The sequence below is a fragment of the Lycium barbarum genome, chromosome 11 (assembly GCF_019175385.1).
Source record: "Lycium barbarum isolate Lr01 chromosome 11, ASM1917538v2, whole genome shotgun sequence".
Lineage (NCBI taxonomy): Eukaryota > Viridiplantae > Streptophyta > Magnoliopsida > Solanales > Solanaceae > Lycium > Lycium barbarum.
Window position 1 is genome coordinate 1,527,575 of NC_083347.1, and position 72,089 is coordinate 1,599,663.

Consider the following 72,089-nt stretch of genomic DNA (forward strand, 5'->3'; position numbering starts at 1 on the left):
GCAATATACTTCCTCCCAAAGATTTCAACTTTTCTAAGTTCGATTGTCCATTCTTGTACATTTTGATCACCTCATCTATAAACAAAAAAGGGCAAAAAGTAAACAACAACAAAAAAATTAAATTTTGCTAAAACCCCATCATAGATTAAGTAAAATAAAAGAAACTCAGAAAGAAAACAGAGTGAAATGGGAAATGTAACAACAAAAGATTAAATTTTGAGGGAAAAAAAAACCCATTATAGATTAAAGTATAGCAAGAAAACAAAGATTAAATTTTGCGAAAAACCCATTATAGATTAAGTAAAATAAAAAGCACCCCAGAAAGAAAACAGAGTGAAAAGGGGAAAAATGAAACAACAAACGACTAAATTTGGGGGGAAAAAAACCCATTATAGATTAAAGTAAAGCAAGAAAACAAAGATTAAATTTTGAAAAAAAAAAACCATTATAGAATAAGTAAAATAAAAGCAACCTAGAAAGAAAACAGAGTGAAAATGGGAAAAATGAAACAGCTAAATTTTGGATTTTGAAAATTTCCCATTCTTGATTTCTTGTACATTTTGATCACCTCATATGTAAACAAAAAAGGGCAAAAATTTTTACAAAACCCCATTATAGCATTATAGATTAAGCAAAATATAAGCAGGCCAGAAAGAATTAGAGTGAAAATGAGTACCATATGCAGTGGCGGAGCCAGGATTTTCATCCAGGGGTTCAAAAATTCTAAAAGGTAAATATACGAAGAAGTCAGGGGGTTCAACATCTATTATATATACATAATAAAATAATTTTAACTTTAAAAATATACTGTAATTTTTTGCCGAGGGGTTCGGAACCCCCTGGACATACGCTGGCTCCGCCCCTGACCATATGATCGAAGAGAGGAAGCAACAATGTTAGAAGTGTTGCCAAAAGAGTGAGAAAAAAAAAGAAATCTCCTTCACCAACTAATGGTATTTGATGATATGAAGAATAATGTTGTATTATTTTCTCTTCTTCATCTTCTTGATTGATCACTTTTAAGGGACTTTTTCCTGCCATAGCTGCAATTCTCAAAAGGGACCTTTTTCTGGGACTGTTTATGTGCCCAAAAACTTAAAAAGGAAATAAAATTTGAATTTCTTGAATAAAATTACGGATTTGACATCACCACATAACGATTTGTATGAGCATTTCTTCTTGAAATTTTGGAGTTGGAGTTGGAGTTAAAGTTGTGTTTGGCCATATTTTTTGAAATTGTAGCTTTTGGTAAAATGTAGCCGTAAAAAAATGAAAAAAATAATTTTTTTGAGTTTTTGGTATTCTAGAATACAACTTCAAGTTATATTCGGAATTTTCATGGCCAAATGCTGATTCCGGAAAAAAGTAAAAAAAAATTGGAATAAAGTGAATAATTCTTATATCCAAACGGGGGCTAAATTAGGACGGAGGAAGTACTAAAGAAAGCATGACAAAGCATTCTTGAACAATAAAAATTGGATTTTGCAAAAACCCCATCATAAATTAAGCAAAATAAAGCAACCCAGAAAGAAAATAGAGTGAATATGAGTACCATATGATCGAAGAGAGGAAGCAACAATATTAGAAGCGTTGCCAAAAGAGTGAGAAAAAGAGAAATCTCCTTCACCAACTAATAGTATTTGATGATATGAAGAGTAATGTTCTATTCTTTTCTCTTCTTCTTCATTGATCACTTTTTGGTTCTCAAAATGACTTTTATCTGCCATAGCTGCAATTCTCAAAAGGGACTTTTATTACTCCCTCCCTCTCGTAATAAGTGTCACCCTAGCCAAAAACACGCATATTAAGAAACCAATAATGCAATGTAAAGTTTACTAAACTACCCCTATATAATAAAAATAAATTATTTTCCCTTTTGATTAGAGCATGCATGAAAAGTAAGGCTTTTAACATTGGGAATCTAATAATATCAAGTTTCTATGTGTTTTTTGTCTTGAATACATAAATTTGTCAGTTTTTGTCTAAGGGCAAAGTAGAAAAAAACTTGTCAATATATGCATTGATTTCCTAAGGTGACACTTATTATGAGACAAAAAAATTTGACTAAGGTGACACTTATTGTGGGATGGAGGAAGTACTGTTTATGTGCCCAAAAACTTATAAAGGAAATAAAATTTGAATTTCTTGAATATAATTACGAATTTGACATCACCACATAACGATTTATATGAGCGTTGCTTTTTCAAGATGTACCATGATCTTAAGGAGATATATTGGTGGAATGACATGAAGAAGAATATATCATATTTTGTAGTTAAGTGTCTGAATTGTCAGCAAGTGAAAGTCGAACACCAGAGGTCTGGTGGCTTGGCTCAGAATATTGATATTCCTGTCTGGAATGGGAAATGATCAACATAGACTTTGTATCAGGTCTACCTCGTTCAGCTAAGAGCCATATCTCTATTTGGGTAATCGTTGACCGATTCACTAAGTCGGCGCACTTTTTGCCAGTCAAGACTACAGATTCAGCAGAAGATTACGCCAAGTTGTATGTTAATGAAATTGTCAAATTGCATGGGACCCCAGTGTCCAATATTTCAGATCGTGGTGCTCAGTTCACAGTGAACTCTTGGAAATCCTTTCAGAACGGATTGGGTACCAAGGTGAACCTCAGCACAGCTTTTCATCCGCAGACAGATGGTCAGGCAGAGCACACTATTCAGACTCTTGAGGACATGTTGAGAGCATGTGTCCTACATTTCAAAGGTAATTAAGATGATCACTTACCGCTCATTGAGTTTTCTTATAATAAAAGTTATCATCCTAGCATTGGGATGACACCGTTTGAAGCTCTGTATGGGCGAAGGTGTAGATCACCAATTGGTTGGTTTGAAGTTGGTGAAGCAGAGTTGTTAGGACCATATTTTAGATGATGAGATAATGCAACACTATGCCGGCACTTTTAATGAATTGATGATGACGATGATTAAACACAGGTCCCCGAAAATCCCATAGGAGATACAGATCCTGCACAATCACATACACAAGACAAACTGCCAAAAACTCGTAGGCCAACTGCTAGAATTTGGAAATTTATGACTAAAGATAAGGAAAGACAAATAGCTACATGTGATATATGTAAACAAGAATTTATTTTTAGGCAACAAACTAGTAAGGATAGTGGAACGGGTTCACTAATGGGTCATATGAGATCTAAACATAGGGATGTTTGGGGAGAGAAAACGGGTTCAAATGTGGGGGAGAGAGGGGGGTATTCAACAAACAGTAGACCCACGAACCAGTAGAAATTTTAGCTATGACAAGAAAAAAGACCATATAGAAATAGCTAAAATGGTTGCTTTTGATGCTCTACCATTTTCCTTTCCTTCGGGTTTGGGGTTTGTTACTTATATTCAACGTTGTTATAATCCGTTGTTTGAGGGTATTCCTAGAAGTACTTGTAGATCGGATATCATAGATTTATATAAAAAATATAGATTTTATTTGCGTCATGTATTTAATTCTTTAAATTGTAGTGTTTCTCTTACCGCCGATTTGGGTCTTAGTGTTAACAAGTTAGATTTTTTTTGCTATTACATGTCATTGGGTTGATGATAATTGGGTGATGCAAAAAAGAATTATAGCTTTTTTACATGATGAAGGGAAAGTTCGTCATGACGGAAAATTTTTAGCGGATTCAATGTCAACTATTATGAAATTTTTTAACATTTATAGAAAAACACTTTGTATTGCTTTAGATAATGCTTCTAATAATACAAAGGCGGTTGGTCTTTTAAAAAGGGAATTAAACCCTCCGCTAAAAAATATTTTTCATGCGAGATGTAGTGTCACATTTTAAACTTGATTGTTAGAGATGGTCTTGACTATCTCGAAGATTCTATTCAAAAAGTTAGAAATGCGGTTGCTTTTCCTTTTTGTAATTCTAATAAGCAAAAACTGAGAGATTTTAAGAATTCTTGTGTGCAAAATGGCCTTAGACCTAGGAAAATTCAAGTAGAAGTTGACACTAAGTGGAATTACACTTGCATTATGTTACAACAAGCATATGATTATAGGATTTCCATACAATAAGTTCACAACCATTTTAATACGGATAGTGATGATTGGATAAATATTAACGATTGGGAAGATGTTAACGAATGTATTAACTTTTACAAAAAAATTATAATGCAACTCTTGCTTTTTCTAGATAATTCTCTCCCACAGTAACCGAAATTTTAGCCTACTTAACGGAAATAGCTGGAGTTTTACATGAGGATAAGATAAATCCGGTTATCAATTGGCTATTTTTTCTATGACAACAAAATTTAAGAAGTAGTTTTTTCCCATCCCAACTTTATTTATATTGGATTCTCTTTTAAATCCTTGTTTTAAAATGTCTTATACTAGAGGATTGGTTGGTCAAATTTATAACTATTTAAAAATTGACGAGAGAGTTGAACCATCTTTACATGACGCCAAGCTCGCGATTGATGCCGAGTTTAGAAAAGTTTTTAGTCATTATTCTAATTTGGAAGAAAGTGCTACATCCGTTGCTCCACGTCCTACTACTTAAAGTAGCAAAAAGGGCTTGTCGGGTCTGTCGAATTTAAAAGTTTTACATTCACATCCAGCTCCTGCTCATAATGCAAACTTTGATGAATATCACCTTTATTTGATGCAGCCAAATGTGGATATCAGCCAACTAGATGATTTGGACGTCTTAGCATAGTGGAAGAAATACAAGGCGAGTTATCCGGCACTTTCAAGAATGGCTCGAGATATTCTTACTGTTCAAATATCAACTGTGGCTTCGGAAAGTGCATTTAGCCAAGGAAGACAATAAATTGGAGACCATAGACACTCATTATTCGAATTTAGCTTGCAAGTACTAGTTTGCATTCGCGATTGGATTAGATCGGAGCGACGCAACCAAAACTTAGAAGCAGTGGAAGGCGAACAGGAAGAGATTGAAGATTTGATAGCAAGTGGAATAGACCAAATAGATGTCACGGGTACCCGGGGCTAGCCACCGAGCACCACTCGTTCTAAAACTCATCTTACTCATTTAATGCCCTTTTACCAATTTTATACACGAATTGTAGGAAAATCATATTTTATATAGAAACATAAATACTTATATACATTTGCCTCTCGGCCATCAAAATAATATACACATAATAATAACATCTTGTGAGACCATCTGACCCACACTGCGTATCTACGAGCCTCTACTGACATACTAAACATATAGACGGAACAAGACTCCGTCGTGCCCAAAATATGCATATATACCAAAAGAACAATCATAAGCACCTCCGGACAATGGAGTGCTCTCAATCAGCTGACAGCTACTAAGGGTCTGGACCAAGCTCACCTCTCTATCTACCTGTGGGCATGAACACAGCGTCCAAAGAAAACGGACGTCAGTAAGAACATTGTACTGAGTATGAGAGGCATAAATAATAAAGAAAGACAGTGTTAATATAATGTGGACATCAATATGAAACATCTAAATCTGAATGACAATCATAAAAGAAGTAATGCATGCTGTCTTACTCATACTCATCATAATCTCATATATGCATAATATGCAAGCTGCCCATCCATATCGGAACGGTGTGATAATCAATAACATTAGCCCGCGTCCGGGGTACCATCTCATGCCACCCACTAGTGGTGTCTGCCCATGCCAAAAGGTCATGGTGTATCCGTATAGCTGCCCGCCTTGGCAGTGACTGCCCGGCCAACTAGGCGCGGTGTAATATGATCATGACATGCTCATCAAAAATACTTTTAATAATATGCTTATCATAGTACATGCATAAGACTCAAGATCAACTATACTCTGTCGGGGTGGCGTAAGGTCGTGATCCCCCGATTTGATTATGGAGCAATTATTGACATTCTGCCTCACCTTGAAGGAATTAGTACATAAGGTGAGTGTAAGAAATAAATAGCATCATTATCAATATGGCATCATCATATCATATCTCTTATCTCTTATCTTATATAGACATTTATGGACTTGGGCTTCTAGCTTTCCGGAAAATAAGAACTCATGAAGAGGAAAAAAACTTATGCTATAGGATTCATGCCATTAGAAAGAAAGGACTAGCCTCACATACCTTTGTCGTTTAGCTATGTTATCATTCACTTGATCTCCCCCAATGTCACGTCGTTACCTTCACGGGAGAATTTGTATTAACATTAGTTAATCGACTATAAGAACGCGTCGTAAATTCTAGAGAAAATTGGGCAGCATTTCCCCTGTAAACTTAACAATCCTCGAAATTCCAACTTAGCCAAACATCAATCAAAATACCAACAACAATAATACCAACAATTTCATACCAAACTAGGATTAAATCCATTCTTAGATTACTCCCAAAACAGCCTAATATACATTCAGATGCCAATACTTGTATACACTTCTTTATTTCTGTATATCCATAATATAACAACAACAACTACAGCCAATCCTCCGATATTCCAGCCCACAAAACAGTCCATAACGACCAGAAAACAGTCCCCAAAATATCATCGCAAAACAGCCACAAATATTATACCAAACAGCTCCAAAATATAGTCACAAAATAACCACGAAAATTACATAAAACAGCTCCAAAATATTATCACAAAACAGCCACGAAAATTACATAAAACAGCCACGAAATATTGTCATAAAATAGCCACGAAAATTACATAAAACAGCCCCAAATATCGGCACAAAACAGCCCGGTATACGCTTTATATACAATATCTTTATACACTTTATTCTCCCAAATTCAAGAACAACAACTTATCAAGAACAACAACTTATCAACAACATCAACAACAATATCAACAACCTCATATAGCAATATAAGCACCTTGAAATCTCTCAAAGTTCCAATAAAAAAACAACCCTCAAGGCAACCATATCAACCAACTAATCTATGACTTCATAACATAATTCCCTTCACTTTAAACTAGGGAATTCTCCCATGAATAACTTAATTAACAAGAATAGAGTATATTACGTACCTTATTACCCAGAAAACTCAACTAAAATCCTAGCTCCAAGCTTCAATAATCAGGCACACATCAAGCACCAAATACTATAATCCTTTCCTAACTAGTTTCCAATTTCCTAAGATGAAATCTTGCTTTGATTTGGAGGAATTCAACTTGAAAGATTTAGAGAGCTTTTAGGAGGGTTTGGGAGGGTTTAGAGAGAGTTTAGAGTGAGAGAGAGAGAGAGGTAGAAAATGAAAAAAAATCAGATTTTTCGGTTTTTACTTTCCAGATTTTTACTGTTCACCGAGTACTGTTCATCCGCGTCTACTGTTCACCCGCAGAATTATTTCATGGACTCAATTTTTTTTTCTGAGGTGTAACAATAGAAGACTTTGAAGATATCTCAATGACCGCATATAATATTGCGGATATTAGCCAAATGATTGACACTTTTTGATTTTATTCTTGTATTACTTTTTTACAACTCATGTATTATTTGCAAGTTAAAAAAAACTACAACTTGCAAATAAATGTTATTCATGAATGAATAAAATATATGGCTCATTGAACTTTCTTCTATTTACTTGTGTTCATATTTTTACTTATATTAAGTTAGAAATATACCTAAAATATACTAAGAATATACTTATAATATATATATATATTATAAGTAGCTAAGCCTATAAGTTAAGTTTTTTTAAAAGTTTATAAATTTCTATTTTATAACTTAAGTATATTTATATTATAAGTATATTCTTAGTATATTTTAGGTATATCTAGCATAAATATACTTAAGTTATAAATAGAAAGTTATAAACTTAGAAAAAACTTAACTTATAAATAACTTAAGTTATAATACATATAACTTAAACATATATATATTATAAGCAGCTAAGCATATAAGTTAAGTTTTTTCTAAGTTTATAAATTTCTATTTTATAACTTAAGTATATTTATATTATAAGTATATTTCCGGTTCCGGTTTCCAAAAAAAAAAGTGTACAAGTAGTTTAATAACCACTATTTAAAATATAATAAAATTTTATAGAATATCTAAATTTTAATTATTTTCAAAATTAAATTTTAGATCATGAGTCAAGTCACACGGGCTATTGTTGTTAGTCTGAAGTTAGAAGGGCAACTTACATAGATAACTATCTTTTAGGAGCAATTAACTATGCATAACTATATGACGAAATACACTCAACTACAAGGAGAAAAAGTTAGGAAAAATATTTAAGAAAATAAATGTGGTTGGCTGGGTTCTAACTTAGGCGGGCAGGGACAAACCCCACACCCAATAATCACTCCAGCGACGACCGCTTGATGTATTTTGGTATAGCTATGAGTGGTAATATATAAAATTACTGTAGCTACTAAATATAAATAAATTAAAAGGTAGTTATTATCAATAATTACCTCTTGGAGGTAGCTATGCCAAGTAATTATTCCAAGTTAGAACCGGACAAGCCTACCTTCAAACCTAATAGTTAAACAATTTTTTGTGCGGATTGTCCTTCAAACTCACTAGTCTTTAATTTTTGCCCCTCAAATTGCTGGTCTTTAATTTTTGTCCTTCACTTAAAAAAGTGGCTGAAAATATCTCGAGGTTCTAGGTTCAAACCCATGTTCAGTAAAAAAAAAAAAAAGAATTATGCAAGACGACGCTTTCGCGAAACCTCTGCCTTAAGGCCTAACATTTGCCACAAAATTAAGCCTATTTGAGCAAAATTTAGGCCTTAAGGTAGATGTTTGCCTTAAGGCCTAACTTTTGCTGAATAAGCCTGATTTTGCTATGAAACTCTGCCTTGTGATTTTTTTTTATTGAGCCGGGATTTAACTCCAGAACCTCGGGATATTAGGCGAAGGTAAAAAAATTAAAGACCAGCAATTTGAGGGACAAAAATTAAAGACCAGCCCCAAATAAGGACGATCGTGCAAATTGTCCATATTTAAACTTCGAATAACAATTCAAACTTCAGACCTTTAATTTGGCCAGTTCACAAATTCAAACCTCTGGCTGAAGTTAAAAAATTTAAAGTCCAAAGATTTGAAGTTGGAATTAACCAAGCCTAAATTCAAACCTAAGGTCTAAAATTTTCCCTCATCTAGTTTAGAAGTTTTATATCGAATCTCAATTTTTTGAAAAATATCCACTGCAAATTACTCTTTGTTTTAATTTATGTGAACCTTTTCGGAGTATGAGGGTCAAACTTTATAACTTTGACCGTAAATTTCTTAAGTTTGTAACAATAAAATTTATACATTTGGAAATTACATTACAAGTACTATAAGTTAAGCTAATTTATAGTTCAAATTATTTAGAAGAAATATAAAAAAAATGTTGTCAAAAAACCACCTCGTAGACTACCCAAATAGTAATAAGTTCACATAAATTGAAACAGAGAGAATATTATGTAAAAATCAAATTCCATAAGTCTTTGCAGGAAAAGGAGGAAGTGTATTGGTGTTGCAGGGAGTTTCAAGTCAATTTGGGCCTCAGAAAAGCTCACAAAATCTCATATTCCTGGGCTGCATTTTATTTGATTTCCTGGTCATTAGCACTTATTCCCTATTTTGTGTTTGATCTTTAATTTTTGTCGCTCATAACAAATAATTTTTTGTGGACATAAGTTTATATTTTTGCATCATAATATCTCACAAGTTATGATCGCATTACTTTTTGCCCTTAAAGAACTTATGTCCCACTAAACATAAATTCGATTGCTAAAGAGCAAAAATTAAATACTAGCCCGTTCCACTGACATCAAAATGAGATTATTAAGTAAGTAAAGGAAAAGTGGAAAAGAAAAATAACATAATATTCTATCACACCAAATCAATTATTAATAATAATTATGGATTTTATAATACAATGCAATAAATTAAAATTGGGTGCCTTTCACATAATGAGGCAATTTTGATTGTGAGAATCATAATCGGGTCGGCATACTGGATAATACTGCACACATGGGCTTGGAGGGCATATTAGAGGGCAACATGGGTTCGGATCTGGGTCGGGTTTCTTTTCGGGTTTCACTTCTTCAACACTCACAATGCGAGCACAACTGAATTTCTTCTTTATGCATTTCATCAACTTGAAAAAATCAACCCCTACTCCAATCACCACCAAATGCCCCTTTTCCTTGTCTGTGTTCACTCATATTACCCCTGCAAATTAATGTATTCACTATTACTGATAGCAGCGGTGAATTCAGAATTTTAAAAACGGTGTATTATTGTGGAAAAAAAAAACGAATTTAAAATTTAAATTTGACGTGTTCAACCTTTATATTCTTATCATTAAACTTATCACACTTTTAAACATATAGGTTCAATTTAAATTCTAGTGGCTTTTTACATATGCCGAAAGTATTTGGATTTATGCTATATCCTTTACTATATATTACGAGTGGAATTTTAAAAGAAATAAACCAAATAAAGAAAAAAAAAACTTAATTATAGAATAACATGGACATGGGAGTTGAACCATCAACCTCAAATGTCAAGGTGCACCCAATAACAATTACACACAATTACTGTTTGAAATCGGATCAATATATTTTAAAGTAATTTTTAGAGAATATAACATTAATATACATGGTCTAGGAAGGGAATTAACATAGGCGCCCGCGAAGCCACACTCCTCCCCTTGGATACGCTTCTAAGTTCAGTGTTAATTTCTTGCATATTTTGTTCCCATAGAGATCGTGGATTCATCATCATTAGAATCATCTTGTGTTTGGTACGATAGAAGTCACTTGTTCATTTTTTTTTTAAGATTGATCACTTATTTTTGGATTTGGAGTTCGAGAATTTGGATAGACGGTTAGTAGGTAGTTAAGTTTTGTCGCGCTGTGTGTGAGAGATGTGGGGGGTTAGCCTTTCCATCTCCTTTTCTTAGTTGTAGTACTTTGATATTGCATATATCATTATCTTTATGTGTGTATTACTATGTTGCGTCATTTGTTTTGTATTTTGATATGTTGCTTGCAATCCTGCATTGACTACGTTTCTTTTGAGCCGAGGGTCTATCGGAAACTGCCTCGATCTCTACTTCTGCCTTGATAATTCTCAATAAAGGGGGAATAATGTCGTCAATTTTCATAGTTGAACAGAATTTTTTATTTTTAAAGTAAAATTAGAAGGCGTAAATTATTTTCACCCTCTCTGTTGGACATCAAACTTATTAGTCGTTGTCTCACCTAAACCATATAGTGAGAAAAAACAAACTTCAACTTTGCTCTAATCCCAGTATCCACTCGTCAAATATTACTATATTTGTTTCTAAAACACCAGGTTTATGTACTATGATGGCCCCAGCATCCCAAACAACTTGGTTTCCTATATGGGGTTACGTAGTATTCGTTGACCCTTAGATAGAAGAAGAAATGACAATGTAAAAATAATAAATTAAAAGCAATTACTGAAAAATTTCAAATCATAATTGTAGCCTTATGGGTGTGTTTGGTATGTGGAAAACATATTCTCGAAAATATTTTTAAATTTTTTAAATTTTGGCTGGTTAAAAAGTTTTTTTTCCTAGAAAACAAGTTCATTAAAAATTAGGAAAATAGTTTTCAGGTGCGAGTAGGAAAAACAAATTATGTAAGTATCTTATTACATTAGCGAAGTTAGAAATGTCACTAAGGGAAATGAGAAGAAGTGATCGTACAAAAAATTCAAGGAGATATTCAGCATATAGTATATATACCTAAATGAAAAAATTACCGATCTAAATAGTGCATTTTTTCAGCAAAGTAGTGGTTATTGACACAAATGGTATAATCAAGTGTAATATTTTAAACTTATTTTTTTATTTTTGGTAAGAAAACATAAAATATTGTCCCAACAACATTTATATACAATCTAAACAAATACCATATGATGGAGTGGGGCAGGGGTGAAGGAGTTGGGAGGTGAGGGGAGGAGGTGAAGAGGAGACAATCAACGTAGAATTCCCGGTAGGATTTCATGTTTGCATGTTGCCTATAATGCACACTCGCTATAAAAGTTACCTATAATTGGCTTTTAAGCAACGTTATAGTGTAAATTTTTTTATACTATAATATTGTATATTAGTTAAAAACTAGTAAACTCTCTGTTTCGCTGCCTATAAAATGCATAATCGCGTTTAACTCAATTTGATTGCAGAACTAGTGAAAACAACTAGCAAACATTCTTTGATCATTCTGATCGTTTCATGGTTTTTTCAGTTTCTTCCATAAGCATTCAAGTTTATTGTATTTTGTCCCTTTCATACGCATGCATTCAAGCAAGTGTTTTGGGTAAATAATGAAATAAGTGACTAACAAGCAAACATATCTTCTTCTTATAACAATAAATTTCAGCGGGTCAATAGCTTACAGTTTGTAACTTCATAAATGATGGACCTGCCCATCTATCATTCTCCACTTAAATATCAAACTTATATATGTCTACTGGTTATATATTCAAACTAGTGATGCGTGTCCGACCCATACATCACTTGTTGCATTTTTACCACTAGACCAAATCATTGGGGCGACAATCAAACGTATCTTGAGCAAAGAAATATCATTTAACTCGTCATGTACCACATAAACTTGCAATAAGTATAGTATAAATCAACAACAAATATTAGTTGATAACAATTGACTAAGCAGAATGAAGAGTCTCAAACTATTCATTCTTGATTGTTGATTTACTACTTCTTTGTATTGTTGCTACATATGGTTTCATAATGTATCGTATTGTATTGCATTGCAATAACTATCCAAACAATAGATACAATAGGTAAGCAGCATGTCGAACGTGTATTTGTTAAAGTATAGCTCACAGAACGACGTACTATAGTATAGAATTTTTTCGAGAAAAGGCCATAAATAGTCCCTTATCTATAGGAGTAGGTCTAAAATGGTCCCTTAACTATATACTTACCGGTTTTAGTCCTTTAACTATTTAAAAACTTATCAAATTTGGTCTCCATCTATTTTTTTATACAAACAGTGTACAAACTCATAAACCTTCGTGACATTAATCGTTAAACCATTCCTCAGACCTATATTTCTCTCTCCCTGCTTCTTTTTCCTCAAGTTCATTCTTTAACCTCAACTTTTTTCCTCAAGTTCTCTCTCGCGTTTCGTAACCGACGGACTGCGTCGGTTAAAACCGACCCAGTCCGTCTGATTTAAAAAAAAAAAAAAAAAAATCGACGGTCTCACGTCGGGTTTTTTTTTTTTTTTTTTTTTTTGAAAATTAAAGAATGAAATGTAGGAACTTGGAGTCAAACCCGGCTATGTTCCTTGGCATTAAAGGGCTTTACCACTAGACCACTGATATTTTTTGTTCATATACTTACATTGATTTAATTTATACTATTTTTTCACTCTAAAAACCGACGAACTCCGTCTCCGTCGGTTTTTTTATAAAAAAATTAAAAATAAAAATAAAAAACCGACGGACTCCATCAGTTTATTTTAGAAAATAATATAACAAATAATTATATTTTTTCGCGCATTTTTGTGCAAAAAATAATCGACGCAATCCGTCGGTTTTCTTAAAAAAAATATTTAAAATATTATTGAAAAAACCAACAGAGTCTGTCCGTCTTTCCGTCGGTTTTTTCCATCGGTTTTTTTTCTGTCGATTTTTAAAAGTTTTTTTTAAAAAAAAAAAAACAAGAGGAGCTTGAGGAAAAAGAATCAGGGAGAGAGAAATATAGGCCTGAGGAATGGTTTAATGATTAATCTGACGAAGGTTTATGAGTTTGTACACTGTTTGTATAAAAAAAAAGACGGAGACCAAATTTGATAAGTTTTTTGATAGTTAAAGGACTAAAACCGGTAAGTGTATAGTTAAGGGACCATTTTAGACCTACTCCCATAGATAAGGGACTATTTATGGCCTTTTTTCGAATTTTTTCTATAAAATGAAACTACCATATCTTGGAAATGAACTCATAAAATTCTGGTTAAAGTACATAGACCGTTGCCACTAACGCTTTCTTGGCAACACACAGCAAGTAATAAACACAATTTATAGAATGTATTAGTACAGATTAAACTACAATTAGTAACTTAGTGCCAAGCATATTACCTAGTCAAAATCAAATTTCTATATCATCTCAAAGATATATAGTCGCTCATAATTCAACCATATCAAACAAACCCTCCAGAAAATATTGGTTTGTGATTACCTTCTTCCCGTAGAACTAGAGAGAGACATGGAGAATAACAGTTGATAGTTAGTTAACAACTACTTGCATATGCATATCTAGTACAATTAGACCTCTCATTAACGGTCATTCTCTATAACATTCATGTTTTCTATGGAACCGATCTTTCATGTTATGTTATATTATATATTTTCTATAACATCATTTCGTTATAGCAGCTCAAAAATATCGGAACAGACGACGTTATTATAGAGAGGTTCGACTATATTCACATAATCTATAGGTAATATCCCATACCCTGTTGTTCAAACACCCTTCGATCAAGATCTTGCAGCTTCTGTTGTAACCCCAGAATTCTTGACCGGCTCCAAAAATGAAGCTCTTCCAGAACTTTCAAGTAATCTTCACGGGGCCTCCCAGTCTCAGCACTGAACATTAAAGCACCACGATGTATAGCTTGACGAACTGAAAATTCAACACCAACGTCCTCTCTTCCAAATGTTTCTTGAATATTACTGAAATACCCCTTGAAGATCTTAAAAAAATCACTTCTGGGATCATGCGTTGCAGGTAAACTGGCATAACTTGGAAAACCATTCATGTTGTTGACATAAGTTGGAGAATTTCTACTGTCAATCCAACTTATTTGCTGCTGGACGGAGTAAATTGGAGGACTTATGGGGTTGGCAATTTTATGAAAATTCTGAGATGGTGCATGTAAATGGCGTTTCTGTTGTTTTGTTCTTGGCACATTCTTACGAGACGGGTTGAATATAAACTTGAAGGTACTGCACTCACCGAGATGAAAAGGCTCATCACATTTTGAACCAGCTCCTCTTTTATTTTTGTAGCCAGGGTAGTTTTCAATCTTGAATTCAGCACATTCGATCCAAATCAAGCAGTTTTCTGATGCAAGTCCATCAAGATCCCAAAGGTCGAATGGAGGAGTCGTTTTATGGGTAACATGAATTTGACCATCAACTCGCAACATTCTTTTGGCACTCCCGAAAAAACTTCCCACAAGATTCTTATGCATTCTGCACAAAGGAAAAAAGGCACGCAATACATTGAGAAAATGCAAAATCCAGTGCAAGAAATTAAAAGGCCAATTAAGCAACTAGCCTAGAGGACAAAAGCCAATACTTTCAGCATACAGAATTTATTCCCTTCCTAGTATGATCAAAATTGGCCTGAACAAGCCCCCCCCCCCCCCCCCCCCCCCAAAAAAAAAAAAAAAAACTGGTCATAAAGAGATGGACATATCTAACAAGAGTGTTTGGTAGGTTATGTTCATGAAAACATTTTACAATATTTGCTTGCTTGGATTGAAGAAAACAACTTTGCTTTTTAAGGGTATAAGTCCTCTACAAACTCTGAACTCATTCTCGCGAATATCCACTATTGAACTACTAAACACCCTACTCCATCCATTCCTATCCTCATCCTCAATGGTACTCCACACTCATTGTCTTTGACTCGAATTTAGTTGTTACAGAACTATTAAAAATATATATTTGAACTAGATATAAGTTGTGGGTGCAGAGTAGAGGCACTAATTTGAAAACCTAAATCCACCTCTATCCATCCTCCTCCTTCTACTCCTTTCATTTAAGGTCGGTGTTCATGCAACTAGACTATTTCACTAGGTAACTCTGACCACCAAAACTTAGTAAATGAGAGGAAAACTACTTAACCTTTTTGTCTCTTAAGGGTTTCAAATTGTGGTTTCCATAGTTTTCACCCACTTTAGGTTCAAACTCCACCTTCTACTCCTATACATCCTACCTTCCTCTAACACGAAAATAATTTGAAAAAGTATATTTGTTTATATAGTTCAACAATCCCATGGAAAAATGTTACATACATCCAAGGGCGAAACTAGAGGGGTGGAAGGGGGTACGTCCGGACCTCATTCGACAGGTTAAAAATCTTTTTATGTATCATCACACGGTATATACAAGGTTAAGGGAAATCTTAGTAGCTCACTTGGTAGGCTGTCTAAACTTTCACCACCTTGGTAAGAGTTTGATTGCCCCACCTTGTACTCCCTCGCCATTTCCCCTTCCCCTTCCCCTAATTTTTTTTTCTTTTAAAAATAAATTATATACAAGGTTAAAAATCTTTTTATGTATATAAAATAAATGTTCTTCCCCATTTGTGAAAATCTTGCCCCACTGCATACATCATATAAGTAGAATTTAAACCACGTAATAGAAAAAGCATCCATCATATACAAGGTTATAAAATCTTTTATATATCGAACCCCTTAGTGAAAATCTTGTCTCTGCCACCGCATACATCATATAAGTAAAATTTTAAAAAAGAGGGAACCGTACTGGATAAGATGATTATTATCTTCTCTGCCATAAAACCCTGCATGAGGAAAGTTATAAATAATCCGATCGAATTTCCTGTTACAAAGATCACAATGACGCTGCATTTTAGTAGCATCCACACCATGCAATATACTTCCTCCCAAAGATTTCAACTTTTCTAAGTTTGATTTTCCATTCTTGTACATTTTGATCACCTCATCTATAAACAAAAAAGAGCAAAACGTAAACAAACAAAAAAATTGCTAAAACCCCATCATAGATTAAGTAAAATAAAAGAAAACAGAGTGAAATGGGAAAAATGTAACAACAAAAGATTAAATTTTGAAAAAAAAAAAAAACAATATAGATTAAAGTATAGCAAGAAAACAAAGATTAAATTTTGCAAAAAACCCATCATAGATTAAGTAAAATAAAAGCACCCCAGAAAGAAAACAGGGTGAAAATGGGAAAAATGTAACAACAAAAGATTTTTTTTTTTTTCAAAAAAACCCATTATAGATTAAAGTAAAGCAAGAAAACAAATATTAAATTTTGCAAAAAACCCATTATAGAATAAGTAAAATACAAGCAACCAAGAAAGAAAACAGAGTGAAAATGGGAAAAATGAAACAGCAAAATTTTGGATTTTGAAAATTTCCCATTCTTGATTTTTCTTGTACATTTTGATCACCTCATATGTAAACAAAAGAGGGCAAAATTTTTTACAAAACCCCATTATAGCATTATAGATTAAGCAAAATAAAAGCAACCTAGAAAGAAAAAAGAGTGAAAATGAGTACCATATGAGTCAAGAGAGGAAGCAACAATGTTAGAAGCGTTGCCAAAAGAGTGAGCTAAACAAAGAGAAAAAGAGAAATCTTCTTCACCAACTAATAGTATTTGATGATATGAAGAATAATGTTGAATTATTTTCTCTTCTTCTTCATCATCTTCATTGATTACTATTGGGTCTAGTTCGGCCATTGCTCTGTAATTTTTTTTTTCGTTTTTTTTTTTTTGTTTTTGAGTATGATTTGATTCTACTCTGTTTATGTACTAATCCAAAACCGGAAAAAAAAAATTGAATTTGTGGAAGAAGGATTGGTATTGAATTGAATTACGAATTTGGCACCACAATTTAACGTTTTAAATGAGAGTTGCTTTGTGTTGAACTTAGGGGGCAAAATGGGAATCACAGGATTTTTCGTGTACTCTCTGTTGGTCGAGTTCTCTTTTAGCTTGTCTTGGAAGGTAAAATAAAACATGAAATTTTCAATTATTTATGGAATTAAAATATTCAATTGATTTTGAGGCTTATGATAATTTTTATTTAGTTTTATATACCAAATTTCTCGAGAGATTTTTACAATATCATTTTTTCTTACTAGTATTCGTACCCGCGCGATATGCGAAAAATATTAAATAACATAATTATGACAAATTATAATATGGCTTGTTTAAGTACATTGAATCAAATTACTTTAACAAAATTTCAATAATCATCTTATTTCTTAATGCAATGTACTTAATAACAAAAATTCTATGAAATTAGAAAAGATGGATGATATATAGTGCTACAATATCATGTTAGTTCCTTTAATAGATATAGAATTTATTTTAGTCCTTTAATAATTCTTTTATTATTTTTATTAAGTCTTTTGCTCAAAATTATATCATAGTTTCTATTGGCGAATATCATTCTCTCCCCCCCCCCCCCCCCCCCCTCCCCCACACACACACCCCACCACTCTTTCAATTTTACTTTTAAAAATCAATTTTAAACTGACACCCCTCCTCTTCCCCCCTCACCCCCACCCCCAATCCGGGCCCAACCTTCTGTCTCAATTGAATCTTTTAAGTACCTTTTCTAAATTATTAACCTTTTTGTTTTTGGATATTATGATACTTTTTCTCTTTCTAACATATATTATGTATATTTATTGAACAAATAAATCTTATTTATAAAGTAAAAGTGTAAAAAATGATTGTTAAACATAGATAAGTTTGAAAACTGAGAACAATAATATTTTATTTTAATTAGAATAAGTTAACATGTGTGGAAGATTCTTCTTAACTCAAACTAAGTTCTTTAAAAATTTCGGAATTTAAAGTTTCAACTTTTTTAAGTACAAATTTTAGCAATAAAATTAGTCTATTCGAGTGGAATGACATTAACTTAAATACATTATGGTTTGAGCAGACATGGAAGGAGCTATGTATTCTAGAAAAATTGCTAAAGGTATATATATACTTTATGGTATAGGATCATATAACTATGATTGATCCTACCAACTAATAAGTCTTAATTTTAGTAACGACTAAAAAAATAATGGTCAAATCAAAATACAAATGAATCCAAAATTATTTAAAAGTATCCAAGTCAAATAACAATATGATAATTTTGATTTTGATTTTCACCATTTTCTTTTCATACCATTGTTATCCTTACACAATTGTTTTCTTTCTTAAATAACTACGTAGCAAAGAAAATTATAAACTTTATTTTATTTACCTTTCATATTTTCTAAAAGCTAAACTACTTGTAAAGATAAGAACTTTTTTTATCCTCTAATTTTTTATATGCGTTTGACGATAGTGTTATCACTTCAATCGTGAATTTTAATCATTTTTTTATGACATGGGAACCGGCAGCCGCTACCCTTCGAATGCGCACAGGTTAAAACCAGTTTTTAACCATTGACCATCATATTACCCTTAGATATTCTTTGCATGCATAAATTATTTTAAAAAAAAAAAAAAAAAACATTTGCTATTTCATGAGAAGCGAAGAATATGCCCTCCTTTTGCATGATTCTGCAGCTTCTTATTTATTTATTTGTTATAAAGCGATAAAATTATTAAAATACAATACAAATAAAGTTGTAACTTTTTCATTAATTGCTACCAATATATTGACAAATAATATTTCCAATGGACATTTAGCGATGAGCTAGCTCAAGTGCATTCCAAAAGATCATAATACATTTTCAATTACATTCGATCCATCTTCTTTTGTTTTCTTACTAAATCATGCTACATCTGCCAAAATAAATAATACCAATCTTAATAAAAAGCATATATCAAATAATAAAAAAAAAAGAAAATAAGCATATGTAATCACAACAGATATACAAGTTAGTATGTTAGAGAGAAGATAAAAGCAAACATTATTAATCAAAAAAAAGTTTTGCTTGAGCAGTAATTCTAGGGTAGTGATAAGCATGATAACAATTAATAAGTACTTACATAAATATATTGATAATTTAAATGTAAATTAGATAATTGTTCATACAAATTGAGTTATCAATCAGACAGAACTCCCTTTCAAATACTTATGCGTATTTATTTGGATTTTAAAAAGATAGTCTATTTTTATATTAATATATTTTTAGATTAATATTGACTGTAGAGTTATTACTACTTTTCAGGGGGGAAATTATCCTTTAAAATGTGAAAATCAGTTTTCTAATTCAAATTATTACTTCAAAAAGTATTGGGGTTTTCAACTTAAATTCCAAAAATTTAGGACATAACCGCATAGATAAGCTCACACTAACATGTCTATTTGAAATTCAAATTCGAATTTTCTTTGAGAGGTACCTCGAAGGGAAAACAAAAGAGCTGATCGTACTTCTCCATGACAATTTCTATATATGTTTTTTGTGCATGTTGTTCTCCAATGTACGTTACTTACAACAAATTATATGTAAAGGTGATTTACGCTTATGAGTATCTTATCTTCACATACGTAATCTCATTTTTCTACCACCAAATGTTAGTAACAATGAAACATTTATCGTGTGAGATGAAAAAATTTGGAGCACTAATTTTATTCCAATTCTCATTCTTTTTTATTTTAAGTTAAATAAAAATATAATGTACTGGTATATACATCCAACAAAACATGTTTTACGAAATTAAAATATTTCTGCAGAACATTTGGACTATTTAATTGTGCTATTTTTTTCACATTTATGTAAGATATCGTTGTTGGCATGAAAAAGAACTTACAGTGAAATAATACCTCGTTGTCTGTCACATAATCGGAATCGTATACTGAAATTATCTCATTCAAAGTAAAGTATCGCATAGACCATAAAGCAATATACAGAACAAAACTCACCCTTCTCTTTTGATTTTAATCATCTGCAAAAGGCAAAATGAATTTAGAAATTTTGGGATTTCTTGCTGCAAAAAAAAATTAACGAAATATTTCTACAGAATATTTGGATTATTTAATTGTGCTATTCTTTTCATATTTATGTAAGATATCATTGTTGATATGAAAGGAACTAAAAGTGAAATAATACCTCATTGGAGGAAAAAAAATGCATATGATAACTTCGGCTTCTTTTCGACAAAATCAAATTTTAACCTTTTTTTAATTTTATTTTCATATTGAAAAAGTAATAAGACTGAGAGGTGTTAAGCTTCTATCATCTCGACGTCAAACTATCTTTTCGGACGACCTCGTCTATAGGGGCGGAGCTAGCCCTTCGGGTGTGGATTCGGCTGAATCCAGTAGCTTTTGTTCGAAACCATATATTTATATTAATTTTTTTTGTCAAATATATACAAATTATTAATTAAAAACCCAGTAACTTTAAAAAATTAGAATTCCGAACTCACAAGTTTCGAATCCTGACTCCACCTCTGCTTGTCTTTACAACCTGATGACTAGAAAAAAAGGTCGAAATTCATCCTTCTTTTTAAAACTGATGAATTAACGATTCACTAAGAAAGGATTCGTTGGGCTATACTAGTGTTGAAACGTTTCCTGCTAAAGCCTTCAAATTAAAAAATAAAATAAAAAATGATACAGTATTAACTTCGGTTTCTTTTTCGTCAACCCTATCTTTAAATTTTCTTCCCATTAATCCAAGTATTTAGTTGGCTGATTGATACCATTACATCCTAATTATAGTTACATGGTATAGAATTGAGAAAAGAAATTCTCTAACTTTGGTGAAGAATCTCATATCGCACAAATTTTTGGCACCTTCAGTATCACTACTTTCACTTTCAATGTTTAACTCTTGTTAAATTATTATTTTAATATTTTGTTTCTCTATTTTTAAGTATAATGCCTAAGTCAAATTAAAATAATAAACTTTGTTTCCAATCTCACATCATATAGGATAGGCCGATGGGGGGAACAGATGTTCTGGGCTTGGGAAGTTGGCCCAAGGGTGGCGGAAAGGATCCCTTCCAGTAACTCTTCCTCCAGTTTTGTCCAATACATCACTTGATTGTTGACACGTGTCACAAATTAAATCAATGAACCAGATTTCTCCAACACAAAAGTCCACACAACTATATATGGTACACCCCTTTCTACTCTCTACTAGATGATCTATGTCTGTGCTGCGCACGGGCCCAACATTTTAGATTATAGTGCATATATGTGTATGTAGTTATCTTTAAATAGTGATTATATATATATATATATATATATATATATATATATATATATATATATATATATATATATATATATATATATATATATATATTATGTTTAAAACACGATTAATATAACATTATAGTTTGTGTTCCGTATCTAAAATTTTATTATATTAATGTTTGCTACGAACACAAAATCGGCAAATTTATTAGTATTTTTTAAAAGAGAAGATTTGTTTAAAATGAAACTATTTTCCTCTCTTTGAGATAAAATAATAGCAATATTTAAGCATCAGTTGATACTTTCAATTTTAATTGGATTAATTTAAAAGTGTAAAATACTTATTATTTTTTATCAAATTTTGATTTGGATAATTCTAATTCAAATTATTAAATTAATTTTACATGTTTAAAACGAAACAAAGTAGAAATTGAATTCTATTTAAACGAAGAAATACTATTTTTTAATTTTTGGTAAATATTCTTGGTTTAGCTCATTTTACTTGTCATGTTATCTTTTGCATGGTTTTTTAAGAAAACGACAATTAGAATTATAATTTGACTAATTTACCTAATTCATTATTTGATCTCCATTTGATATATTTTTTTTACGACATTAATCTCTTTTCACATTTATTAGAGTAAGAATAAAAATAAAAAGTAAAAAAGTAATATAACATTATAGTTTGTGCTCCGTATCTAAAACTTTATTATATTATTGTTTGCTACGAATACAAAGCCAGCACTTTTTTTTTAACATTATATTTTTTTTAATATGGGGTTCACTTTTTTTTATATTGTTTGATTTTGATAATATAGGGTCCACTTTTTTTTTCCCATGAGTTTGGAGATGGTGAGTTTCGCTTTTTTTCTTCCTTTTTTTATTGCTCGGTTATTTAGTATGGAGTCCACTTTTTTTTAAGGGACAACGGACGACGATATAGTTTCTCCCTTTTTTATTTTGCTTGGTGTTGTTTAGTATGAGGCCCACCCTTTCGGACATTATTAGTTTGCACTATTTTTATGCATATAATATATATATATATATATATATATATATATATATATATATATATATTATGTTCAAAACACGATTGATATAACATTGTAATTTGTGCTCCGTATCTAAAACTTTATTATATTAGTGTTTGCTACGAATACAAAGTTTGCACTTTTTTTTTTACATTGTTTATTTTTTTTAATATGGAATTCACTTTTTATTGCTTGATTTTTTAATAGGGGTGCACTTTTTTTTTTGACATTATTAATTTGCACTATTTTTATGCATATATATACACACACACACTATGTTCAAAACATGATTGATATAACATTGTAACTTGTGCTCCGTATCTAAAACTTTATTATATGAGTGTTTGCTACGAATACAAATTCTGCACTTTTTTTTACATTGTTTATTTTTTTTAATATGGAATTCAAATATATATATATATATATATATATATATATATATATATATATATATATATATATATATTATATTAGAATTATGGGGCCCACAATTTTTTTTATATATTGCTTGATTTTGTCAATATGAGATACTATGTTCAAAACACGATTAATATAACATTGTAGTTTGTGCTCCGTATTTAAAATTTTATTATATTAGTGTTTGCTATGAATACGCATGTGGCAATGAATCCATCATTATTAACTTAATGAGATACTTTGAAAATTACATGAATATTGTTTGATTTTTTAATATGGGGTGCACTTTTTTTTTTGACATTATTAATTTACACTATTTTTTTAATATTAGTTATTGTTTAATATATATGGGGTCCATAATTTTTTTTTAATTAAATTAGAACGAATATATATATATTAGAATTATGGGGCTCACAATTTTTTTTTAATTTTAATTGTTATTTAATACATGGGGTAAAATTATGAGGCCCACATTTTTTTTAGATGGGACCCGAACGGACGACGAGAAAGTTTCCCAACTTCCTCTTCTTAATAGTAGTAAAGTAAAGTAAAGTAAAGTAATATGCACATTCCAGTTAATGCCACTCGTTTTTTTCATTTTAAAACATACCAGTGACATAAGACTCAAGCTTCTGATTTCAAACTGCGAGAACACAAAGGATTGCATCCTAAATATTAAGGATGATTTTTTCTGCTATATAATAATACTGTGAAAACCTGCAAAATAATTGAGGAATTATAAGGAAATACAAAAAATTATGACTTAAAACTAGTGCAATCATTTCATAGTTTCTCAACTAATTACACTTCACAGTATTGGGGTTGAAATATTGATTTTTTTTTTTAAAAAAGTGCTTTGCTTCTGAAAAATTGTAAGAAAGTATTTGAATTTATAAAGACCCAAGATCGTCGAATTTGTAAAAATACAGTTAAGTGGTTGGTCAGATGCACCATCAATGGATGGACATCTTCTTCGACGACATTGGAAGCAGCCATGAAATTAAAGTTATCGAATTGGTCACTATTTTTATTATAGACGGAGTGACGTTATTCATTTTAGTGTAGAGAATGGGGAAGAAAGAGGGGCTGTATAGTATTGGAAAAATCTGGTTCATTGATTTAATTTGTGGCATGTGTCAACAATCTAAGTGATGTATTGAACAAAACTAGAGGAAAAGGTACTGGATTGATTTTGGTCGTTTTCTATCTTTGTTAATAAGCAAAAGAAGGGAAATAAGACAGATACGAATTTTAAGTCGGTTCATATATATATGGAGTACCACCACACTCATATGCGAACTTATAATAAATACTCATGTGCAATACACATTGGCGGATATACCTTATCTCAAGCGATATCATGAAACAATGCTTTGTTAAAAAAACTTTGTTAATTTTTTAATTAAATACTTATATATAAACATTAATCAAAATGAAAATATTGGATATAAGTGTCAAAATTGGCACCACTTGTGGCACTTGTTATATAGTGATTTGTTTATTTATTCACCTTTTTAAATGTTGGCACAACTTAAAAAAATTATACATACGCCACTACGATATAGTAGAAAAGCTAATGGAAAGGAAAAAAAAAAAAATTAGTTGAGCTTACGGAACCTGTACGCTGCTTGGCCATCTTTATAAAAACAGTATGTGTGTTAGACTGTTAGGGGAGGCTTTTTGAAACTATAAAGGAGCCACTTAACAACAGTTTTCTCTTTATTTAATCATGTGAGAATAATGATTTTTCTTAACCACATAGTTTTCTGACTTTCTTTCTACTTTCTTAGTGTGCAAGTATTAACACATATCAAATCAAAAAGGCAATTTCTGCTGCAGAATTGCAATAAACACCGTTGATTTTTAGTCTATCAATACAATCCAACTGTTCTCCATTTGACAGGTCAATGTTCTACAAATTAGTAGAATTTCAAGAAAAAAAGTGCAAAGTGCAACTAAGGCCCCAAAACAAAAGTGGCTGCATCCATGGTCCACATTATTGTGTAATGAAATGTGAGCAGACTTTAAAGTAAAAAAAATTGTTGCTTCTTCTCTTTTTATTTTTCTTGCAATTTATAAATCTTTTAGATAATGGTGTAAAAATTTTTTTGAGCAAACTAAAAATCTTATAAAAAATATTTGACTACGACCTAAAATTTTGTAAGTTATTGTAAACTTTAAACGATAGTTTAATATTTTCTCTATAAGTCTATGAGCAAACATTTGAACATGTCTAACGTCGTCTGGATTTAATTTGGCAAAAGCTATATCTGTGCAACTTTCAAAAATAGGGATAAAATCTAAATGGTGACCTAGATAAAGAGACATTTGCGCAAATCAGTCGACTTTGAGGTCCTAACAGCTACAAGCAAAAAAAAAAGAGTAGGTGTTATCTCCTGTTTGTTTAAAACTTCGTAAATATAATTATTCGATGCTTGTGCTGATGAGAAATAAGATGAATCTAATGGAATAGTCAAGACGTGCACAAATTAATTTGAATTATTGGAAAACCCAAAACCCAAAACAAAAGTTAGAGAGCCCTGTGGTGGCCTGGGTGGGCCTCTTCCTTTAGTGTTTTCCTGAATAGATACAGACATACAGTGATTCAAATATGAAAAAAGCAACAAACTCAATTCAATTCAAAACATCTACGTCCCAACTTTAGTTCCTACTCCCATCACCTTTATCAAATACTACAAAACAAAACAACAAAATGGTCCATCACTTCCCTTAATCGAAAGCTTCTTTCCCTTTTACTTTCCTTAATCCACTTCCAACTCCATTATCATCTAAATAAATAGATCCAAGATTCATTTGTTCATCTTCCATTTCATAATTCATTAGCCATGACTTCTTCAGAGAGCTTGAGTTTTTTCTCTCCTGAATATAGTACTCCTAACATGTTTCCGTGTACACCATCACCACAACTAGCACCAGCACCGTCTCATAAACGTGGCACGCCATCGCCTATGAACCAAATGGTTGGGTCAAAACACGCCATCAATCAACCTTTGACACCAGAATTTCCATTTGAAAGCAAGACAAAACAAGTCCAATATATCGTGCCAGGAATACGTAGACGGACCAATCCTGCTGTATGGTGTGCTGCAATACTATGCATGATGTTCAGCCTACTCCTGATAATATTTGGTATTGTCACACTAGTCATTTTCCTATCAATTAAACCAAGAAGTCCAGTGTTTGATACATCTAATGCTAGCCTAAGTGTCATATACTTAGACTCACCAAAGTATATGAATGGTGATTTCACATTCATAGCAAATTTCACCAATCCAAACAGGAAACTTGATGTGAGAATTGAGCATTTGGATATTGAACTCTATTTCTCAGATAGCCTAATAGCAACACAAGTTCTTCAACCTTTTACTCAGAGGCAACGCGAAACGCGGCTAGTAAAAGTTCACATGATATCTAGCTTAGTTTATTTGCCACCAATATCAGCTTACAAGTTGCAAAAACAGGTACTTAGCAACAGAGTTGTGTATAACATCAGAGGAACTTTTAAAGTTAGAGTCAAAATTGGCCTAATTCATTACTCTTATTGGTTACATGGGAGATGTCAATTAGAGATGACAAGTCCACCAGCAGGAGCTCTTATTACACATAGTTGTAGAACAAAGAGGTGAAAAATGGTTTTTTTTTTTTTAAAGATGATTACTTCTGTATATTGCATACTATAGTTCAATAATTTGATTTGATTTTCCATTTTTCTTCTATTATGTTCCTAATAACAGTCTATGCCTCAATGCCAAGCAAGTTGGATCGGCTATATGAATTCTCATTTTCTATGTTCCTTAATTTATGTCTGTGTCAGTCCAAGATTGGAGAAAACTTAGTCGTTTAGCACTAGAAGTTTCCTACAGTAGAGCTCAATAATTGAAAGGCAAAAAGGCTCTTGATCAATTTAGACAATTTTCTCTTTTTCTTTTCTTCTTTTGTACCTTTCCTTTAATTTTACCCCAGGGAACTTCCCACCCACCCCCTGCAGTCATAACCCACCAGAAGGGGTTTGTCAAGTTGGTAATAGGTGATTTTATAGGGATTTTTGTTTTAATGATAGTGGCGTTTGAGCCACCTTGGTCACACTCGACTATTCCTTAAGTACCTGCTACCTTCCAGCAACATAGGTTTCGGTTAGTTCTATCCACCACGACTTACATAGATGCGAAGAAATCAACTATCATTTCCACAAAAGAAGTTTGTCAAGTTGGTGATTGACGCACAAAGAGCACTTTTATTGATCCCCCTTTAATAAATTGCTTTAAGATTGCTATATGTTCTATAAAGGGCAGCCAGATAACCAATTGAGTATATTATATCAATCCCTGGTGGTTCAAAAGTAGCTAAAATAGCAACACAGAATATCCAGGAAGCATCTAAGAAGATACACAAGTCACTTTTTGAACAGTTGTGTTGACTGTCCAGTAATGTTTACCTTCTTTTTGTTTCATTTAGTTGAAATTGGATAACAATATAATTTGGAATTGAAAATTTGTTCTAATCCTGCAAAACTAGTTCATGATAATCACAGAGCCTCATCAAGAAAACATTGCATTGGACCCCTGAAAGTTACTATATCAGCAACTATTGTGGAACATGCCAGCAAAACAAAGGAGCCACACTAGTAGAAATGGCAACAATGAGTATATGATCAGAACTTCCTGAGGGATTTCCACAAGTATTATGGAGAAGAGAAAAGAAAAGAAGGAAAAAAATCTAATCAAGATGAAGCAAATATGTAAAAGGGATGAATCTTTAGCAAGACCACAGCGTTAAACGAATCTCCAACCATTGGAAAATGCAAGGTCAATCCGACAACTTCAACATTTTATCTGAATTTAATACATACATACTCTTTATCCATGTTCAGGTAGAGGCTAGCCAGCAAAGCATTTTTGTCACAAAAGTTTTCAGGAAATAAAGCAATAAAGAGGATCCAAATACAGAAAAGATACAGCACGCAAGGAGTAATGATGAACATTTCAGAATTATGGCCAGTAGCTATATGCCATAGTCAATTCAGCTCTACATTCAGGTATAGATACTAACTTGAATGAAGCAAAGAGGAAGTGAAATGTAGATATGTTTGAACTCCTTGTGTAAGCTACCGTTAGTTATTCTAGGTTGCATCTTGAAATTATTTCTATGGATTTCAAGAACTAAATGTTATCTGGATCCTTTGATTGAGAGGAACAAGAGAAAAGTAGTTAGCAGAAAAGGAAATCCTTGATTTTAGATGGTGTCGTCTAGAAATGCACAACATACAATTTGGACGCGGCATGATAGCTGCATGTCCCTCTGCCTGTCATGCTAAGCAACTACTATAAGGTATTAAGACTTCAATGAATTCCAAAAGGGAAAGAAACAGTATTCAAGAATAAAAACCAAAGACTTCCCTTGAGGCCAATAATTTACATGCTATCGGTTGATTTTAGATGGTGTCATTGCCACAATTGACAGACAATGCATGTAGACGATGTCTGGCAGTAAATTATAAATCATCTTGTACCTCTTACTAAGCTCTTACCTTCAAAATCCTCAGCAACAAGTTTCACCACTATGAAGTACAATCACAATAAGTGTATCAAGAAAACATGAAAAAACTATAACCACAAATCTGAGAGAGTGAAATATGGGATATATAGCTTTTTTTCTTTATTTTCTTGGTTAAGTGAATATACACTTTGAACAGCAATTTACAGACTGATTTCCCCAAATATGTCTGAATTAAAAAGACTCAATTCTTAAATCAACACATAGCCAATAGCATATAGGCTGTTATATCAACTCCATTCTTTTTGCCCCCCTAATATTTGTAACCAGAAACAAACAAACTCTCAGAAGCAGCACCACTAGCACTTCCACCAGTGTACTTACCAAGAGTTGCATCAGAATTAGCCTTGCACCTTGTCAAAAATGCCTCTTGAGCTTTGCCAACATTTTCTGTTTTTCCACCCCAAGTCTTAAGGGTACTTTGCTGCAAGGCTCTACCAAATGAGAATGAGAGTGTCCAAGGCTTAAGCACTTCCAATTTGTTCATTGCATTTAAGTTCACTGTTGCCTCTTCCTCACTCTGTCCTCCTGATAAGAACACTATCCCTGGTACTACTGGTGGCACAGTCCGGCGCAGTGCCGTGACTGTGTACTCTGCTATTACTTCTGCTGCAACCTAAGACGAAAGAACAAGGACGGTGTCAAATGTGTGGGTTGGACTAAGTCATCGCGTCAAAATGTATTGAATCAATTGTGGATAGCAGTTATAAGCTATGTTGCTCGTTCTCTTCAAAAATGTTGCAGCATCTGTGTCGGATCCTCCAAAAATGCGCTACTTTTGGAGGATACATGTACTCGGCTGCATCTAGAAGAGTCCGAATTAAATTGAGTTATGCCCATATTAACTCACATATGAATATACACTCAGTCCAACTAGCTCAAACTTGGACGGGTTAGACGAGTTATATTTTCATGGGCTCTATTTGACTACACTATCTATATATTTCGTGAAAAATACATGGAACAATGCAAGCTAGCCCCACCAAAACAGAGCTCAACTTCTGTAGACACTTTTTTACACTCTCAAAAGTTGTGAAGCTAGGAATTTCACTAAAGGAGTTCTAGATAATGTATAAAAAGTAAATTTTAACCTATAAATGCGGTATAATTTTTTGTATACACAATATAATATTCCAACTAAGGGTGTTCAGCTGACTACCCCTCAATTTATGTGGCTCCGCCTCTGCTATCATGTCATCTAAAAGCAAACTACATGTAATTGCTCATAATAAGTGAGATTAATAACTTCAAAAACGAGATAGATAATACACTGCAACAGGTTAAAATACACTGATAGTGTGAAAATCCTTTACGTTCTCCTTGGTCTAGATTAAAGGGATTTTTACACAGGATACCTGCTATCCAAAAAAATGCCAAAAGATGTACAATATATGTGCAGTCGTGTATAATTAGTGTATAACATATGTATATCGGTTAGGGCTGGAGTAACAATTTTGGCCGAGCGGCCAACTGTGTAACTTCTCTAAATTAAATTCTTATAAATTACTTACCTTTGCGCTATCAGAGCCAGGTGTGACCATGTTGGGCTTCAAAAGTGTTCCTTCAAGAAGAACATGGTGGTCATTGAGAGCCTTATAAACAGCAGCAAGAACAGTTTCAGTAACAGCAGCACATTTCTCGATATCATGGTTGCCATCAGTTAGAATCTCAGGCTCCACAATGGGCACAAGTCCATTTTCTTGGCAAATGATTGCATAACGAGCTAGTCCCTGAGCATTTTGCTGAATGGACAACTCAGAGGGCTCAGTGGCTCCAATTTTCAGCACAGCTCTCCACTTGGCAAAGCGAGCACCTTCTCAAGACATATTACAATTAAATGATTAAATGTCTGCTCTTTCTAACAGCTTATATTTTAGAGATAAGATGATCACACAATTAAAGTGACATCAGAAGTTCAGAACATGCAAGAAGAGAGAATATAATATAATTAAGTAACTAACTACACTAAGAAGAGATTGTTTATACCACACTTTATGTAGGATTACTAAATACTAATCCCTGGATAAAACAGCAAAATTACTTATTCATTCTTCTCTTTCTCCCCATCTTTAAGGAAGTACAAGGTTAAAATTGAAAATAAAAATTGATCCCTTTTTTTCCAGTTTAAAACAAACACGTGTTTTATATTATACTTTGTACCTCATATATCCCATTTTTAATCCAGTGAACCAAACATCTAATAACCATTGAATAGTCCCATCATTATTTGACCCTATATTATAATCCTGGGATAAGGTGTTCCAACCAAATGACCCCTAATAGTTTGACCCATAAAAAAAGAATTAGACTCACATGCAAGTGAAAGGGCGCGTTGAAATATATCATAACTAAGTAATAAGCTCTCCCATAAACTTTAAAATGAGATGGTCACACACTAACAGTTTGACCCCATGAAATAGAATCAGACTCACATATGAGAGAGTATATAATTCTTAAATGAGACGATCACACAGTTCAACACCCACCTGCTTTGTAGTACTGCGCGCAACGTGCACCCAAGGAGTCGAAACCCTGAGTTGTCGTCTCGCCATTGGTTCCAGCCAATTCCACTGTGCCCTTGTCCACTTTAATCCCAGGAACAACATTGTTTTCTTGAAGAACTTCAACAAATGGCTTCCCATCAGTAGTTTTCTGGTAAAGTGTTTCTTCAAAGAGAATAACACCAGAGAGGTAAGTGAGAGCATTTGGTGAAGTGAAAAGTAGCTCACGAAGAGCTTGACGATTTGCTTCAATGTTCTCAACGTTAATGCTGGATAAACGTTTTCCAATAGTGCCAGTACTTTCATCAGCTGCCAAAATGCCTTTGCCTGGTGTTGCTATGTACTTGGCATTCTTGATAAGTTCCTCTGCATATATCATAAATTCGTAATTCATGTATGAGAACAACTATTGTTGGAAATGAATAGCACACGGAAATAATATTCATGATAATAGGGAAACTTACTAAATTTACCATCAGCCAAACTTAATTACCGGAAGTAGCCCAAATATACAAACCTATACACTCATATGTATATTATACGTAAAGTACATGTATATTATATGTACAGTGTATGTATATTAAATGTATAGTGTATGTATATTCGAGTATAATATACATAAACCTATACATTCGCTGACTATTTTGTACACTAGATCACCCAAAGGCATTGAGCTGTAATATACCCTAATTAATAGACATACACAAACATATGTAATAAAACGAGATTAAAAAAGAAACAAGGATGCTTAAGATTTTAACGTGAAAAACCTTTCATAATAAGGAGAAACCCACAATCTGAGATGACTAAACTAATACTATCATTATATGCAGTAATTCTACTACGGTGCCACAAATTTGCGTAGATCCTAATTAATAGTTGTTGTTAATTGGATCCTGAGAAACTACTTCGTTAGTGAATTGCCTGGATTCTTCCGTTCGTTACTTTGAAAGTATTACTTAATCTCTTCCGACTGAAATGATAAAGTCTAGAACACTGGAAATTTTTACACTTCATACTCTAGAGTAAAAATACTTTAAGAGATTACTACACACTCAAAATAAAAATCTTTTTTGAGATATATTGACTTCTCACAATAACAGTGCTCTTTTTTTTTTTTTCCTCACGCTATGTCGGTATGTTTTGTCGTACATTTGAGAGTGATTAAAGAATCTAACTTGAACTTTTTATTTTACCTTAATGACAAGCTTTTGTAGTCACACAAATGTTATGGCATATTTATGACTGCAAATTTCCAAAATTAGAAAAACCTTTTCCTTTAAACTATGTGCCCTGTCAAAACCACAGGTCACATAAACTAAAACTGAAGGTGTACTTAGTAGATTATCCAAAACTCCTTTACGAATTATGCAACCTTAAACAGTTTGCACCTATGTTGCTCGGACTCTCCAAAAATACCGCATTCGTATCGGATCCTCCAAAATACTTACTTTTGGAGAATCCGACACGCACTTGACGGCATTTTGAAGAGTCTGAGCAACATAAGTTTGCACCAAGTGTTCGATATCATGGATTGGAATATAAATAGCGAATGGAGACGGTACATGAATTATTGAAACAAAAATACATGCATTTCCAATCTCCTTAATATATAAAATTGCATAGACAATGAAAACTACAATATATTACGTACCTTGGAACTGTATGGCTTTGCATGCTGACTAGCTAAATATACGTACATATATATACTTGCTAGGCTAGCTAAATGTTCTTTCTCTTATATATACTATTAGTTAAATTACATTTTGGCATGTGAAGAAAAGTAAGAGAGAAAGAAAGAGGTGTTACCAGCATATTTTCCCACAAAGGCAGACATGGTTGTGGATTAGTAATGCTAAAAGGATAAAGCAAGCAGCCAAGTGAAAACGGACGAGAACTTAAAAGCTAGAAACCAATCTATATAGTAGATGACTTGGAGGAGATATTCCTATATGATCCATACTAGACACGTGTCAACAGATTAGCCCAACAAAGTTTATCGTCCTGGTTAAGTAAAATGAGTGAACTACAAAAAAAAAAAAAAAAAAAAAAAAGTGAACTACAAATCTCACTGCCACACGTCGCCTTTCTCTCCTTCTATCCTAAGTGTGAGGCAAATTCTTTTGTGGGGAAGCTAATGTCTAGGATGTCAAATATAGCCCAAAAAATTATGGTCCGCCCAATCCGTCTAAAATTTTATGAGTTAGGTTCAAGATAATTTTGTATTGGGCTGATTTTAGCCCAACCCACGTTAGCTTTTTTGTGGGGAAACAAATTAGTAATGCCTCATCTCCAAAAAATTGTTTCTTTCCAGCATTAAAATATAGAACCCAAAAAGATTGCTCTAGAAAAACTGTTAAATATAAGAAGCTACAACGACAACAATATATCAAGTGTAATCCGAAAAGTAGGGTCTATGGAGGATAGAGTGTACACGGACCTTAACCTACCTTGGGAGGTGGAGAGGCTGTTTTCGAAAGACCCTCGGCTCAAAGAAAAGCAAACAAATGCAATCCGGACAAAGAAATAACCAAAAGTAAAGGAACAATAGATGATAACAAAAATTAGTCTGAATAAAAGGAATAATAGCATAACTGCCACAAATCGAAGGGCAAGAAACACCAGATAATAACAGAATCAAAGGACAGGAAATACAAGAGTAAGACTACGACTCCGAGTATGGAAAGATAAATCAAATATAAGAAGCCAAACTTACTTTTTTAATTCGCATTTTTTTTAATTACTTTTGTTAAAGCAGGAAATAGGAAGAAGTAAAGGAGAAAGAAAACAAGTCTTGATAAAGAAGCCTGCTCATTTATAATCATTCAGCCTGTCTCTCCATTTGAATGAAGAAACTGGAAATTTTTGTAAAGGTATAAACAGTTCCGACCATCTCATGCACTGTATTACGGAAAACGAAAGGGCAGCATGGAGAGCTAAGTTTCCGCAAAAAGCCAAAGCGTGAAGGAGATAAAAGTGAAAATTTCCCACTTAGCCATTGAGCACCATAACTTTTAAACTTCTACACATTGTTTGGAAGTCTCTCGAGCTGTTTGTTTGTGAAAGATTCGAGCACTCAATAAGAATAGGAATTAAGTTGTATACACACCAGATTCGAGCAGAGATGTCACACTTTGGGGGTAAAACGCTCCCCACCAAAGGCGACTCCTTTCCAGTATTCAAAACTGAGACCTTTGATTAAGGATGGATGAGGAATATTTACAATCTCACCACAACCTTTGATGGTATACACCTTTATTTCCTAAGTTCATCATTATTGTTATAGTTGTTAACAACCTGTATGTATCATCTAAATGATCTGATAAGGTAAGAGTGCAAAAAGAAAATCGCGTTTCTAAGGCTTGTATGCTCAAAAATGCTTCAAAATGTCCGGGAACCGTTACATAAGTGGTTTCATCATGCTCATCTTACTCTTTTTCTTTAAACGATCATTGGAAAAAGAAAAAAAATTGAATTGGAAGCGAACACTAAATCTCTCATGTGATTGCGGGGTATGGCGAGGCCACAACTCTTCTTTTAGTCGTCGTCTGTGCCAAAATACCGATCACCAAACTCACCCATCCCAGGAATAACACGAAAATCGTCATTCAAACCGATTTCAATCTCAGATGTCACAATCTTTATTCTTGGAAATCGCTTACAGACCACATGTACTCCTTGAGGTGCCTAGTTAAACATAAAATAAATAACAGTTAGTGTGTGGGGTAAGCTTGCAGAAAGGTGGCTTAGAAGAGATGTAAATTTTAAACTGGATAATTTCAGTTAAACTTACAGAGATAAGATTGAGGAATAAAATGTTGGACTCTGGGACACCCTTCTTCAGCAGTAAAGAAATAGCTTGAACTGCTGAATTCCCTGCGTAGACACGTAATACGCTTTGCTCACAAAATCTCTTGTTAATAAATTATCATAAAATTCTAGATGATGTAGATCAACCATGTTTAGTGTGCATGAAACTCTTGGTCATATACAAGCCATTCTTAAAAAGACTAACCTGTTCTACAGTTACCAATTTTTTTTTAAAAAAGACTAACCTGTTCCAAGGATCGGATCCAACAGCAGGACATGTCTTTCTGCAATATCTAGCGGTAGTTTCTCATAGATCAGCTGCATCATTTAATGAAATGCATTAAAAACAAAATAAAGAGAGCAAAAGCCAATATAATGACTCAGGAGGGCGAAAAAGATAGGAGGACCCTGCAGATTGCTAACCTGCTGACCATTGTCACCTTCTCTATGGATAAGGATCTTGCCAATCTTGATACCTTTACAACATGCTCGCAAGGCATTCTCCATGCTCTCTCCACTGTGCGTAATTAGAAAATTTTATGGTTAATAAACAGAATACAGCAATTCGATTAACTTTGGTGAAGGCAGAAAAGACAAAGGAGCAACCACTTGTTAAACTGTTTCTCCTGGACGCATTTGACAATATTATGAGCCTGTCAATTTGTGATGAATAACAAGCACCTCCAGTGAATGAAAACAATTTGACATTTTAGTTTATCTGATTAATAAGGCAAAGTTAAACATAAATTAAACTGCAAAACTTCTAAATTTTCAGGACATAATTTGGCACGCTTGAAGAAAATGAAACCCCCATATAGAACTTTATGAAGACACCATAAATCTTCATCCTGTCACGTAACAAGTATTTATCCTAAAAAACAATGCAAATGAAGCTTCTCCTTGTTGAATATCTCAAGTTTCTGAGATAAGAGTCTATCATTTGTTATCTTCAGTTTTAATCACTAACATGATGCTCCATGTGACAGCTTTAAACATATATATAGGAGCCTCACGCATGCACAGACCATTGCTTTCGATCTACTAAACGAGCCCAGTTTGGAACAAAAGTATACCAATAGAATAACTGAATAACATAGACATTAAGGAGATGGTCAGCAATACAATCAATCAGTCAATGCTAATGAAATACATACCAAACTACATGCACCAACATATGGTTATATATATATATACACACACCCCATTACAAAGATCACAACGAGCCCAGTTTGGAACAAACGTATACCAATAGAATAAGTGAACAACATAGACATTAAGGCCATGGTCAACAATACAATCAATCAGTCAATGCTAATGAAATACATACCAAACTACATGCACCAACATATGGTTATATATATACACACACACCATTACAAAGACCACAACGTCCTTAAATCCTCCGAAACAATTAATATTACCATAAAAGAAAAGCAAGGGAAATGCCAAATATAAATTACAAAATTTTACCTTCTAATTACTGAAACACCACATAACCTCTTACAAAAATCAACACCGCTGTACACAGATCCTGCAGTTACGAGAAATATATTTCATTAAGAATTTATTTCCGCTCATTGAAGCGGTTCCCACTCAACTAGGTATATAGAAAAAGGTGAAGTCCGCGAAGAAACAAAAGTTGCATAAAACCCACTCCTAGAATCCCAGACAATATGATTTTAGCATAAAATGCTAAAATCTTGATTCAAGTATTAAAATCGACCAAAATGTAAGTACTGCAACTAACAAATTACTGAGAGCTGACAAAACCAAATGGAGGAAAATGTGTAGCTTGCTTTTTCTAATCGCTATATGATCAGTATGTTTTATGATGCCTCACATACACAATCCAACACTACTAACTCAAACTGGAAAAGAAAATATCTTAGGGGAAAGTAGTGTCTTGTCTTCAACTATGACCCTACGGGGATATTTAAGTTAACACTGTAAGCGATTCTGGTAATATCCCAATAATACAGTGACAGTGCCATAATTTGACCGATACAGTAACATCAGTAATAATGCACTGACAATATGGCTCATGTTATTCTCAATATAGATCAAAGATGTATTGCGTTATAATGCCTAGTTTCTTCCAGTTACAATTCAGCCTATTTTTCTTAATATAAGTCATATCTTCAGAATCCATGGCCACGTATCATAATTGTATCCACACTCTCATCAGTCCTAAGAAGATCACCATTAAGCCTGATCTTTTGACCTAATGTCAATAACCTTACTATATAAACTGGAGTAGTCAAAGAGACTAAGAAGCTACTTCGGAGCCCTCTGAATAAGATTTCTAACTACAAGGGCATGAATATTGCCCAATTGCAGTAGCAGCTTACCAGTTGGAGTCAACACCTGCTTTTCCGTAAATGGCAGATGTCCTAAACCATGTTCAACAACCTGGTTCAAGTGAAGATGAATTTAGTTGATAAGCTAAAAAAGACTTGTCTTCCCCTGACTGGTTGAGAAAGATAGGATAACCAGTAAAGCAATGATCGGTGCAGCCAAGTACTTACCAATCGAATTAATCTATCAGCATAAAATACAAAATCATGTTTAGTCGTATGAGCATCCCGAATAAGTGTATGCATGCCACGTATCTGAATGAAAAAAAAACAATCTTTAGGAGCACATGGGAGATGGGTCTTGAACAAAAGGCAATTTCAAGAAAAAGAGAGAAACAGATAAAAAGGTACAAGATAATATCTTAATTCCGAAAATCAAAATGGTACCTGGAAAGTTGTTTGAATGACATATAAGTTAGGATATATTTTACAGAGATCATGTTGACCAAGCTTTGTCCGAATATGTTGCACAATCAAATCGATAGCAACATGATTGTCTCCGCCTCGGGGAATTATAACGTCAGCATACTTCTTTGTCGGAAGAATGAAGTCATCAAAAGCAGCTTTCACAAACTTAGAGTACTGCCAAGATTAAATCAAATTATTCGTGAAAACCAAACACTTAACCATAAAAATTTTGCTAAATTTCAGATGACATTCAACTTCAAAATGCAATTTAGAAACTTAATAGAGTTTGAACAGTCAGTTTTTTGGAAACGTAATTAAGTTAAGATGGAAGTTGAATCATCAGTTTAAGAAAAAAATGGTTTTTTTTTTTAAACTTAAAAAAAATGGTTAAAAATGGTTTCTATTGAGCTTATAAGCAGAGAAAGACTATTTTAGAAACTTATAATGGAAGTTTCAGACATGAACTGAGAAGGAAGCAGGGAAAAAGAAACTTAGTCATCACGTCACTGATCTTCGTCATAAACAAAATGCAATTTGCTGGAAGTTGGAAGAGTAAAAAGCTCAAGAAATGCTTTGTCAAATATCTGTCAAATTTGGGTGAAAGATTCCCAATTATTTAAAATAAGACTGAGTTTTCCTAACCTGATCAAGCACCGTAGCAATATCTCTTCCCTTTTCAGCTGTGTCACGTCTTATTCTCCTTGCAAGACGTACATCAGCATCTGCACTGAAAACTTAAGATGATGAAACCACACAAGTAGAAGACCCAACATAAAGCACTGACCAAGTAGACATAGAACGATACAACATACAGAGGTTATCTCTTGTGTATCAAGAACTAAAGTGGGACATCAATTTTAAGGATAGCTGAAATCAACAGTTGTAAGGAAAAGGTATGAAAAAAAAAACACTAAACCATAATATTTCAGAAGTTTGAGTGGAAGCACTTGTTAAAAAGAGGTCTGCGGGAAATTGTGGTCCAATCTTTCATGATATCTGTTTCAGTGAAGACCTTGCACCACTCTTACATAGGATGGAAATTCATGCAGAACAGCAGTGTTCTAGTCACTGGTAGTCCTTTTATTACATATTACTAGGCTTTTATGCCAACAAAGGACTAGCTCCATATTTTTATATTTGTTCTTTATTATTTGATTTTAATTTATTAGAGGAAACACATGAGATAACTACTAGGACACTGTGCTGATCTTTTCTCTTGTACATCATGGTCACAAGTCAATAAGAGGGAACAACTCATGCCACAAGAACAATAAGGAAACATCAAAGAAAGGAGATGAAAGAACCTGTATCAACAAATATCTTCATATTCATCAGATCCCGGACACGTGGGTCGTGAAAGATGAGTATGCCTTCCAAAATAATAACATCCGAAGGATTGACCTACCAAGTAATTCAAATAAAGGTGGTGAGTTGACAATAATAGAGAATTCTGAACAAAGAAAGCTACAACTCCAAATGCAGGCAATTGCTTGTTTCTCCACTTATGTATCCGGCTGTCTATCAAGAAAAGTAGTGAAATCTGTGTCATTGGAATCCAATCCCTCTTTCTTCCTTTTTTGATATTTTGATATAGGGTATTCAACTGGAAGAAAGAAATCGTGCGAAAAGACTAGAGAGGTTAAAAGTTGACTAAGATACGCATGGCACATAAATTGATGTTTCTTTAAAAAATGGCTAAAGTCATTAACAGACCCTGAACTTGTCCTGATATTCCATTTAGACCCCCCAAATGAGACGTTCGAACACAAGCTAAACTGTGCCATTTGAACACAGTCTAGATCAAGTGTGGTGCGTGAGCTACACTTGCTGTGACATGGAAAAATAGACCAATAAAAATAAGCCATGTCAACAAAAAAAAAAAAAATTAAGAAAAATTAATTTTAAAATCTATTTAAATAATTTTAAAAAAAAATCTGAAAAACCCAACCCATCCTCTCCGATCTGAAAACCAAGCCCACTTCGCCGCCTCCGCCGCTGCCGCCGCCGCTTCAATATCTATTTAAATAATTAAAAAAACGGTGCCGTTTTTTGTCGGAGATTTGTTTAAATAGATTTTGAAGTGGAGCGGCGGCGGTGGCGGCGAAGGCGAAGTGGGCTATCGGAGAGGATGGGTTGGGTTTTTCAGTTTTTTTTTTTTATTATTTAAATAGATTTTAAAATAGATTTTTTCTTAAAATTAATTTTTAATGATTAAAAATTTTTAAAAAGGAAAAATTTGGTCTCTCACGCTCTTTTTAAAGCAGTTTATTTCACGCATGTGCCAAGCTGGCACGATGTGTTCAAATGGCACAGTTTAGCTTATGTTCGAGGGTCCAGATGGTCAACGTCTCAGTTGGGGGGTCTAAATGGAATATCAGGACAAGTTCAGGGGTCTGTCGATGACTTTAGCCTTGAAAAATTGGATGATGTAAAAGTTGCAATAAAATGAAACAAAATAAAATCATGCTAAGAAGATTTACCCTTCGAAGAGGGAATACATCATTTGTGTAACTCTTAAAATCATATTTTGGAATATCTACTGCTTGCCCGTGCTTCAGTTTCTCCACCACACTCAACAATTTTTCAGTGTCAAACGCATCTGAACAATAAGAGAAAGAAGCATGAAACTTACACCAGACATTATCCTGTAACATGTATTAGATAATTAATAATTACAAACTAACATATCAATAATAGAAATAGGTTGCAAAGGGTTTACACAAGTTTGAACACTATAAATCAAAATTCAATCACCAGTAATTATCATCCGTTACATAAAAGGAAAGGTTTCCAATAAGATTGAGGACCGTCACAGATCATAGGTCTCAAACACATAAACATACTTCTTTGTAGTCACAACAAGTCCAGTACAAGAGAATCCAATTTAGAATTATGAATACTGTTTAGGACTGCAAGACTGATTTTGAGAAGAAGAAGAAGAAGAAGAAGACACATATAGTGATGCTTTTTCCTATAAGTGATGCCATCTTCTGTCTGCAAAATTAAAACATAAACAATCGAGACTGATTTTAACTCAAATAAAATGGACTAGACTAACCAGGATGGTCAAAATTGTACTCATGAACCTTTGTCAGTTCTTCAGGAGTCAAAGTATGATAAAACGAATCCTGCAAATCCAAACCCGAGTTAGATCAGACAATGAATTTTGGTAGGCCACACATAAGTTTTCGGCAAACTAAAAGACAGAAATATAGCATTGACGGGTAGTGAAATAGATATATCATTCTGAATCCTCTTAAGTCGTCTTTTTCACCACAACTTCTGTTAGGGAACATCTCAGATAAAGACCAATAAAATCAGTAATTCATCAAAAAGTTGGTCTTATTGATTTTTAAAGGTAGTAGCTAAATGAAATATAATTTTAGCCTTATTAGTTTACATTTATCATAAACTGCAGGGAAAATTGTAGAAAAAACACCAAAGTGAATTGAGGTACAGGAGACCCTCTAGCTAACAAATCATCTTATCAAGAGGTGAAAGAGGTTCTATAAACACATAGTAACTAGTTATAGATTCAACAGGAAGAGATAAGAGAATGGAGGCAGCGGTAAAAAAGCTGTATGGAGAAGATTATGATCTAGCTGTAAGCTTAAACTTGTTCATCAAAATAAAGAAGACTTTTTTCCAGTCCGAAGAAACCCACCTGGTTAACTAGTACGACCCGCTGATCACGAAGCTGCTCAATAATTAAATCACAAACTGTTGTCTTGCCAGATGCAGCACCTCCAGCAACGCCTGCAGGTGAAACATTTTATGAGCATGACTAAGAAAACGAGTACCAAGAGTAGGAACATTCCTAACGGATAACGAACATTCAACTTTCAGCAAAGGAGTCATACAATTAGCATTTACAGCCTTGATTCTGATAAAAAGAAATTAATTCATCAAAAGATTAAGTTGAAAATTCGTTTGAAGTGTATGATGAGACTGAAAAGCCAGATAACCAGTTTTCATCTTAGCCCATATTCCTGACACACTTCCTGAGACGGATATCATAAACTTCTCTATCGACCAACAATAGTGAAGTTCGAATTTCAGCATGTGCATACTACAACAATTGAACCAACTCCACTGGAACATAACTCATTCTGTCAGCAGGCAAAAGCAGGTTTTCTCTACACATACCCAGCCGAGGGTCTCTCGGAAACAGCCATCCTACCTTGGTAGGAGTAAGGTCTGCGTACATTATACCCTCCCCAGACCCCAAGATGTGGGATTTCACTGGGCTGTTGTTGTTGTTGTTGTATACCCAGCATAATCAATTTTGGTTTAACTTCAAGGGAAAAAGCAGCCAGAACCCAAAGTCAAAGAAAGACTCCGACAAAGATCTAAACCAAACCAGATAGCCAAGTAAGTCATTCATAAGCAGGCAAAATGGCTGCCTAGCTTTCATGGCCCCTCAAGATTGTATCCCTTCTCATCCCGTCATTATGTGCAATTGTGCATCCATGAATAGTTTTACCATGTATTTAACATTTGTATTGAAGCGAACGCTATCCTTTGATTTACACATGATGAAAGCTTGAATAACTATAGTCAGTTTCTTAAGCTAACATATCCTTTGCTCTGGGAATCATCAAAATAAAGATAACAAGGAAACATTACCAAAATAGCAATGTAGAATAACAATTGAGTGGTTATTGAGATAAATAGTCCCTTTTTTCAATATTTGCAATTGCAATTGTGATGTTTGTTGAGACAAAGCTCAGGTGACCCTTATAAAAAAAGCAATGCTCAGGTGACAGAAAGAGAGATACCAGTACCACTGTCTATACCTACCAATGATGAAAGGTTGCTTATGAAAACTATCATCTATAGAGGTTGTTGGTTGCTCAATTTCTGGAGTACGTGGCTTCTCCATATGGAATCCAGAATAATGAACTCCTGATGACGCTTCTATCAGATCTTCAACTGCATTTGAACCCATTTGTTGATTTTAAGCTCTGCATTTAAGTTACCAACAATCAGTGATGGACTACAAGCTTCTATAAAAGATAAATACCAATACCAGAAAATTGGAATCCAGATGGCTAGTGATATACTTATATCAGGAATTTTTACTTCTTTTTTCAAATTTAAAGCATGATTGAAATGGTTAGCAAGCCTGAGAAGTCGCCCTAGCCTGTTGCCTAGGCATTTGGACGAAGAATGAGATAAGAGTTAGCAGTGGTAGTATAACAAATATCACATCTTTGTTTAATATCAGATCTTTATAAAGCTATTCCATCGCAACATGTTTACTGTAGAAGAATTCGTTTAGTTTTGTATAATGTATATTCTCCTTTATACCTACAGTACAAGTTGTAACTACGAATAATGCTTCTATAATACATATATGTCTGAATCATGCATTTATGTGTACAAGAGGTAAGCTAATAATCAAGAAAATCAAGGAGAGGTAAAAGTTTGGCAGGCGCATCAAGCACCTAGGCTTTACAATGGGTTGGCTCATCTTGGTGGTGAGGCAAACACCTTCAAAAGTTTCGGCCCACGCATTAACAAGGAAATGGTTTATGACTGCGTGCAAGCTAAAGAAGAATCCGCTCATATTGGCCTACCGCGGTATCTTGTGAAACCGAGTTATTTGAATATCAAGAAGCTGAAGTTCATGATTCATAATTCCTTGATATTTGAGTATGCATAAACATTATGTGTATAGGAAAAATGACTGAGTTTGCAGAGGCAGAGGCAGAGTTTATACAAGGGAATTCAAAAAAATTATAGAATGTCATAGTTGAGATTCGAATGTGGAACTTCAAGCAACTTCTGGAAACCCCTTTGCGACTACACTAGAATTTTTCCTTTTGACGAGAGGATTCAACAGTTTATCTATAAAAAAGACCTATTTTTGCTATCATCCAGTATTTTTTCAACAAAGAGGATTCAACTGAACCCCCTTTCCTCTTTCTAGCTCCGCCCTGCGAATTTGGCTCTTCATTGGTGGAGCCAAAACTCAAATTGAGTTTCCATTCGTTCACATATGGAATCATACAATGTCACCAGCCACAGTTTAGTTCACTAACATTAGCTTGAACAACCCAACTGTATTCCAGAAGCCGTCAACCCCTGCATCCTCACTTTCTTTTCTTCAACTCCAACCTCTATGTCAGCAGATTCAAGTACTACTTAAGTTATCAGAAAATTGATATGTGACAATCTGAATCCTAAATCTATATGCATGAAGGCACAGCAACCCTTAATGTATATGATACAGAGCATCATCAGCTACTTCGTTTGAGTAATTACACCATACTAGTCAGTAGCATCTAATTAATAGATCTTAAGAGCCCAGCTGAGAGATAGTTAGTACTGAGCAGCACCGCTGCTAGTACATCTCCTAGTAAATTGATAATCTATCTCTCACTTAAATAGATATATGTGGCATTGCTCTATCCTACTTCAAACTCGTAAAAGATCACACATTAAACTCAATGCACCGCTCGCACATCGACGATCCCAACAAAGATCCTCCACCATAACGAAACATCCCCCACCTCAGCAAGATAGGAGAGACAGGGGACCAAAGATTTGATAGGGAGCAGCCCGGTGCACAGAGCATCCTAAGGGGTGTGATGCAGACAGCCTACCCTAATGCAAGCAATAGTAGCTGCTTTTACGACTCGAACCCGTGACCTACAGGTCACACAGAGTCAACTGTACCGTTGCTCCAAGGCTCCCCTTCTAAAGGAGGGATGCAAGCCAAGGACTTCCCAGGGGTTCACCCATCCTAGTACTACTCTCGCCCAAGCGCACACACTTAACTTCGGGGAGTTCTGATGGGATCCGGTGCATTAGTGCTGGTACAATCGCGTCAGACCAAAAAATTGATAACAGCACCATTAAATTAGACTACTTCATATGACCAAAAAAGGTATCAATTTCAAAACTGCCGCATTCATAAATAAAATTCAACAGCAAATCAATTCATCAACAACTACGGATTCAATAGCATTAGTACCAACACAAAATCAGCATAAATTTCAGAGATCGTGAAGGAAACTTATAGATTCAAAATTGAACTAAACAACTAATAACACACTCGTAAAACTGTTAAGGAAATAAAAATAAAAAAAAACTTAACTATTAACACGTGAATGCAGATTTGTACAGAAGAAGCATAGATATATAAGCAGATTAATGAAGTTATTAGATACCTTTTGAAGTTGCAATTTGTTGAAGCTTTTAATTGAGATTTAAAATAGTAGTGTTCATCTATGAGTAGTGTTGTGTATATGTTATTGTAGGCTTTGTTACGGACATGATGAATTTATAGAGAGACTGGAAAGGTTTTATTTGCTATGTGTTGTAAAGAGTCTAAAGACTATGGGCTTGATATTTTCCTGAAATTACAGCTATGGCCACTGGTTTTTATTTTTATGGATTAATAATACTAGCATTTTGGTCCTTCATTTATTAATAAACTCTGATCTTGTTCCTAATGATATTTTGTTAAGCACATTGAACCTTTAATTATTTGAAATGGCGCACTACAAATTCTTCCGCTTGCTACTCTTCACAAATTTACGGAGTTATCAATCGCTATATAATTAAATTTACTCATGTGTAATATTAAGTTTGTATTATTACTCAATATTTTAGTGCAATATGCTTTTAAAAATGATCTATATAATATAATTTCCTAATAAAGAAATCAAAACTCGTTTTTTTGTTAACCAAAGGTAATGTTAGGTTAGATGACAAACTGATAAGTACTCAAATCAGAATACAATAATAATCGAGGGAGTAAATTCTAATCTAGTTCTTGTGATATCTGAATAAGCGCATTTAACCTTTAGTTACTTGAATGTACACTTTTGATTCATTTGTTTATGAATATTCACATATTTTTAAAATTATTAACTGCTCCTTCATTTAATTGCTCTTGTGTTTTATTAAACTTATATTATTACTTCTAAAAATAATTTAAATATAATATATTTCGTACATAATTCCCAGGCCTACTTGTAGATTACATTAGGTATGTTGTTGTTTTTATATTTCCTACATAAAAATATCAAGATTATATGCTTTAATAATTAAAAATTAAATTATTTTATTAATAATTGAGGGACCAACAGTAGTATCTCCCTTTTTATATTGGATTATAGTAAATGTGAAGTGAAAGATAAGTTAAACGATCAAGGTTACACCTTGGCACCGAATGGGACGTGGGCCCAACTCCTGCGATGTGACTCTTGACCAAAGTCACGCCTTATTAATGTAGTTGGGTAAATCTACCAAAATGGTTTGCAATATTACTTTACTTTACTACTATACAGAAAGGTGGGTTTGGGCATCTTGTCATCGTCCCTTTTTCGTCGTTCGTTTGTGGGCTCAAAAAGAAATTATGGGTCCACATATTTTAAATAACTACTAATATTTAAAAAAAAAATTATGGGCCCATATATTTTAAGCAACTACTAATATTTAAAAATAACTATTAATATTTAAAAAAATATTGTGGCCCACATATTTTAAACAACTACTAATATTTTTAAAAAAATTGTGGGCCCCATATTAAACACCAACCAGTAATAAAAAAAAGAGAAGAAACAAAAGTAGAACCCACCACATCCAAACTCACGGGAAAAAAAATGTGGATCTCATATTAACAAAATCAAGCAATATTAAAAAAAAAGTGAATCCCATATTAAAAAAAAAAAACAATGTTAAAAAAAAAGTGCTTAGAAAATCAAACAATTAAATCAATAATGATGGATTCATTGTCACGTGCGTATCAACTCATTAGAGGGAGCAAATGAAATTATTATACAGCAACATACTTAAAATACAAAAATGCTTAGAAAATCAAACAATTAAATCAATAATGATGGATTTATTACCACGTGCGTATCAACCCATTAGTGGGATCAAATGAAATTATTGTACAGCAACATACTTAAAATACTTATATATATATATATATCCGTTTTCTCCACATATTTTAAACAACTACTAATATTTTAAAAAAAATTGTGGGCCAACATAGTTTAAACAACTACTTATATTTAAAAACAACTACTAATATTTAAAAAAAATAATTGTGGCCCACATATTTTAAACAACTACTAATATTTTTAAAAAATTGTGGGTCCCATATGAAACACCAACCAGTAATTAAAAAAAAAGTGGAACCCGCCACATCCAAACTCACGGGAAAAAAAAAAAGTGGATCCCATATTAACAAAATCAAGCAATATTTAAAAAAAAAAGTTAATCCCATATTAAAAAAACAAACAATATTAAAAAAAAAAAGTGCTTAGAAAATCAAACAATTAAATCAATAATGATGGATTCATTGCCACATGCGTATCAACCCATTAGAGTGAGCAAATGAAATTATTGTACAGCAACATACTTAAAATAAAAAAATGCTTAGAAAATCAAACAATTAAATCAATAATGATGGATTTATTGCCACATGCGTATCAACCCATTTGTGGGAGCAAATGAAATTATTGTACAGCAACATACTCAAAATACTTATATATATCCGTTTTCCAATTTTTGAAAAAAAAAATTATGGGCCCATATAGCCTGATAGATTCATTGCCACATGCGTATCAACCCATTAGAGGGAGCAAATGGAATTATTGTACAACAACATACTTAAAATACAAAAGTGCTTAGAAAATCAAACAATTAAATCAATAATGATGGATTTATTGTCACATGCGTATCAACCCATTTGTGGGAGCAAATGAAATTATTGTACAGCAACATACTTAAAATACTTTAAAAAAAAAAGTGTGATCCCCATATTAAACACCAACCAATATTAAAAAATTAAAAAAAAAAACAACCAATTAAGCATTTAAAAAAAAAGTGTGGTCCCCATATTAAACACCAAACAATATTAAAAAAAAAAAAAAAAAAAAAAAAAGTGGAGCTCACCATCTCCAAACTCATGGGAAAAAAAAAGGTGGACTCCATATTAACAAAATCAAGCAATATAAAAAAAAAAAGTGAATTCCATATTAAAAAAACAAACAATGTAAAAAACAAAAGTGGATACTTTGTATTCATAGCAAATCCAAACTCACGGGAAAAAAAAGTGGATCACATATTAACAAAATCAAGCAATATTAAAAAAAATGAATCCCATATTAAAAAAACAAACAATATTAAAAAAAAATGCTTAGAAAATCAAACAATTAAATCAATAATGATGAATTCATTGCCACATGCGTATCAACCCATTAGAGGGAGCAAATGAAATTATTGTACAGCAACATACTTAAAATACAAAAATGCTTAGAAAATCAAACAATTAAATCAATAATGATAGATTTATTGCCACATGCGTATCAACCCATTAGTGGGAGCAAATGAAATTATTGTACATCAACATACTCAAAATACTTATATATATATATATATATGCGTTTTCCAATTTTTGAAAAAAAAAATTGCGGGCCCATATAGCCTGATGGATTCATTGCCACATGCGTATCAATCCATTAGAGGGAGCAAATGAAATTATTGTACAGCAACATACTTAAAATACAAAAGTGCTTAGAAAATCAAACAATTAAATCAATAATGATGAATTTATTGCCACATGCGTATCAACCCATTAGTGGGAGCAAATGAAATTATTGTACAGCAACATACTTAAAATACTTAAAAAAAAAAAAAGTGTAGTCTCCATATTAAACACCAACCAATATTAAAAAATTCAAAAAAACACCAACCAATTAAGCATTTAAAAAAAAAAGTGTGGTCCCCATATTACACACCAACCAATATTAAAAAATAATAAAAAACACCAACCAATATTTTTTTTTTAAAAAAAGAAGTAAATAAAGTGGAACCCGCCATCTCCAAACTCACGGGAAAAAAAACGGTGGACTCCATATTAACAAAATCAAGCAATATAAAAGAAAAGTGAATCCCATATTAAAAAAAAAACAATGTAAAAAAAAAAAAAGTGCATACTTTGTATTCATAGCAAACACTAATATAATAAAGTTTTAGTTACGGAGCACGAATTATAATGTTATATTAATCGTGTTTTAAACATAGTATATATATATTATATGCATAAAAATAATGCAAACTAACAATGTCCAAAAGGATGGGCCCCATACTAAACAACACCAAGCAATATAAAAAAAATAAAAAGAAACTAAAAAGGGGGGGGGGGGGGGGGCATACTAAATAACACCGAGCAATAAAAAAATGGAATTCACCATCTCCAAACTCATGGGAAAAAAAAAGTGGACCCCATATTATCAAAATCAAGCAATAACCAAAAAAAAAAAAAAGTGAACCCCATATTAAAAAAAACATAATGTTAAAAAAAAAGTGCAGACTTTATATTCGTAGCAAACACTAATATAATAAAGTTTTAGATACGGAGCACAAACTACAATGTTATAGTAATCGTGTTTTGAACATAGTATATGTATATATATTATATGTATAAAAATAGTACAAACTAATAATGTCAAAAAAAAAAAGTGCACCCCATACTAAAAGACATCAAGCAATATAAAAAAAAAAAAAAGTGGATCCCACCATCTCCAAACTCACAGTAAAAAAAAGTGGACCCCATATTAACAAAATCAAGTAATATAAAAAAAAAGTGAATCCCATATTAAAAAAAATAATGTCAAAAAAAAATGCAGACTTTGTATTCATAGTAAACACTAATATAATAAAGTTTTAGATACGGAGTACAAACTACAATGTTATATTAATCGTGTTTTGAACATAGTATATATATATATGCATAAAAATAGTGCAAATTAATAATGTCAAAAAAAAAAAAGTGCACCCCCTATTAAAAATTCAAACAATATTCATGTAATTTCCAATGTATCTCATTAAGTCAATAATGATGAATTCATTACCACGTACGTGTCAATCCATGAAATTGCTTTTCTTCAAAAGGTTAAGTAGTCAAACCATACAATTTTTTTTTTATATTAGCTTGAGATCTAATCTAGATATTAAACTGTTGCATTTGCTATTCCGCCATGTCATTTATTTGTTATGTTTACTAAAATAAATATACTTCAAATATTTATATTTTAAAATAAGATAGAATTTAATTACTTTTTTATTTTTATTCTTACTCTAATAAATGTGAAAAGAAATTAATGTCGTAAAAAAAAATATCAAATGCAGATCAAATAATGAATAAGGTAAATTAGTCAAATTATAATTCTAATCGACTTTTTCTTAAAAAACCATGCAAAAGACAACATGACAAGTAAAATGAGCTACACCGAGAATATTTAGTAAAAATTAAAAAATAGTATTTCTTCGTTTAAATAAAAAATCAATTTCTACTTTGTTTCGTTTTAAACATGTAAAATTAATTTAATAATTTGAATTAGAATTGTCCAAATGAAATTTTGATAAAAAATAATAAGTATTTTACACCTTTAAATTAATCGAATTAAAATTGAAAGTATCAATTAATGCTTAAATATTGCTATTGTTTTATCTCAAAGAGAAGAAAATAGTTTCCTTTTAAACAAGTCTTCTCTTTCAAAAAATATTAATAAATTTGCCGATTTTGTGTTCATAGCAAACATTAATATAATAAAATTTTAGATATGGAGCACAAACTACAATGTTATATTAATCGTGTTTTGAACATAATATATATTATCACTATTAAAAAATAACTACATACACATAAATGCATTATAATCTAAAGTGTTGGGCCCGTGCTGTCTAGTCTTATTAAATGCACGTAAGTCCCTTAATTTATAATCAACGCCTATTTTTAGTTGAATTCCCGCTTAAATGTATTAAACATAATGCATACTGCATAGTATGTGATTATGATATGTGTCTAGTTTTTCAAGAATATATATATATATATTAAAATAGATAGATTCGGGTGGTCTACTTGTTGGCAGCTTCATCACCGTCAACATTCTCCCTAGGCTCCAGAAGAAAGTGCTTCAAATATTTTAAAAATACAAAAATACAATTTTTTTTCTTTTAAAGGACAGTAGGAGTAGTCAACTATGCTATAAAATAATATTACTTGATCAACGGGATGGGAAAATGACGTGGCCCTGCATGTTCTTAGGGAAAATATTCAGCAATACGCCGCATGAAGGTACAGTGAGAAAAAATAAAAAAAATAAAAACAAAGAAGAAAAAAGTCGTTTTTACATATTGATTTTCGTTTCTTTCTATAGATTATGAAATTTTAAAACTTTGCTCTCATTTTCTTTCTATTATTTTTTTCCTCAGTCATAATCGGAGAAATCTTTTTCCAGTTGAGTCATCTTTTCTTTTTGTTTGGATAACGTCGAATGAAGGTTCAACGGGTCATATAAAATATCTCAAACTTTTGATACAAGATTCGGATAACAGAGATAGTTAACCAAAATTGCCCCTAAATAAAATAAAAGAAAGCCGAATTTGTCTAAAAAAAAAAAACTCTTCTGAAGTTAGTTTGGAGCAGTTTCTAAAGATTAGTGATTGTAAATTTGTAGTAGGGTGTACAAACAAAACCGACAAATCGCACCAAATCGATAATCCGAACCAAATTAAAAAAAACTTGACTAATGATTCGGTTTGACTTGGTTTGATTTTAAAAAAGAAAAAACCGACCACCATTGTTTTGGTTTGGTTTTAACTAAAAAAAGTCAAACCGAACCAAACCACTTAAATGGAAAAAATATTAAATTTTTTTATTAATAATGTAGTTTATAAATATTTCTTAAACTTTTTCATAGTCTTTTATCTTTTATAACATATTATTTTAAGCTTGGATTTAGAATTTTGAACGGTCCAATAAATTTTATAGCCATAAATGTTAGTAACTCAAATAAACCTTAACAAAAATCAAATCAATAGTAATGCTAACAAAATAAATTCAATTCTAACACTAAAAATGACAATAATATTGAATATCTATTATTTAGTTTTATGTTGGTCTAGACAGTGAAAATACATGACTTAATTTTTTTTCCTTTAATATTTAGTCATATAATTATACTTATTTTAGCATAACTTAATACTTTTAGATTATGATCGTTCTCTATATGCATTATTCATTAGCCGTATTTATTATAGCATGACTTAGTACTTTTAGATTATGATTATTTTATTTTATGAGATTTGATTACTTTTTTATTGAATATTTTAGTACAATGTCATCTCTCATCTTACATTTTGTGTTATTCTTAAAAAGTACCTTAATTAGACAGTCGTAACTTACTAGGACTAAATACAAGTTTGAAGTAAAAGTTAGTATATGTTTTATATGAAGACTTTACTGGAAAAAACCTGAGCAACCCAAAACTCCCGAGAAAATCCGAGGTTGAAAAACCCGACTTTTGTTTACTTTGGTACGGTTTATAGATTTAAAAACCCAATGCAATTGATTTGGCTTGATAGTTGAAAAACTCGAACCAATCCGGTCCATATAAGCCTCTAATTTGTAGTAATAAAGAAACTAAAGAACTATAAAAAAAAAAAAAAACATGAATGATATTTATAGTTAATAAGATATGTACTCACTAAATTCCTATAGAATTATAACAATTTCAATACGTAACACAATGAAAATGACATAACACTAGCCGAAGTAGTGAGACTGTGAAAACTTATAAATTTCTATATCTTACTATGTATATATAAAATACTAAGGCCCTATTTGGCCATAGATATAAAAAAAATCACTTTTTTTTTTGAAATTTTGGAGTTGGAGTTGGAGCTGTGTTTAGCCATAATTTTTGAAATTGTAGTTTTTGGTGAAATGTAGTTGTAAAAAAGTGAAAAAAGTGAATTTTTTTTGAAAAATAAGTTTTTTGAGTTTTTGGTATTTCGGAATACAACTTCAAGCTGTATTCGAAATTTTCATGGCTAAACGCTGATTTCAAAAAAAATGAAAAAAAATTCTAGAATAAAATGAATAATTTTTATGGCAAACGGGGGCTAAGCTGTAGAAGGTGAAGAAAAAGTATAGGTAAAAGAATGGTAGTTGTATTGTCTTTCTAAAGTCTTCTCGTTTTCGATCATCTCGCAAACATGCACTGAGAAATAATTTAGTTTGTTAAATGTGAAACCAAAATACACGTATGTATAAGTACAATCTAATTTCAAACAATTTTCCAACTCTCTTCGGATATGCTGGGATTGTTTTTTGTTTTAAAAAAGGAACAAATTCTTTACGTAACACCTTCACTTTATAACAACAGTGACACGAGGATCGATTGCGTAGTCATGTCACAATCTTCCTCTTTTTAATCAAATAATATCTCAAATTTACTAGGTTGACTAATTTAGATTCATGTTGTGTATGATACATTAAAGTGAAAACACTCGGCCATATGATAATATGAAAAAAATTCTTACTTGGGATCATCAATTTTATCCTCTATCTTAGGTTGTTCTGAGATTTGGAAGTTCAACGGCTTTCTTCCAAGGTTGATTGACTTTTCCGTCACTACATTATAATACCTTGTTCTATATAGGAGCTAGCAATAACAATAATTTTGTGTGAATATTTTATGTATCATGAATGATGATTCTTCAAACAAGTATCTCTCTTATGTTATGAAGACCATATTTTTTTTTTTCACATGGCTCGAATTTAAAATCTTTAATGAGAAAATACATCATTTGACCCTTAAACTTGACACGAAAATTCAGTTTGACAACTAAACTTAACTTATATTTATATATATATATATCAGCGGGCTCACCTTTTTATATTTTTCACTCTTTTTTTTTTCCACGTCAGCATTTGGAGTTGTATTTAATTAAGATGAAAGTTGTTAAGGGGTATATATATATATTATTATATAATTAAAAAATAAAATAAAAATAATATATAATTAAAAAATAAAATCAAAATGCACCCCACCCCCACCCGCTCCTCTCCACCCCATCCCACACCCCGACCCTCTTCTTCACCAAACAACCCCGCCCCCACCACCATATTTTTCTTCACAACCCCCCACCCCACCCCACAGCTCCGCCCCCACCACCTTCTTTTTCTTCACAACCCCCCATCCCACGCCACAGCCCCTCCCCCACCACTTTCGTCTTCTTCACAACCCTCACCCCACGCCACAGCCCCGCCCCCACCACCTTCCTCCTCCTCCTCCTTCTTCTTCTTCTTCACAAATACCTCTTTCTCTCTATATTCTCATCATTCTTTTCTTACCATTTTCATCATTTTTTTATTTCTTGATTTTGATTTTTGTTTTCTTTTAAAAATAAAGTTATGGGATAATGATTATGGAAGAAATGGGGTTGCTAATAATAATAATAGCCAACAATAACAACCAAAATAACCAATTTGGACAAATTTGAGAAGGAATGAGATGAAATTTGGTGGGGTGATGATGGTGGTGGTGGTGGGTGTGGGTTAAAGATGTGAGTGTTGTTCTTATGGGTGGTTATGGTAGGATGAGGAGAAAGAAGAAGAAAGAGAAAAATAAAAAATGAAGGGTTAGTAATTTTTGACATGGCAATGACGTGGTGAGGATGAGCGTCGGCGGCGGCGCGGCAGAGGTGTGGCGACAGCGGCGGGTGGGTGGGTGGGTGGGTTGAGGAGAAAGAAGAAGAAAGAGAAAAGGGGGAAAGAAGAAGAAAGAGAAAAAATAAAAAAATAAAATAAAAAAATGAAGGGTTAGTAATTTTTGACATGGTAATGATGTGGCGCGAGTGTAATACACCTCCCATTGTGAGAGTGATATTATTTTTTCAGGGTGGTAAATAATTGAAATAAAAGTTGTTAAGGGGATAAATAAATACAAATTAAATTTAGTTGTCAAACTGAATTTTCGTGCCAAATTTAGAAATTAAATGATGTCTTTTCTCATCTTTAATTAAAAGTGCAAGAATTCGATTCATTCGACCACATCTTTCGTTGTCATGTGATTATCACTTACTCACACTATATTCGACAAATTTATTTGAATGTTATCAAAATGGAAGAAAGAATGGAGAACCTTATCAAGACCTCAGAAATCAATTCAAAGATGTTGAATATGGAAACTGCCTATAAAAAATACTCCTTCGTTTCAATTTATATGAATCCATTTAACTGAGCACGATATTTAAGAAAGAGATTTTTTTTTAAAACTTGTGATTCAAAATAAGTCTTGAAAATTTGTATGACTGTAAATCATTCATAAAATGAATTTATTTTCAAATTAGAAAAATAATCATTTATTTTAACACAAATTAAAAAAAAAAAAAATTTAAATAAATTGAAACAGGTATTATTATTTGGCTTTCCCCTGTCCACACACATAACAGAAAAGTTTTAAAAGTTCAACCACCCAATAGTGGTCTAGTTGTGTGTGACACACTGACACCTATTTGCTGGCACTAGAAGATTGTAAGGGCAGGTCTTAGCAACAATCAAACAATTATAGAAAATCAAAGAGGAGGGCTCCACAATTGGTCTTTTTCCTATATTTTCAATATTATCATACTCTTTTTACTCAATCTAAAACAGTATCAACCGACAAATCTGAACTAGTGTGCCCATGGATTAAGCAATAATCTATGTCTTATGATATAAAAACTAACTCTGCAGAGGTAAAATTGTTTTAAAAATCAGAAAACTTAAATCTCCAACTAGCTCCAAAAAAAAAAATCACATGGTTTAAGTTATAGTAGTATGTAATGATAGTGATGTGCAAGGGTGTAAAGAATTTTAATACGACTCTCATTGTTGTTTACCAGCTCAATAGGCTAGTGATCATCTTGGCTCACAAATCTATAATATTGACAATAAATTAATGGAAAACGTTTTAAATAAATCTTTGAACTTTGTAAAATTAGATTATTTGACATATTTTGTAAGATAGACACTTAAACTTAGTTAGTGACCAGATAGACACTTAAATTTGGCAAAAGTGTATCTTTTAAACACTCGTGTACATAAGATCAAGTGTGTGAAATACACTTGCTTATGATGTGTTGAGTGGACCAATTATTGAATGACACATGTAATTTTTTTAAAAGTTTATAAAAATATAACTAATTATCTATTAAAAAATTGAAAAGTACAGATGTTAAAGAAATATAATAACGAAAAAGAAAAAAACAAACCCCTCCCACCCACTACCCCTTTACCCCCCACCACCTCCCCACCCCAAACCAATTGTCCATCTTCTTCCCAAAAAAACTCCGGCCCTTCAAAACACTCACTCAATTTGGTCATATGAGTTAAAAAACTTTGCTTAGAATCAGACTTCACCTTCAGACTTTCTCCCAGTTTTGACGCCACAAACCACAGCCAAGAATACCCATTTCTTGAGTACAAGATTTGATGTTTAGAAATATCCATGTGTTGGGTTTAATGCTTCATTTTCACAGTAAGCACATTAGAAACATCAAAAGATTTATTTGTATAATTGTATCTTATTGGGTTTTCTTCTATAAAATTATATTTTCTGGTGATATAGTAATAATTTAATAACCAAAAAAAGGTCATCGTAGCTATGGAGAATATGAAGCTAATGGTGAAGGAGAAGAATATGAATATATCAGTGGAGGAGTTACGAGACCCACGTGGAGTTTCTTTTGGAAATGTAAAAGGTCAATTACATATGTAAAGTAATTTGAGTAAATAAGAGAAAGCATAATTTGAGTTATTCAATCGCTAAGTTGTGCGTGCAAAACATGCATTTGCCATGTCATCGTGAGATGCCTAAAGATACATTTTGTCAAGTTTAAGGGTCCATCTAATCACTAATAAAATTTGAATGTCTATCTTATAAAACATGTCAAATTTAAGAGTATATCTAGGTATTAAGCCTTAAATTTAAAGTCCTTCACTTCGGATCAACTTCTGCCATTATTTTCCAATTTATCAAGCGGAATTGACAGTAATTATGTAAGACATTTTCTGTATTGATGTGTGCAAAGTGTGGGACTAACAACAGCACCTCATCATTTTCTTCATCTCTTCAAGATTCCCTACCTTTTCACTCCCATTCTTTTCACACCCTCTTATTAGGTGTTTTTTTTTTTTTTTTTCTTTCTCTTATTAGGTGTTTGTCTTGGTTTTCCTATTATACTTGGGAGTTTCTTTTTTAATATTTCCTGGTCTATGAGAAAATATAAATCTTTCATATTTAGATGATAGGAAAAAGTTTCGGGTTCTTATAAATTTAGGATTTTTTCTTTTCACTTCGTAGCATTCACAATATAGCCCTAAAGAATTAGAAAGTCTTATTTAAAGAGAGAATTTGTGAGATACAAGTGTTATCCTGCCAATTTGTGAACTTCTCTGCAAAAGACTTTTGTGAAGTTAGTTCTCTAGATATTTTGTACTTTCTTTTGTATAGTGAATAGCTCATTTCCGTCCTGAACGTATGTCAATTGACGAACCATATATGTTAAGGTTTTGTCTCTTTTAGTAAATCTTTTTATTGCTTTATTTATCATTGTTCAAAATTTGCTCCATTAGCTGTGGCATTACACCTAATTATTTTGACCTAACACCTATAATATTGTTGATCAGCCTCATCAATTGTGTACCAATTGAAAAACCGGGCGGCACAATCACCACCAAGAAAATAGCTACGTCTGATATATCCCAGAGTGAATAGAAGTGGGGTCGAATCTTAAATCTATATTAACGGGAATGAAAAATACCTAACTTCACCAATTGAATATATAGTAGCTTGAAAAATCGGCTCAATGACAAGTAGCATTTTCAAATTAATACATTCTCAAATTAATTATCTGCATGTTTACCACATGGCAGAGAAATTATTTGCTTCGTCCTATGTCATAAAGAGTCTAATCAGTATTAATAAGCTCACTTATCACATTTAAAAATTTATTGTCACTTGATATTTACACTAAATTAATAGAGGCATGATATGTGTTTGCATATATACTTTTTGTGCTTAACCACCGGAGTGCCGATCAATTTTTGCCCTAATCACATTATGGCCTCCTTGGATCTTTATAATATTCCAGGGTGCAGTGACGGAGTCAGGATTCATATTAAGGAGTGTCAAAAAATATAGAAATGTCGTGACCTAGGTTTGCAACCCCTTAACCGCTACGCTAAGCCTTCAACTTGTGTTAAGGGGTGTCAATACTAGCATACATACCTATAAAATCAAAATTTCACCTATATATACAATGTAATTTTCCGGCGAAGGGGTGTCGCAACACCCCTCAAGCCAAGGTGGCTCCGCCCCTGCCGGGGTGGACGTACAATATGATTTATGGATTCAGTCGAATTTAGTAATTTTATCTCAAATCTTATATATAAAGTATGTATAAATATTAAATTTTGAATTCAATAACTTAGATGATCAGTCAGTGGTCTATTAAATGTATGTAGTTTAAATTTTGAATCCGTAAGCGAATACAAACTAGAATGGTTTGGTCTGTGTTAATAACACCACATACAATCAATCTCAACTTTCTTGGTGAAGTGATTGTTCATAGGACGTCGTCCACGTAACCTTGATATTTAAATTCTAAAAGAGACTGCAAAGAACGAAGGATCATTGTCTTTCCTGTCCTCTCTATGAGTAAAGTTTAAAATTAGGGAGTGCTACATTTTGAACAAAATAAATCTTCTAATTAAAATTAAGAATCTTTCAAAATCTAAGATTTAGTGTTTAGCTGGTTAAATGAGTTGTACCAAATATCTTTTGGTTAACCGGAGTGGCGAAGCTAGATCTAAAAATGAAAGAGTTTAATTGGATCATTCTTTTCGTTGAATTTTATCTTTTATCATTGAAATATTATATTGCATAATTCGAGTTTTTTTAAAAATTTATTATTATATATTTAAATGTTGAATTTTTCTAACACAAAAAGCTTCTTGTGTAACTTTTTACATTTTTTCAAATTCCCTTGTTAGAACTTTTTGTTTTGTCATCAAGCACGAAACTCTTTAATTCATAACATGAAGAAGTACTTATCAAAAGAACTAGTCTTTGGACACGCTCGTTGTGCATGCATCCAGATATTAATGAGAATATTTTTTTTTAAAATAACATAAATAATATATATTCAAGAAAATACTTTGCAATTTGCTATAAATTTAACTCATAATAATCGAAAATCGAGTAAGAGAAGGGTAAAAGCAAATACAGGTTATTAGCAATTGGGGTGCCAAAAGAGGAATAGTAAGTCTTTGTTTGACAGGGAGCTAGATGGAGAATGTTTTTGGTAAAGGGGCATTTAGGTATCAGTAACACCATTCAATTCACTTGATTGCAAGTAATTTCCAAGACATTCCTAACACACTTGCTGGTACTTATTAGGCGTTTGGCCATAGAAATAAAAAAAAAAATCATTTTTTTTTGGAATTTTGGAGTTGGAGTTGTGTTTGGCCATAGTTTTTGAAATTGTATTTTTTTATTGAAATGTACTTGTTTTGGTTGTGAAAAAAGTGATTTTTTTTTTTAAAAACAAGCTTTTCTTGTTTCTGGAATTCCGGAATACAACTTCAAGTTGTATTTGGAATTTTCATGACCAAACGCTGATTCCGGAAAAAAACAAAAAAAAAAATTTGGAATAAAGTGAATAATTCTTATGACCAAACGGGACCTTAGCTTCTGGTCCACATCCCACTAGTAGATGAATACAGTCTGTTTCTTGTAAGTGAGCTGCCTAATTATTATTTGTGTTTGAGGTACACGTTGTTGTTGTATATCAATTGATGTTCCAACGCTTCAATGCAAAATTTTGGACAAGATTTTCGTTTAATAAAGACATTCGAAAAGATTTGCAAATATCTTGCTGTAAGACTTTAGGTTAGAAACTCGAGCATTGAGCTTCATGTCACATTTAAGTTCATCCAAAAGTACTTACTTCCGTTAACTTTAGCATTTCATGTGTCAGATCCCTTGTGACACATTTGATCATTTATCATCTGTCCTCACATGTGTGCTTGTCTTCTCCTCATCATAAGTCTTTTTTGTCACCCAGTGTTCCGATACATAATTTAGAGCCGAAGTAATCTAAATTTGCACGGAAAGTCTACTTTGCGAAGTAAAGCGCTCTGTACCGGACAATTCCATTTTCAAGTCTTGAACCCGAGACCTAAGGATGAGGAGTATTTGCCCCTTTCCTACAGTTTTTAATGGTGCAGAAACCTTAATTTGATGACTATTGTAGCCGGTAATGTGATCATAATGACAAATAGATTAGCAATATCACATAGCTAATTTTGCCAGCCTGATAGCCCATCAAAGTTTAGGCTGCTGTGGTATAAGGATCATTTGCACGATTGCCCTTCAAAGGCACTGATCTTTAATTTTTGCCCCTCAAATTGGTGGTCTTTAATGCCCTTTGCTAAAAATCCATTGGTTTCGGGTTCGAACCCCCGCTCAGTTAATTTTTTTTTTTTTAAGAAAATTGCATGGTAGAGTTTGGATTTGCAAGGCAGAATTTCAAACTCTACCTTAAAGTAGAGTTTTGCCTTCAAGCATAAGGTAGGTAGAGCTTTGCCTTCATGCAATATTTTTTCACTTAGTTGGAATTTTACAAACTTCTGCCTTAAGGCCTAACTTCTGCCTGAATAGGCCTAACTTTGCTACAAACTTCTGCCTTGAGTTTTTTTTTTTTTTTTTTAATATTTGACTGAGCGGGGGTTCGAACCCAGAACCCATGGGTTTTAGGTGAAGGACAAAAATTAAAGATTTCAAATTTGAGGGGCAAAAATTAAAGACCAGTGCCTTTGAAGGGCATTCCGCACAAAAAAATGTGGTTATAATTGTCTTTTTTTTTTCCGCGAATTGCCCTTCTTTTGGGATGGTTTTTAAAATTTTCCCTTCGCTTAACACCCAAAGGTCCTACGTTGGAAATCAGGTTCAGTCAAAAGAAAAAAAATCGCAAGGCATAAGTTGGGATTCGCAAGGCGTCCAACTTATGCCTTAAGGCAAACTTTTATCTAAAATTAGGCCTTAAGGCATAGGTTTGTAAAATTTCAATAATTTTTTTTTCCTTTTATTGCCTTAAAGCAGAGTTTGAAACCCAAGGCATAAGTTGGGGTGCAAATCCCAACTTATGCCTTGTGTTTTTTTTTTAAAATTTTTTGACTGAGCGGGATTCGAACCCGGAACCAAGGAACTTTTAGCGAAGGACAAAAATTAAAGACCACTGATTTGAGGGATAAAAATTAAAGACCATCCCAGCGAAGGACAATCCTTCAAATTGTGCTATAATTGTCCGTCATTCAAATGCCCAAAAGCCCATAAGTTTAGCGCCAAAATGAAAGTGGCACTGACAATATTTTGGATGGGTTAGTGTCCCAACTAAAACTATTGATGGGCCATAACTTTGGTAAGAGTAACTGTTGGTTTACGCAACTAGAGAAAGGCAAATTCTCTTTTTTTTTTTCTTCCTCTTTTGGGAATTTTACTACTATATATAAGGGAGAATACAAACTTTTTGTGAGTCCGCAACTTTTTTAACTCAAAAAGTGTCAAAAGGCACCAAAATATTCCAAAAAAAAAAAAATTACCGAAGTAACCTTTGCCCACTAAATTAGTGCGCAATAGGACCAAATTGCAATTTTACCCTATTGCGCAATATAGGTTCAATAAAATCCCACCCAGCTTCATTTTCCAAGCTACTCTTCTTTACCTCCTCCATTTTCACTCTTTCAACATACTTTAGCCCCCCCCCCCAAAATCATGTCTCAAAGTTCTGAAACGTAAAACTTTGCTATAGAACCCGATGTTTGTGAATGTGGTCGTTATTGTAAGCTAAAAACATCAAGGACCGAAGATAATCCGGGGAGTTATTTTTGGCGTTGTAAAGTGCCCGAAGTAAGTGTTTTTACATTTTTTTAGGGTTTAAATTTTTTTTCACATTATCTACAAATTATACGTTTAAAAACTGATTTTCTTGTAATGTTTATAGGATATGGGCAGTTGCAAACATTTTCGTTGGGAAGATAACATTCTCGTGGATAAAAAGGTGGCGGCGAATATTAAAAAGCTTCCTGTTGATAGAGATACCGCAACTTCACGTATCTCAAGAGATACCGTGAAGTTTGACTTGCAATTTAATCTTATGGAAGCTAAAGAAAAGATTGACCTTTTGGAGGTCTTGCTAAAAGAATCTAAAGAAAAAACAAAGTTTTCTCAAGGCTAACCTTAGAGAAACTCAACACGAGAAAAATGCTTTGAAAGAAAAATTGAAATTTTGGAAGAAGATTTTGTGCTATCTTGTTGTTGCTTATTATTTCTATGTATTTTGTTTATTAACTTTAATATTTCTATGTATTTTGTTTTATTATGTATTTTCTATTTATTTTGTTATTTTTATGTACTTTGTTCTTACTAGTTCCACGTTTTCATTTATTATGTAATCCTCGCCCTTTATGTACTAATTTATCTATTTTTTTTGTTGAATTTTTATGTATTATTAACTCTAAGAAGATTATTTAAATTAATAATAGACTATAAAATTCAAAGAAAATTAAAAACATGCTAAAAATATTCAAATTGGTGACTTCATCATAAACTAAAAATACAAAGTAACCGCACAAGTTCGAAACTTAAATTACCCAAAATCTAAGAGAGTGAACCAAAATAACCCTTAATCATCATCAGAATAGAAGTCCTCAATATCGTCCTTAGAACAATATTTTGGGTTTCGTAAGACATATCTTTTTTCTGTAGATGTTAATTCTCTACTTGTTGATGATGCTTGTTCTTCGGCCAACTTTAGCATGTAAAATCTACAACGTCTTGCTAGCATTCTGTTGTTTTCTTTCCTAATCCTTTGTACGGCAAGCTCGCAAGTTTCTGGACCTACTTGAGGCATGGTGATCGAGTACCTTGTTGGGATTTGAGCGTTGAGATACTCCAAGTCACGAACAAGACGTTCTAATTCGGCATGCCGATATGCCCATTCTCGGCGTAACCCGCAAAAATATTCTCGTGGGTCTGAATATTTCACGCTACAAAAATCATCATTACGCTCTATAAGAAGGTGGGGTTTCATATAGTCTAGTTGAAAATCATTGTTGTTAAGAAAACTTGATTCACTGGAATAACTGCTATGATTTAAACTATTATCACCACTGCTATTCGAATTCTTTGGAAGAAATAAAGACCAATCTACATTTCTACTACTCGACATTGAAAATGTTAGTCTAATAACAAATGAAAGACTACTTATATAGATGGAAACCCCCAAGTGCCCTCGGGGGTGGTCATTATGACCCTACATGCTTACTTTATTATAAAAAGAATATTAATCTTCATCGGATATCTCATAGTCTGAATCCCACTTGGATCTGAATCTTACTTAATCATGTTGAACATATTCTACCCTTAGGAAACGTATTTTCATCCGATTGTTTTCTTCGCAAAAACGGTTAAGAGCAAAATTCAACTCTTGTGGAGTGTCATGAGGCATTGACATAACACTTTTTTTTGGGCGTTTAAGCCGTAATGACCTTAAGTTTTGTTCAAGCGCTACAACCTCCCTGACACGCCAATCCTACTCCTCTCTCATTGTGTTATTGTATTGTCAATTGAATCTGTTGTTCGGGTTATTTGAGTATTTAAAATCATCATCTAGTTCTCATGTCCTACCCATTGCTTCGAATATGTCTTGTAGGGTAAAACATGTAATAGAACCAATATCAGCAAATTGGGTATAAAATGACATGATAACTCGTTTTAATGTGAATGCTAGTTGTTTGTCAATCATGTTATATACTACTCTTTAGGACACTAACTTGTATTGCGCAATATAGTGTGTCCTCTTTTTATGACACACTATGCTTGATGTGATAAAACAATATTGCATTATTTGACCGCTTTTTATGACATTAACTTGTGTTGCACAATATTTAAATGTGCAATATATCAGCCATAGATGACACACTATGCTTGTCCGCTTTTTATGACACACTATGCTTGATGTGACAACACAATTCTGCATTATTTAACCGTTTTTTATGACACTAACTTGTATTGCACAACATTTAAATGCGCAATATATCAGCCATAGATGACACACCACGCTTGTTCGCTTTTTATGACACACTATGCTTATCTGTTTTTTATGACACATTATGCTTGATGTGACAACACAATGCTTAATTCTTTTCCCGCTTTTTATGACACTAACTTGTATTGCGTAACATTTAAATGCACAATATATCATCCTTAGATGACACACTATGCTCGTGCGCTTTTTATGACACACTATGCCTGATGTGACAAGACAATGCTTCATTATTTGTCCGCTTTTTATGACACTAACTTGTATTGCGCAACATTAAATGCACAATATATCAGCCATAGATGACACACTATGCTTGTTCGCTTTTTATGACACACTATGCTTGATGTGAAAACACAATGCTTCATTATTGTGTGAGCTTGAGGTATTTGCCCTTTCTGGAGCATCTGGACGAGTTGGGATGTTACAGTTGGGGCGCTGCCATTCTGGCTTTCATGTATCGCGGATTCTGTCGAGTGTCTGCTGGCGTGAGGACGGATATCGTTGCATTTTGCCCGCTCCTCCAGGTACTATATATAAGTGTGTGTAATTTTATTCTAAATATAGCTTTTTGAAACGACGACTAATAAAATATTTTTTAATAACCCTTTCAAATATGGGTATGGACTAGGATGAGACCTTTTAAGCCCATAGCTGCTGCCCCTCCGCTCGATTATATTGTTGAGGCAGTGCCATACGCGCGAGGATGGATGAGAGGAGGCGTTATCCGTGATGTGGATACGCACCACAGTATTCTCCCGTTTAGGGATCAGCTGGATCGTATGACGTCGGACACGGTAAGTTTTTTTTATTTAACATTAGTATGTTTAAAAAAAAAAAAAACTATTTTAGTCTTTTATTGTTAACTAATTCAATTATTTTTATAGGCTTTTATGTTGACGTCGTATGATCAGATTTTGGATCAGCTGTCGGCATTTTGTAGGGCTGGTGAGTCTTCGTAGAGATCGCGGTGTCCGTTGATTACATATGGAAATCGCTGAGGAGTACGCTCCCGACCGCATCTTACGATAATTCGGCCATGTACAAAATTTACCTGAGCAGGCGACTTGGGAGCACGACCATTACACGCTGGACGAGCGTACAACTGTCACTGATGCATGGCGGCCCTTTATGCAACTTCAGGTCCACCGTTGGGATCACAGGGTGGGGACGTTAGTGGTGGTTGGACATGCGACTCCGGTCCAGATGTACATGCAGTGGTACGCTCGGATCACTCGCAGCTTGATTGGAAACCTTGCGAGGCCTCGTGCAGATGGTCGAGGATATGCAGCTCTCTAAGGATAGTATGAGGCGTTGGTAAGTTTTATTAGTCTTAAACTTAATTAACCGTTTTATGTATTAAGTTACAAATTTATTCAATCGTTAATATTTGCAAACAAATGCAGCTACAGACCGTACAGAGGATGCGCTGGGAGAGCTTGGACCATATGGATGCCCCCAAGATAGCGGGATATGCAGCGCAGATGGTTCATCTAGCCGAGGGTGGTATGCAGCAGGCGCGGGAGCTTGGACGTATCGACGAGCAAGTTCCAGAGGTCCCGCATCAGGCAACGAGTGGTCGTGGTAGTGCCTGAGGGGCTGGTGGTCGAGGTGGTAGGGCTAGAGAGGGCACACAGAGGGGTGGGGCCAGAGGGGGTCATGGTCGGGTAGATGAGCCTAACGACCATATACCAGGCCAAGCAGCCTCCATCGACTTCAGAGATCCCGTTGGCTTCTTGCTGAACGTCGACTTCAGAGCGTCCGTCGACACCTATATATACGCCGAATTTATTTTTAGGTCACATATTCTGGCCATTGCCTACACAGCCGCCAATTCGTCCTCCACAGGTTGAGCGGCCAACTCGTGATCTACAGGGTGGCACGGAGCTGGACTTCGATTTCTTATTCGAGGAGTTTGACATGTCTTCGGCTCCGGGGCCCACTCAGGCGACCACTGAGGAGCCATCTCAGGAGCCCTCTAGCCAGCCATCTCAAGAGCCCGTCGACACATAGGTTTGAAGTTTTACAATTAAATAATGTATTAAATTAATTATTTATATGTTATTTTATGTTTAGTTTAGCATAAAACTAAACTATATTGTTTATATGTTATATCAGGTTAATTCTTCTGCGCCTGTGGACCCGTCTCCTGCTCCGACACCATCTAAGGAGACAGCTGAGGAGCCAACTCATGAGCCCTCTAATAAGCCCTCTAGCCAGCCATCTCAGGAGCCTGTCGACACACAGGTTTGATTTTTTACAATAAAATAAGTATTAAATTAATTGTTTATATGTTATTTTATGTTTAGTTTAGCATAAAAATAAACTAAATTGATTATATGTTATTTCAGGTACATTCCTCTGCGCCTATGGATCCCTCTCCTGCTCCGACAGAGTCATCTCCTGAAGATCACATTTCGACCACTGTCGTCTCCCATAGGAAGCATGTTTTGAATAAGCCCCCTAGGAAGGGAACGCAGGATGATCACGCCATAGAGCGTGCACAAATTAAGAGGAAGAGGGGGATGGAGATGATGGTGAGAGTGGTGGGGGCGGTGAGGTTCGCCTTAGGCCTACGGTTATTCTAAAGCCTCCCACATGTGGGACCTAGGGGGATGGAGATTGTATATTTGTGAATAAAATGTACATTTTATGTTAATATTATATTTTGTTTTGGTATTATTTTCTTAATGATAATTAAGTTTCCAAACAAACAAAACTTACTTCGGGGCATTTTACAACCCCTAAAACGACGATCCAAACGTATAGGTATACTTAATGCGTTGAGCCTACATTATTGTTCGCAGAAAAAGATATCAGGTTCTATATATAATATTGATATTCCGGCGTTTTTAAACATGACTAATCTTTGGTCAAAGTACGAAAAAAATGTGAATTTCAAAACTATTCAAAAGAATAAAGGCTTGGGGTTTTAAGTAAACCATTAGTGCACAAAAGGCAGTTTGGTTCTTTTTTTTTTTTTTTTTTTTTTTTTTTTTTTTTTTTTTTTTTTAAGTGGGGTATTTTGACACTTTTTGGGTTAAAGAAGTTGCGGACTCCTAATTTAGTGAGCAATAGGGTAAAACTGCAAAATTGCAGTTTCGTCCTATTGCGCACTAAAGGTTACTTCGGTAATTTTTTTAATTTTTTTTTGGGTATTTTGGTGCCTTTTGACACTTTTGGGATTTAAAAAGTTGCGGACTCAACTTTTTGTAGTCGTCACATGGATTTTTTTGTCTCTTTTTACCCTTAATTAAAGTTTTTATTACATTGTGAACTCTTACAAGATTTTGAGAACCTTAAGGGTTTTTTTTTATGCCACTAAAGTTGATGATATCATGGAAAAGATTAATGGTCCCCACAAAACATGCTTATACATATTTGAGTCTTTTATGAGAAATATATTAAATTTGTTTAAAATTATATATTTCCTTAAGAATTTATTATAGACACTTAAAGAATATAATTATCATGTCAATGAAATTCTATAATATAGGCTTATTATTTGTTGACGTTAACTACCAATTATCATTTGCTATTAAAAAATTTCTTCGTCCAACTATAGATAAAGTTTTTTATTTGCTCGTGTAATTTTGTGTCGTACATGCTGGCAAAAATAAGTAATTAACAAAAATTTCACATAAGGTAAGATTAGGTTTATAATCAAAAGAATAAATACAAATAGACTATCTTTGTTAAATATACTTAAAAATGAATCGAAATTGTAAATTATAGTTCGAAGTATGTTAGTTAATTATGCAAATTTTATGTGTGCACGCTTTCAACATAAAACTTATCTAATAAATTACTATGTTAAAAGAGGAACTATAAAATATTATAGTTATAAAAACACTGTAGTTAAAGAAACCTAATAATACTAAACAATTGCAAAAAGTGGAGTATATTTTTTACCTTTTTAATATTAAAATATTTTGCAAATACCTTATAATCAAAGACAAAATAGTTAAATTCAACATGAAAAAGTTATTACAATGTGAATTTCATAAAATGATTTATTAAATTAAGGAAAACAAAAAGATGCTATTTTTTAACATGCATCTTTTGGAAGGAAAATGAAAGCCTAAAGTAAGAACAATTTAATTTTATGGACTTTTCAATATTTTTTTCGTGCGTTTAATTTGAGAAAACATCTACAAAAACATCTTGTAATATCAAGGGTATTAATTATTTATAAGTTAACTTTATTGATTTCACCGTACAATAATATTTTTTCGCAGTAAATATTTTTGACATTAATTGAATATTGTAATATTTTTTGGTAAAAAATAAGTAAGTTTAATTAAAAAAATAAATGAAATTAATTTATCATATGAAAAACCGAATTTGGATCATCGGGGATTTTAGTCTAAAAATATTAAAGTAAAATAGCAATTAGAAAAGCCAATGTTTGATTTATTTTTATTTTTTTTAAAAATAATTTAAAAACTAAAAAAAATGTTTTCCCTTAACTTTCGGATAGGAGTCTATTGAAAGTATCAAATTGATGTTAGAAAATCAAAGGAACAATAGCAAAAAAAAAATAAAAAAATTACAAAATATCTACAAATTGAATTTTGTAAGATCGGTTTGGAAGCCCGAGCCAAATGACACTAGTAAATTTACAAATCATAAATAGAAAATATTGTAAGCCGACTTATGAAGACGGTAAGTTCATTCCATTTCTCATCGTTTTTCTAAATTCTCATTTAGATTCGTGATACTTGTTCTACGGAAGTTGAAGAAAAATTATTCACTTTATAAGGTCTAGTGTAATTCTACCGTCATGATCTAACTTTTAGGGGTAAGTCAGATGCAGTGGCGGAATCAAAACTTTCACTAAGGGAGTAAAAATATAAAAAAGTGAATTCATGAAAAAGTCAAGGGGTGTCAATATGTAATGCGTGTACATAAAAAGAAAAAATTTACCTAGCTACACTGTGTAATTTTACGAAGAAAGTGTGCTGATTGACACCCCTCAACTACATGTGGCTCCGCCACTGGTTAGACCTCATATCTGTTTCTTATCACGGTCTATATTTTGGTTTAAGCGACATCAGGCCTCATGTTATATCGTTCACACTCGAGATGTCCACTCCTGACGTTCGAGGGGTTGTTGAAGTCTACTTAGGTAGTGGGATGAAAACTTGATCTCTTTATATAATCTTGCAATCCTTACCTCTTAAACCAGTTTTTAGGATTGAGTTAGACCCTAAATTTATTTTTTAATTAATTTAACGAGCATTAAAACGTAAAAATTTATAAATTTCACACCACTGACAATAGTAAACACCCTCTCGAAAATCTTACAAAAGGTTGGGGGTGGGTCCCTAAGAATCATTTGGAAGTATCATGCCAGCATATAATCATCTTCTTCTTATTCTTTTTTTGTCAAAAAGCTAAAAGAATAGCGAAAATTAGTTAGGGGTGCACTCATAATTGCCCGTTGCCCTGTTGGTTAAAAAAAGAAGAGGAGGAACAAAGAATGATCATCTTTTCCCCACCTAAAAGAACCAAAAGTGGAAGAAATTATTCCTTTCTTCAACTTTCATGCACTAAATCAAAGCAATGTCACAATCCTACAAATTTCCCCACAATTGCGGCATCATCTCAAAAGAACTTAAAATTAGTCAACTATAGGGAAATAAAGATCATAATGAAGAGCATCAAATCTTACGGTGAAGATAAGTATCCTCCTATTCTTAATTAGAGATTTTGGATTCGAGTCTCGAAAATGAAGTCGCCTTTTGATAGAAAACGCTTTAGTCGAGTTTCAAAATAGATACGAGACATCGATTGAGGAAAAAAATTATAATGAGGCAATTTATCTATTAAGCATTGTCGGTAATTAAACAAGAAATACGAGTTTTACAATTTTGTTGTACCTTCATATTAAAAGAAAATCCCTATTGATAATCACAAAGTGCAGAACAAATGTAAACAATTTGTAAAATACGTACTATAAACTACATATAATGGGAATATTACGTATTACCATGCTACGTACCATTGAGATCCAAAATCTTGAATAGTTCTAGGACCCACTCGTGCCAATTAAATCTTCTTAGTAGCTAGATTTTATGTATGTTTAGTTTTTGGAATTAATCTTTAATTATTTATATGAGTTGCTTAACAATCTGTGAAGTGTTAACGGGAGGAGATCTTAAAAAGTTGGAGAAAATAACCAACTTGAATATTATCTTTGTTGACCAGTTATTGTTGTGTTGTACATGTTTTAGAATTATATTGTGAAAGAATTATATGAGCAGTCAATATAAAATCTTGTATTCATTTTGAAAGACAGCATAAAGCGTTTTTTGTCTTTTTTCCAAGAACCGTTCTGTTTTCTTGTCTTAAGTCTTAACATATTGTGATGCTTTACGGATTAAAGAAGCTCATAAGAACTTTGAAGCAAATGAAAGCTAATCGATGAATTAAGTTGAGAAAAGATAATTAGTTTAAATTATTAATTAGAATTATAGACAGAATTAAACGATGTTATACCATGTGAAGGAAGATCATCTAACTCTTAAGTCTTAAAACTAATTACTATTATAATTGTTTTACATACATTTACATAGATAATCAATATTTTAGATACATATTTCTAACAATGATGATGGGGTCATTCTTTGTCTTACACTTTAGTCATGATCATCGGGAAAAACAGTGTGTATCTCTTTGTTAGCATTGTTATATGGCATGCAATGCAACACCAAATGTACAAATTCAACTTTTTCATTTAAGAAACCAATACTCTTAACAAATTCAACTTTATAATAATTCAACTCTTGCATTTTATCCTCCCTCGGTTAACTGTTTCGGGTAGACTAATTCGGATTCGCTCAGAAAAACTTATTTTAGAGATGAAGTGCCCCTTGTAAAAATAATTTTATTTTCAAAACTCGAACACGAAACATCTTATTAAAGATGAAGTGTGCTTACCATCCATCACAGTCTTCAGTGATAACTTTTCCATTCAACCAGCAAAAGGTTGTGGCGGGATGGATAGGATCTCTCCACCCTTAACGGAAATTTCAGACTCGAGTCTTGGATATGAAAAATTCTTAATAGGAAACACTTCTCCTTTAAATAGGTCTTACACGGAGCAAATTCAAATTAGCCGCTGTCCCAATACAAATATCGGACACCAGATGAAAGAAAAACTTTATCATTCAAGAAACCAATAGTCAACGAATCACATAATAATTAAGCATGATAAGAGATTTGATCTTAGATAATTGTGCCTCCTCCTTATATCCTCTTTTTCCCCTCTCTATTTCCTTATATTTTTTCTTCATCCTTTTTTTTTTTTTCCCCAGGAAGTGGGACTCTGGAGTGGGAAGCATTTGTTCGTCCCAACTAAGGTTTAAATTATTTTGGAAAACACACCATAGTACAAATTAATTATGCATGTCCATCACTCTTGCTGGTTCGAAGTGAAGCCAGTGATTAGTAATAATAACTACTTAAGTAATAAACTCAGTAAAAAAGAGACAAGAGTGACGAAGTAAAAGAACAAAGAAGATTTATTTTAGATTATTCAGAATTGTTTATTCTTAAAGTGGTCCAATGGCGTACAGTAAAAGGTGACATGATAAACTTTTGCCTCTTCAAATCATTCAAAAAGAAGGTATCCAACGTAACGTTCATTTTTTATACTAACGGACTTTGTTCTATGAATTAGCTCTTTTTTTTTTCTTTTTTCTTTTTTAATATCTTCAAAACTCCTTTTTTTTTTTTTTTTACTCCTACGTTCATGATATTTTTGGTTGATTAATAATGGCTGACGTGGTTAAAATACCTCCAAACTTGACACAAATTATTACTTCAGTCGCGGAACTATGTTTAGTACTAAAAACACCCCTAGACTTGGATAAGTGGATTTAAAAACGCTCCCGAGCTCATAGACCTTAGCAACGTGTACTGACTGGCGATCCACTTGAACTTTTTATTTGATGTGTGATCCACGTAGACTAATTAAAATAATTTTATATTTTCTATATATATATATATATATATATATATATATATATATATATATATATATATATATACAAACTATTTATAATATTAAAACTAAAAAAAAAAAAGACTCACCATTGAAACACCAATCAAATAACCTCACTTGCTAAATGGGTCTACAACTTCTCTCTCTCTCTCAAATTTCTCTCACATTTCCTTTGATTTTCATGAATATGAG

The 72,089-nt window shown here is 33.0% G+C and overlaps 5 protein-coding genes and 1 pseudogene across 8 annotated transcripts in view; 1 reads left to right on the forward strand and 5 right to left on the reverse strand.

The window, feature by feature from the left end:
• The window catches only part of LOC132617462 (heavy metal-associated isoprenylated plant protein 41-like), a 5,231-nt gene extending 3,504 nt beyond the window's left edge, over nucleotides 1–1,727 (reverse strand). The window contains exons 1-2 of the mRNA XM_060332461.1: nucleotides 1,553–1,727; nucleotides 1–75 (exon numbers count right to left, since the gene is read on the reverse strand). The exon at nucleotides 1–75 is cut by the window's left edge and continues 124 nt beyond it. Of these exons, the coding sequence (XP_060188444.1) occupies nucleotides 1–75; nucleotides 1,553–1,727 (250 nt within the window). The remainder of the gene's footprint in view (nucleotides 76–1,552) is intronic.
• A 12,372-nt stretch (nucleotides 1,728–14,099) lies between these two features.
• Nucleotides 14,100–17,600, reverse strand: LOC132617621 (heavy metal-associated isoprenylated plant protein 41-like). The gene is made up of 3 exons (XM_060332669.1): nucleotides 17,232–17,600; nucleotides 16,453–16,651; nucleotides 14,100–15,153 (listed from the first exon to the last, which is right to left on the reverse strand). The coding sequence occupies exons 1-3, from the start codon at nucleotides 17,413–17,415 to the stop codon at nucleotides 14,394–14,396; spliced, it is 1,143 nt and encodes a 380-aa protein (XP_060188652.1). The 5' UTR covers nucleotides 17,416–17,600; the 3' UTR covers nucleotides 14,100–14,393.
• An 8,313-nt stretch (nucleotides 17,601–25,913) lies between these two features.
• On the forward strand, nucleotides 25,914–28,573 carry LOC132616659 (uncharacterized). Of its 2 annotated transcripts, none has more exons than XM_060331214.1 (2): nucleotides 25,914–26,926; nucleotides 27,836–28,573. In XM_060331214.1, the coding sequence occupies exons 1-2, from the start codon at nucleotides 26,130–26,132 to the stop codon at nucleotides 27,927–27,929; spliced, it is 891 nt and encodes a 296-aa protein (XP_060187197.1). In that variant the 5' UTR covers nucleotides 25,914–26,129; the 3' UTR covers nucleotides 27,930–28,573. The 2 variants fall into 2 exon arrangements, with proteins under 2 accessions (XP_060187197.1, XP_060187198.1); XM_060331215.1 differs by having other exon boundaries at nucleotides 25,916–26,926; nucleotides 27,820–27,841.
• A 349-nt stretch (nucleotides 28,574–28,922) lies between these two features.
• On the reverse strand, nucleotides 28,923–33,326 carry LOC132616658 (fructose-bisphosphate aldolase 5, cytosolic). Its single transcript, XM_060331213.1, has 4 exons — nucleotides 33,168–33,326; nucleotides 31,344–31,724; nucleotides 30,369–30,670; nucleotides 28,923–29,473 (listed from the first exon to the last, which is right to left on the reverse strand). The coding sequence occupies exons 1-4, from the start codon at nucleotides 33,193–33,195 to the stop codon at nucleotides 29,111–29,113; spliced, it is 1,074 nt and encodes a 357-aa protein (XP_060187196.1). The 5' UTR covers nucleotides 33,196–33,326; the 3' UTR covers nucleotides 28,923–29,110.
• A 1,379-nt stretch (nucleotides 33,327–34,705) lies between these two features.
• LOC132616657 (uridine kinase-like protein 3) lies at nucleotides 34,706–45,265 on the reverse strand. Of its 3 annotated transcripts, XM_060331210.1 has the most exons (15): nucleotides 45,106–45,265; nucleotides 42,731–42,894; nucleotides 41,595–41,686; nucleotides 40,989–41,058; nucleotides 40,411–40,529; nucleotides 39,235–39,331; nucleotides 38,573–38,652; nucleotides 37,910–38,104; nucleotides 37,694–37,777; nucleotides 37,517–37,577; nucleotides 36,639–36,699; nucleotides 35,592–35,685; nucleotides 35,414–35,486; nucleotides 35,152–35,234; nucleotides 34,706–35,045 (listed from the first exon to the last, which is right to left on the reverse strand). In XM_060331210.1, the coding sequence occupies exons 2-15, from the start codon at nucleotides 42,876–42,878 to the stop codon at nucleotides 34,896–34,898; spliced, it is 1,407 nt and encodes a 468-aa protein (XP_060187193.1). In that variant the 5' UTR covers nucleotides 42,879–42,894; nucleotides 45,106–45,265; the 3' UTR covers nucleotides 34,706–34,895. The 3 variants fall into 3 exon arrangements, with proteins under 3 accessions (XP_060187193.1, XP_060187195.1, XP_060187194.1); XM_060331212.1 differs by lacking the exon at nucleotides 45,106–45,265 and having other exon boundaries at nucleotides 42,727–42,892; XM_060331211.1 differs by lacking the exon at nucleotides 45,106–45,265 and having other exon boundaries at nucleotides 42,715–42,892.
• LOC132620966 (5S ribosomal RNA) lies at nucleotides 44,641–44,765 on the reverse strand (annotated as a pseudogene).
• Nucleotides 45,266–72,089: the final 26,824 nt, after the last annotated feature.

What these genes read in the sequence shown, in the direction of transcription:
- LOC132616657 (XM_060331210.1), bottom strand. Translation starts at nt 42,878, where the DNA reads ATGGGTTCAAATGCAGTTGAAGATCTGATAGAAGCGTCATCAGGAGTT. An exon ending in GAAGATATTTGTTGATACAG is followed by an intron (nt 38,653 to 39,234) that starts GTTCTTTCATCT and finishes TTTTCAGTGCAG; the next exon opens with ATGCTGATGTACGTCTTGCA. An exon ending in GGTGTTTCAGTAATTAGAAG is followed by an intron (nt 35,686 to 36,638) that starts GTAAAATTTTGT and finishes AATTACGCACAG; the next exon opens with TGGAGAGAGCATGGAGAATG.
- LOC132616658 (XM_060331213.1), bottom strand. Translation starts at nt 33,195, where the DNA reads ATGTCTGCCTTTGTGGGAAAATATGCTG. An exon ending in CTTTGTGGGAAAATATGCTG is followed by an intron (nt 31,725 to 33,167) that starts GTAACACCTCTT and finishes TGATATATGCAG; the next exon opens with AGGAACTTATCAAGAATGCC. An exon ending in CGCGCAGTACTACAAAGCAG is followed by an intron (nt 30,671 to 31,343) that starts GTGGGTGTTGAA and finishes TGTCTTGAGAAG; the next exon opens with GTGCTCGCTTTGCCAAGTGG.
- LOC132616659 (XM_060331214.1), top strand. Translation starts at nt 26,130, where the DNA reads ATGACTTCTTCAGAGAGCTTGAGTTTTTTCTCTCCTGAATATAGTACT. An exon ending in CATAGTTGTAGAACAAAGAG is followed by an intron (nt 26,927 to 27,835) that starts GTGAAAAATGGT and finishes TGATAATCACAG; the next exon opens with AGCCTCATCAAGAAAACATT.
- LOC132617621 (XM_060332669.1), bottom strand. Translation starts at nt 17,415, where the DNA reads ATGGCCGAACTAGACCCAATAGTAATCAATGAAGATGATGAAGAAGAA. An exon ending in TTCCTCTCTTGACTCATATG is followed by an intron (nt 16,652 to 17,231) that starts GTACTCATTTTC and finishes TTTTGTTTATAG; the next exon opens with ATGAGGTGATCAAAATGTAC. An exon ending in GATAATAATCATCTTATCCA is followed by an intron (nt 15,154 to 16,452) that starts GTACGGTTCCCT and finishes TCCTTTGTGCAG; the next exon opens with AATGCATAAGAATCTTGTGG.